A 72089-nucleotide genomic window follows, 5' to 3' on the forward strand; every position below is an offset into this window, starting at 1 on the left:
CACTTCCTCCCATCGTCTCAAAATTTTGTGGTTCTTTTTACAGCTCTTGTGATGGGCCATATGCGTGGATAAGGAGTTTGGGCATTAACATTTCTTTGTAAATAACTGTTTAATGTGCGCGTAACATGACGTGGCGTAGCTGGTAAGCAAATAAACATTTAAAACATCGATACTTGTTTCTGTATATTCCAGAATTATCAGTAATTACGATTCGAGTTTTTCAACTGTTTTCCGCACTTGTCCACACAAACGACGATTTGATTTACTAATTCCATCCTTGTGTATGTTACATGTTTGACGATGAAGCAGTCCCCCTTTCTGCCCGCCATTAGCACAACGGTGTGTTTCGTAATTTCTGACAACCTACCTGTCAGCAGAGCACTACTTTTTCCACGGCTGCAGCCTTTGTTCCGCGACGTGTGAAATGGAATGGATGAAAGAGGTCGCCCAGCAAGCTGTAGCAGCCCGAGGAGGGGCGGCCCGCCGTGTCCTGACTAATGGGAGGGAGGACAGGATGATCCGTGCGGGTCCGTTGCCAGGTAGGCGCGCCGCCGCCGCCGCCGCCACCGCCGCCGCTGCCAAAACGCAGCCGCGGAATTGTCCGATGCCAGACCAGCTCCACTCCGTTCTGGAGTCACAAGGTTTAAATTGGTCAGATAAATATCTTTATGAAATGGCGTGTGCACAAGAGGGTCGCCAGCCTCGATACCCGAGAGGACAAAACGCGATGAAACAGTGGCGTCCTATCTCCGCAAGGGGGCAACGTGTGCCCACGTTAAGTTTATCATCACTAGAAAGTGTACGCCATTATCCCGGATTGACTAGAGGATAACTGGTCGTATATTTATTGTTTGTCGTATGATGAAAACAAATCCCAATACACAACTTTGTGGACAAATGTGCGTAACTGAAGCTCGTACAATTTTACGTATCCAGATCTACTTCCGTGATCCACTCGATCGGTTCATCTGATGCTTGGAGAACGTCCATTATTGTTCCCTAGTATGGAGAATTGACTGTAAGGAGGCGTCACAATCACAATTTGCCGGATAGGCCATCCCCACTTGTGCAGTAGATAACTACATCTGCCATGTCCAGTTCGAATCCGGATCATTATCCTCCATTGACGTCTGGGGTGATAGAATCTTTGTACTCGCATGGAAAGTTTCTCAACTAGACGTTTTTTGGCTACTGCAAACTGCTCCCATTGGATGTTCCATGGATGGTTGACTCTGAAAGACGACCCGACAAGGTTGCTTATTGCGCGCCACGACAATTTCTTTGATTTTTTTCTCGTGCAGTAGCTCGATGCCCGGGTATCTGGGGACTCTTCTGATCTGAAGGTGGTATATTTCTGAAAACAGGATGTCAGAGGGTGCTTAACTGTGCGAATACGTCGTATAATTATTCGTATTGCCTGACAGAGCTGTACGTCTGTCTTCTTAGTGTGAGCGCTACTGATCCAGTTCGAACAGCATTATACAGCAGCAGAATATGATGGGGATAAGGTTGAGGATTTTAAAACATGAGGTACCAGTAAGTTATTGAAGAGCGTTATTTCTCAGTCAAAGCTCATACAAGACATCAGAAGATCATTTTCGGGGCCGCCAGTTCGTAAAACATTCCTTATAGAGTACCCAACAATTTTTCTTAATTACGAGCTTCCACTCTCAGATCTATGGAAACAGTAAGGAGAAAGAATAACAGGGACTCAATGTATGCGTACAGACAATGCCTTATGGAAACATTCAAGGTATTTTGTACTGTATTAGATACGTACAAATACTCAAGCGCCGCCCGGGGTAGCCGTGCTGTCTTAGGCGCCTTGTCACGGTTCGCGCGGCTCCCCCCGTCTGGGGTTCGAGTCCTCCCTCGGGCTTGAGTGTGTGTGTTGTCCTTAGCGCATGTTAGTTTAAGTTGGATTAAGTAGTGAGTAAGCCTAGGGACCGATGACCTCAGCGGTTTGGTCCCATAGTCCTTACCACAAATTTCCAAAACACTGAAGCGTATGGGTATTCTGTCAACAGAGCTAAACAACAAGTTCGGCGAGTCATTTAGCCTATGAAAGAAGGTCGCAGTTAACTGTCACACTATTACATCATATGTTAAGCTACTTGGAAATAATGTAATACGGATACATAAAATACACAGCCTTGTGAAAGTGATAGAAGATAATGTCCAGTTAATGCTTGTGCGTTCATACATTGATACATCCTATAACAATAGAAAGGACCACATGTTTAGACTGACTTCATAGCCTCATTTTTTGTGTAGTGGATAGTTCAAGTTTTACAGAATCGTAATCGTGGTGAATGAGATGTAATATTAAAACATCAGAAACACTGTACTGAAAGCGGAATAAAACGGCTGCAAAACAACAGTAGTTAGTGTCGATACTAGAGTGTGCTTTCCAGAAGCAGAGCCCACAGATCACATACGTAAACGCTCTCTTCATTCGTGGAGTACGCGGACCACACTTATATCGTGCTGCATATTATTACTAACGTCATACGCCACGTACAACATTAGTGTAGTGCCTTCAACAAATGATCACATACCTTACAAAATATCGTCATAAATGTTGCAATTTGCATTGCGAAAAAAAAATCTCGACTGGTTTTCTAAGGACTTTATCCAGCCCTCTTTTATTTGCAAAGTTCAAATGGTTCTGAGCACTATGGAACTTAACTGCTGAGGTCATCAGTCCCCTAAAACTTAGAACTACTTAAACCTAACTAATCTCAGGACATCACACACATCCATGGCCGAGGCAGGATTCGAACCTGCGACCGTAGCGGTCGCACGGTTCCAGATTGTAGCGCCTAGAACCGCTCGGCCACCCCGTCCGGCTTTTTTATTTGCAGTCTATATAATATAAATTTCGGATTCTTTTCACATGCTCGGCCAGTACACTTTACAAGCAGTGTGTAAGATTCGTATATTGCTATTTAAGCGACTGTGGTCGCGGAGTCAGTTCAAAATCCCTTAATGGCGTTCTGTGCAGTCAGACGTCAGGACCTGTAACACTAATGGTGATCATTCAGTTGATGTGAAACGATAAGTTCTGCGTCCGCATTGGTGTTTTTCGTGAGGAGCAAGATATTAATCAGCGATGTATTTTAGTTCCTTCTTTACTTTGATTGTCGCATTTAATAGCAAGTTTACGACTACACGTCATAAACACTCATAACATTAATCACACTAGACAGCTACACATTGTATTTACATACCGGAAGAAGAATGTGGAAACCAACTTCCATTAGTCTCTTCCATTAAAACAGTTTACGCGTTACTACATTTTTCGTCGTACCAAGTAACTTCATTATTCTGTCCACATAAAAAGAGTTGGTCCATTTGCTTCATAAACAATAACTTTTTCATTTCATCGATTAGTTCGTTATGTAAATATGGGCATTTCCGCGGAACTCTCATAACGAAATACTTCCAGTAGGAGAATTACTGTTAATAGTATTATGAAAATTCGGCGTGTATGGAGATGCGCCCTCAAAGTAATGCATCCTGATTGTCTCGAGACAGCGCCATTGAATGTAGGATATGGGCAGCGCTGTACAGTTTACGTAACACCTGTCACAACATGTGTGAGGAAGCATGGGAAACATTTTGGAGCCCTTGTACTAGGGAACCAACGCAGTTGGCACAAGAATAAGTTAGAATATATTGGCAAAAATCTATTGCTAAATAATATGAACTACGAAAGGAAAGGCGACAGTAATGTCACGACGAACAGAACTTATTCCCCAGTCAAGAAGAATCATTTAATTAAGCTCATATCGATTTAATTTATGCCAAGAAATTTGTATAGAACTGAGCATGCTTCTCATAATACGGATGAACTGCTAGACTTCGGAAAAAGGCATAAATATTGAATTGTGTTTATGTATTATAGATATACCTAGGAAACTTTGTGAGATCTTATACTTATTTCGCTGACACATCACTACTCAGAGTAGTGTGTATTTAAAAGTGTCAAGAAGCTAATTATTGGTCATTAGTACTAAGTATTCAGTCTTAGTACTCAGTCTGGGGGGTGATTCGGCAGTATGAGGAACATATACCAAAGTGAAATTTTCTCAAAATTATAGACCCTCCATTTATTAAAATGTGTTGTGTTAGATGTCCTACGTGCGTCATACCTTTACTGACGTCTAGTGGTCTGTCACTAACGAAATCGTGCTGCCCCCCTCCCCTTCCTCCCCTCCACACACACACACACACACACACACACACATACACTCACGTTTTTGCTGCCCTCCCATCCGTATCTCGACAAAGGTTGTGCACTTCCCCAACCCCACCTTACCTCAGACGATTCACTTAAAAACATGTCTCTCAAGCTTAGTACTTCAATGCAACACATACGTTCTGATGAAAGAGGGTCTCATTCACAGTCTTCTTCCATAACGTTAACGGGGGTTTAATGACCACGTCGACAGAGCGTTATACCCAGAGGGAGAAGACACTGCAAATATGACAGGCAGGCGAGCAGGCTCACGAAAAGGGTGAGTGAGGGGTGGCTCCCCGCATTTGTAGGGCATCTGTCAGACCGAAGGCCGTTGTTGCAATACAGGCCAGGGTCAAAGATAGTGCTGTTTGAAGCAGAGCCCGCATCAGACTGACATAAGACGTGGGTGGGCATAAAATTCTTACACAATACCTGTGCACTGTTTCAAACGATTTACATTGTCCACCTGCGCCAGTTCAGATTGATGTATGCTGTTTGAGCTCCTATTGATTAATCTACGAATTAATAATTCATAGATGACCGGCACAGATACAACATGGTAGTCTTCATCATTTAGACACCGAGAAGAATTGCTGATGTCTCTGTTCAGAACATTGAGGTGGCCTCCGGAGAACACGCGGAACACTAACTGTTGCACACAGCTACGTCGATTACTACTCGGACACGCAACATCGTATCACATCAAGCATCCGACCAGTGGTACCTTGGAGATATAAGAAAGTAACCCATCCTGCTTGTAGGCTTTGTTTCCTAGTTTTCATTTTGTCCATTCACAATTATTTGGTCGAAACTAAAATATACTGCACCCATGTGTCATTCATAGAAGGAATCTGCACTCTTAAACGTCGAAAGGTATAAAAAGTTTGATAAGTGAACCTACCTTTCAAATTCTTTGAGTTACTTGGCTCCTAGCATGAAAACACCACTGGCGACATCGGCAGTAGAGACATAACGAGGTTAATAAGTAGTTTCTAACACAGTTCGCTACTCGTTAAAAAGAGGAAAGTTAAAATCTGTATATAAATATGACACATTGCAAAAAAAAAAAAAAAAAAAAAAAACTGTAAGGAAGAAAAATGGGAGATACTGATTAATACTGCCTTTAAACATGTCGGCGAAGGCGTGAAGATCTAAACAATAACTGGAGAAGCAAAAGTGCGTTATATATCGCAACGGACAGGTTAAACTAATTATTACATCCAACGACAATGCTGATAGAATTATCTACTCATGCTTTGCTTGTGATAAATTGTAACTATTTTACCACTCTTTCTTTAATGACAGTAATAAGCACCTCGCTATTTCGTTTGTCACTTACAAGTTCTGTGGAAAAGTACTAAAATATATGTTTTAATAAGAATATGAAACAAAACTAATGATTCCGGCGTCGGAGGAAAATCAAGTTTCAAATTTACAGTCAAATGGAACAGATTTCTATCGAACACGTGAATGATGTGGTGAACGCTAGGTAAAAGAGGGAAGAACTCACGATGCCCTTCACAACTTCGGGGCGGTATTTTCATGTGATGGTTCTGTAAGGTCATGCAAAAATTAAATAATATATGGAGAATGTCCTTTTGAACATTCTGTGACATGTAACGTAGTATAAGAAAAGCTAGCTGAAGGTGACTGGACCTTACATATATGTCTCTGCCGGTTCTCCGGACTACATTCAGAATTAATCAGAGTGTTAGGCTTTGATCATGATCTGCTGTTCTTCCTCTGTGCTCTCGGATCATATGAAGTAATTTGGCTGAATTTTTCGGTAATGTATCCTTGGCTGTTCGTAAAGAATTCAGTCCAGGAGCCGACACGAAACTGGAAATTCATGTACCAGAAGAGTGTGCAGAAACACAGTTGATGCGGCAGTTTACAACGAAACGCCAGCAAAATGATAACTGTTTCTGAAGTATAGCGCGAAGCTGCATGGAACACTGGCCTCTATATCCGACATTATCATGTAAGGTAAACATCATTCACGTAGGGGGGACAGTTCTCAGATGAACTTATTCATCCCAATGGAGGAAAAACTTGGTGGACAAATAGTTCCGACAATCATACCTTTATTTCTGAATGAGAAATTGGACGAAACTGAGAAGGATGTACCATTGTACAATTCTAACGTTGTTACGACCATGAGCTTCTCTCAGTTGAGGAGCGCCGGCACAAAACCCGATATATCCACTTTTGCTGTATTCGCGTGTTTGAGCTGTAGGGGGAGATGCGGGAGTAATACACGCTGCCACAAAATAATTTTCAGCACAACGCTACATCAAGTGTTTTATAGTGTGTTCTATCTTTTTATAGCTTGTGGAGCGATTTAGAGATCACTGTTTGTTACTTTCTGTATTAAGAGCAAATGCGGATTTATCGGTTTTTGTTCCGGCGCTCTTCAGTTGTTCTCAGGCATTTCTTATTACATACCTCTTACATATTACACATCACATTATGTAAGTGTTTGCGGCGTTTTGATTCAAGACAGTCGTAAGTGGTTTCATAGCCCGCACGGTTAGCCGTTTGGTCTAACGCACTGCTTTCCGGGCAGGAAGGCGTGCGGGTCCCCGGCACGAATCCGCCCGGCGGATTAGTGTCGATGTCCGGTGTGCCGGCCAGCCTGTGAATGGTTTTTAAGGCGGTTTCCCATCTGCCTCGGCGAATGCGGGCTGGTTCTCCTCATTCCACCTCAGTTACACTATGTCGACGATTGCTGCGCAAACACTTTCTCCACGTAAGCGTACACCATAACTACGCTACCACGCAAATATTGGGGTTACACTTGCCTTCTGGTGTGAGACGTTCCCGGGGAGGGGGGGGGCGGGGGTAGGGGGGGGGGGGGTGTCCATTCGGGACCGAACCGCGCAATAACTCTGGGTTCGTTGTGGGACGGCGGTGGGGTGAGTGGACTGCTGTAGCCTGTTGTTGTGGTGTTGTGAACCACTAAGGGCTACGGCAGGGCGGGGTCGAAGCCTCTCCGTCGTTTCTAGGTCCCCAATTCCATACAATACAATACAATACAAGTGGTTTCACTCAAAACTATTCAATAGATCGCCTGTAATGTAATTCATAGTCTTGTGTTACCCTACCATTTTTAATAGGAAGTTCTTCGGTAGTGGAAAAACAACTAATCGAAAATCATGCTTGATTAAAAGGGCTCATACTAGCTGCTCCATTAAGCGGTACCTGTTGTGGACTTTCTGGAGTACGACTCATACATTTTGTGCCGTCAATGGATACGACGATCCACGTGGGAGTTCAATAGTTATAACAATAAATAAATGTCACAATAACATTGTCTTAAGAGCAGCTTATGACAGCAGTTGACGAAAAGCAAAAATATCGCTTCACCTATTGACCAATGGGCATATGACTGTCGTATGGGTGTATGTTGCTCTAAGAGACCTCCACGTGACCACCTCATAACTCTTCCCTTGCAGCATGTCAGGTACCTTCAGTAGAAAGGGCACCTCTGTGTGGTTTCTCTACCTACCTCAGTGTTATATCTCTTCTATGTAGCTTGGGAGTGGTTCGCGCACCGCTTAGCGCGCCAAGAAATTCAACCTTATTCGCCAGAATCATTTCTCATAAAATTATTTCTACGAAATTACGAGGGGCGTTCAGTAAGTAATACAACACACTTTTTTCTGAAAGCAGGTTGGTTTTATTCAGGATTCCAAAAGACCATATTATTCCCCATTCTACGGCTACAAAACCCTGTTTTTCAACACAATCTCCGTTCAATGCGACGGCCCTATGCCGCCTTACTGGGAGGGCCTGTATGCCTACATGGTACAGCCCTATCGGTCGACGACGGAGCCAACGAGTTGCTGCGTCAGTGCCCTCCCCATCATCCACGTACTGCTTCCCGCGGAGTGCATCCTCCACTGGGCCAATCAGATGAAGTCGTAAGGCCAGCCACTGTGGCCGAGCGGTTCTAGGCGCTTCAGTCCGGAACCACGCTGCTGCTACGGTCGCAGGTTCGAATTCTGCCCCGGGCATGGATGTGTTAGTTAGGTTTAAGTAATTGCAAGTCTAGGGGACTGATGACTTCAGTTGTTCAGTCCCATAGTCCTTAGAGCATTTTTTTTTAAGTCCGAAGGTACGAGATACTGGTTGTAGGGTGGCTGAGGATGAAAGGTCCAATGAAGTTTTGTGAACTACTCTCGGGTGTGCAGACTTGTGTGAGGCTTAGCATTTTCATGGAGAAGGGGACGTTTGTTTGCATTTTTGAGGCGACGAACACGGTGAAGGCGTTTCTTCAATTTTCTGAGGGTAGCACAGCTATATCCGGCCGTCTGCCACGGGGAATATCGGAGAGCTATGCGCGACGTTGTTGTGACATTGATAGTCGCCTCGCCCAACGACTCACCGTGCTTTTGTTCATTGTCAGGTTTCCGAAGACATTCTGCAAGCGCCCATGAATATCTGCGATGCTCTGGGTTTCCACCAACAGAAACTAAATAACAGCTCTCGGCTTGGAGCGCACCTCCGTTACAGACTCCATTTTGAAGGCTACATATAGCGACGCAACCTGTCGGAACTTCATTAAACTATAGGGACTGAAGCGGAAATAATCCATGACGTCCTACAATAAATTATGCCCTTTTTCTCAATCGAGCTTGATAGAAAAAATATGTACCATTACTTATTTAAAGCCGATTGTGTTGTTCATGAGATCCCAGTTCACACAGAAATAGTACTCATTACCAAGATTGTAGTCGCATGCGGTAGAATTGAAATCTTAAAATCTTAAAGCCGAAGATACTTATGCCTTGAGGTTGATAAATGTTATTTTCAGTAGCGGCTAAAAGGAACGAAATGGTGGTGAGACATCTCTAGGTTCAAATGGCTCTGAGCACTATGGGACTTAACTTCTGAGGTCATCAGTCTCCTAGAACTTAGAACTATTTAAACTTAACTAACCTAAGGACATCACACACATGCATGCCCGAGACAGGATTCGAAACTGCGACCGCAGCGGTCGCGCATCTCCAGACTGTAGCGCCTAGAACCGCTCGGCCATTCTGGCCGGCAGACATCTCTAGGCAGCGAATAATGTGATACTAAAGGGTTGATTAAAGATGTAAATAACAGTTTATATCACAGCAACTACTAAAGGAATAAGATATAAATAATTATTTATATCGTAGAAACTACTAAAGGAATAACATAAAAACTAATTAAGAGTAACGAAAAGTAGTCTGCAATGTCTTTACGTTTTAAACTGACATACAGATCGTATATTATGTATCTCAAAGCCATCAGTGCAGTGCACTTTACTTCTGATTTATATGCACATGCTTTCAAAGACTCATCAAAAATAACTTACCTGCTGGTTGCTATTGTGGTCTTCCGTCCGAAGGCTAGTTTGATGAATTTTTGATGCTAGTCGATCCTGTGCAAATTGTTTTAATCTCTGTGTGACTACAGCAACCTATGACTATTAGAAACTGTTCACTGTGTAAACTTATTTGTCCGTCGCTGGCATAGAAGACTGCAAACCTTCTATACTTCCCGCCTGGGCAAGCTGTGCAGTGACTAGAGTACATGTGAAGCTTACTGGGACAGGGTAAATGCTAGCTACAATGAAGTCGATAATTCGGTTGTAATATTGGCATTTTAATTTGATATTCCCCACAACTGACAAAATTTACAAAAAAGATGTGAATCTCTTTGTCCACCCACACACTCCTGAGAATGGCACATTAACAATTTGCAATTACGCGCCCCTATTACCGACAGCTGCGTTGATAAATACTCGGCACCTCTCAAGGATAACTACCAGATTAAGAATATTAGGTAAGTTGTTGGAAGTGGTTAAGCGTTGGTGAAAATCTCGCTTCTGAGCACGCAAAGAGCTCTAACCGAAGAACTCTGCACGGAACACGCGTTGGTGCAATGCTCCGATACAGAGCGTATATCTCCCTTCGAAGACGATAACCAAGACGCCGTCTGCAAGTCCGTACCTCTCGATGGCTGAATTTTTTTCATACAATCATGAACATAATTCATACGAAGCATAAATAGTTATTCAGTATCAACAGCGTTCACAAATAAATAATTAAGAAGCAAATACGTAATAGAGAAGTTGTGTCCACTGGGATGGATATTCTCTTATTTCATTTTATTATGTATTCTTTTCTCAATTTTTGTCTCTAATGCATTGTAATACTTTAAATTTGATACATTTACATAGTTTCATTTTTTCTTAACATTGCTTCTTGCTCATTAATTAATTTTTTCTCTGTGTAGTATGCAAGCATTATGAAACTAAATGTTTCTGTCTATTGTAATTAATAGAAAACCACCACCACCACTTAGGCATTAAACCTAAGGCCACTTCCGACTGCCGTCTACGAGGCAGCTCGAAGAACGATCTATGCTCGTGGGACATGTGATCTCCCTGTCGCCACACCCTCCAGCCGATAACGCCAGTAGAGGAACCCTAATTATGCCGCTGCTTCTTTATTCAAGGAACTTCTCATTTGGCCTCACGAAGCTGAGCGGGTACAGTTGCATACCTCCCCGTAGCAGAAAGAATCTGAGGAGGCACCAGCAATCGAATCCGGGTTTCCGCAGCGAGGGAGCGACAGGAAGCATTCGGCTACAGAGACATTCCTTAAGGAGGGACGTATGAGAAAATAGACAGGTATATGTAAAGTAACGTAACTTTTACTGGTTGAGATGTAACTGAACCAAGTTTTCACATGTTGCCCTTTTGTTAATACCTATAATCTGGATTTTTTTTTTGGTCACAGTTTGATCAGGGCGTTGCTGTATACTTTTAGAACACTTTACATCACATGAAGGGCGTTGTCTCAGTGGTCACTTTACATATCACTTTCAAAATCTGTTAGGTTATTCTCAGTCATTAGAAAATCAAATCTGTATTCCAGTTCCCTAATATCGGTCTAGGAACTATCGCAACAATTTTTTTAAATTTATGTGTATGATATGCTGTAATTTTTCTTTCCAAAAAATTTAAATAAATTTGACAGTAACGAAATTAGAAAATTATTAAATTGTATGTATGAAACCTATAGAAAATTTCAACCATCTATTTGCAATGGTTCAACAGAAAATGTTCCTTATACTCTGAAAAATGGAAGTTGCGGGACCTGCAGAAAAATATTTTCTTAGCATTTATGCCAGAAACAAGTACCTTTATGTTGGTCATGTCCATACATTTGGTCTTTTTCGTCTTCATGTAGTTCTTTTCCTCTAGTCTGACCCGCCTGGCATGCCCGTTTGGCAATATCCCTCGCTGACATTTCAGAGCTAGCAGTACACACATCACATATCTCCTTCAGGAGGTTTTCAGTCCTCGATGGTGAGTGTTCATCGGAGGTGAGGGTATCATCTGGAGTGCCGCAGGGAAGTGTTGTAGGACCGCTGTTGTTTTCTATCTACATAAATGATCTTTTGGATAGGGTGGATAGCAATGTGCGGCTGTTTGCTGATGATGCTCTGGTGTACGGGAAGGTGTCGTCGTTGAGTGACTGTAGGAGGATACAAGATGACTTGGACAGGATTTGTGATTGGTGTAAAGAATGGCAGCTAACTCAAAATACAGATAAATGTAAATTAATGCAGATCAGTAGGAAAAAGAATCCCGTAATGTTTGAATACTCCATTAGTAGTGTAGCGCTTGACACAGTCACGTCGATTAAATATTTGGGCGTAACATTGCAGAGCGATTGAAGTGGGACAAGCATGTAATGGCAGTTGTGGGGAAGGCAGATAGTCGTCTTCGGTTCATTGGTAGAATTTTGGGAAGATGTGGTCCATCTGTAAAGGAAACCGCTTATAGAACCCTAATACCACCTATTCCTGAGTACTGCTCGAGCGTTTGGGATCCCTATCAGGTCGGATTGAGGGAGGACATAGAAGCAATTCAGAGGCGGGCTGCTAGATTTGTTACTGGTAGGTTTGATCATCACACGAGTGTTACGGAAATGCTTCAGGAACTCGGGTGGGAGTCTCTAGAGGAAAGGAGGTGTTCTTTTCGTGAATCGCTACTGAGGAAATTTAGAGATCCAGCATTTGAGGCTGACTGCTGTACAATTTTACTGCCACCAACTTACATTTCGCGGAAAGACCACAAAGATAAGAGAGATTAGGGCCCGTACAGAGGCATATAGGCAGTCATTTTTCCCTCGTTCTGTTTGGGAGTGGAACAGGGAGAGAAGATGCTAGTTGTGGTACGAGGTACCCTCCGCCACGCACCGTATGATGGATTGCGGAGTATGTATGTAGATGTACAGAGCCGTGTGGAAAAGCGGGGTGTGGCACTGCGCATTAGCTGAAACAAGATGGCTTTTACATAATTTGTAGCACGAATTAAACTGAAAATTGGTGATAATATTTCTAACATGCTACGGAACTATCAGGTGGTAAAAAATTAAAACTTTTTGACCAAATTTTGCATACATCCCCCCTTAATAGGAAAGCGAGCACTGGAATTGTCTGACAGCTTTTCTAAGGAACAGTATTCAGATTGAATCCATCGTTGCACTGTGAGAAGTCTTCACATAGTGCAGTGAATTCCAGATTTATCTTGTCCAGAGGGAGATCTAATAATGACAACGTAGGAATACCACCGGACGGACAATGAAGTACAACTGCCGCACCGAGGTAGTGTAAGACGATAGGTAAACATTGGTGAGGCTGAGTGAATAAGATTGCTGCAGAAGCTTATGAAGGGCTGCAGAGACGGGTGTCTGCGGTTAAGTAGGGTGGTGAGAAACAGGGGGTGGCAGGGGGCAGCGGAAGCGGGCTCGGCTCGGCATTATTTATGCAGACGGGGGCCGCGGCGGCGTGCGACTGACGTAAGCGTGTCACGACGAGGTGCCGGCTGCGGGCTGGGCGCCAAGAAACACTCGCCTTCCCTCCCCACTACCCACCACCTCCAACCCGTCACATCACAGCCCGCACAACGGCGTGCTCCAGACCGGCACACGGCCCGGCTCCAGAAGTGGCTCTGCGCCGAGATGGCTCGCGTTCATAATGTCCGAGTGCGAATTTCGCTGCTAATGGGGGAACGAAGGAAGGTCGAAGACTACAGCTGCTCGTCACGCCTACACTCACATCTTGTAACGTGAGAGACTTCGCAGTCTCACAATACGCAGAAAATGAGGTGCTCGTGTGATTTTTCTTTCCAGAAAATCCACTATGTGATCAAAAGGATATGGACACCTGGACGTTAATGTGGGGTGTGTACAACCTGCGCCTTCATGATGGCTTCAGCTCTGATGGAGATACTTTTATGACTCTGAAGGTATGACAACTGATTTTTCCTCAAGAGCTGAAACATGGGAAGGTAGTGATATTCCACGGTGGGATTTGGAGCGAAAGAATTGAAGAAAAAAGATTAGGAGTTAACGCACCGTGTACAGCGAGGTCAGTAGAGATAGATCTGGAACGAAGTCGACGTTCTAACTGAGTTCAGTTTGAACTGTGAGCAGGCCAGTCCATTTCACAGACATTATTATCTACAAACCATTGTCTCACAGATGCTGCTTTACAAGAAGGTCTTTTGCCACGCTGATACAAAAAATCGTCGTATCTGCGCTGTTCCTCTACAGTAAATAGTAAAAAATACAATAAAATGTGTTCAACTTTCCTACATTTAGCCTTTTCTTGAGCTTAATAACAAAACCAGACACTAACCACGGAAAATGCCCCCATAACGTAACAGCACCACGTCCGTATCTAGAATGAAATTTTCACTCTACAGTGGAGTGTGCGCTGATATGCCGGCCGCGGTAGCCGAGCGGTTCTAGGCACTTCAGTCCGGAGCCGCGCGACTGCTACGGTCGCGGGTTCGAATCCTGCCTCGGGCATGGATGTGTGTGATGTCCTTAGGTTAGTTAGGTTTATGTAGTTCTAAGTTCTAGGGGACGGATGACCTCCGATGTTAAGTCCCATAGTGCTCAGAGCAATTTTGCGCTGATATGAAACTTCCTGGCAGATTAAAACTGTGTGCCGGACCGAGACTCGCAGGAGTGCTTCTGTGAAGTTTGGAAGGTAGTAGACGAGGTACTGGCAGAAGTAAAGCTGTGAGGATGGGGCGTGAGTCGTGCTTGGGTATCTCAGTTGGTAGAGCACTTGACCGCGGAAGGCAAAGGTCCCGAGTTCGAGTCTCGGTGCGGCACACAGTTTTAATCTGCCAGGAAGTTTCATCACGTCCGTATTTTACTGTTGACACTGTACATTACGGCAGGTAACGTTCCCCAGGCATTCCCCAAGGACCAAACATTTGCTTCGGATTATCAGAGGTTATAGTGTGATTCTCACTCAAATCACTTGTTTCCAGTCATTCCTTGCCCAGATGTGTCGCCCTTTATACCACCACAATCGTCGCTCAGCATTAACTGCAAAAACGCGTGGCTTATGAGGAGCTGCTTGACCGACATTGTATCGCATTCTTTTTAAGTCACTACGCACAGCCACTGCGCTAGCTGGACTGCTTATAGCACTATGGATTTCCTCTTTCTTAACGCTCGATGGTCTGCCATCAGTACGTAAGGTATGCCTAGTATTCGTTTAGGAGTGGTTGTTCCTTCGCTTTCCCACTCCATAATGACATCAGCAATAGTCTTCTCGGACAGCTATAAACGGATTGAAATATCCCTGATAGGTTTGTTACTCAGGTGATATCCTATCACTGTAGTTGAAGTCTCGATCGATGGCGGTCGAATTTAGTCTTGTTCTGCGCATCTACGTCACGCATACTCCGACAGCCAATGTTCTGTGCGTTCTGCTCCGAACGCCGTAGCTAATGCGAGCATTAAACGTGATCGTAGAGAGTTGTTTAGTGAATTTCTATTTCATTTGTTGCGAATTGTTATCGCTGATGGTGGTGGTAAGTGATAACTCTGAATAAGCAAGCGAGAGGCATAATACAGGATATACACTTCCTTTAAGCGGAAATCGCGCGGATGCATGTACCGCAATTGTCGCTTGGAATCGCCAACAATGCCTTCCCCGTCCGTGCCTCGATATGCGCGAAACGACATCGTTTGTGGATCGGACTATAGTCCCCGTTCGATCTATCCTGACCGACGCATTCGGCTCTTATTCGCTGGTCCAGGCGGAGGTTCGAGCCCTCCCTCGGGCATGGGTGTGTGTGTCTGTCCTTAGGATAATTTAGGTTAAGTAGTGTGTAAGCTTAGGGACTGATGACCTTAGCAGTTAAGTCCCATAAGATTTCACACACATTTGACACTTTTTCGGCTCTTACTGCTTCTGACAACACTGTACACCACGTCTCCTTTTATACTGACAGATTCGTTTCTAGTGACATCTAGAGATGAATTTCGCTTTGCGTAGGTAGTATCCGGACACTTTTGATTTGGTAGCGCAGTTGTTTTCAAACTGCGCGTCGCCGATTCCATGAGCTTCGCGGCCTTACACAAAGCGCATCGCAGTTCTTCCATAAAACAAATAATTTGGTTTATTTGAGTTCTGAAGAAAATAACAATGTATGTGCTAATGCTGCTGCCTAATGCTCCGGCAAGTAAGGGTTGTTACTGTGGCAGCGTGGTAGGTGCAGTCGAATCGTACTACACGAGTCATTTGTTTTTGCCGGCCGGAGTGGCCGAGCGGTTCTAGGCGCTACAGTCTGGAACCACGCGACCGCTCCGGTCGCAGGTTCGAATCCTGCCTCTGGCATGGATGTGTGTGATGTCCTTAGGTTAGTTAGGTTTAAGTAGTTCTAAGTTCTAGGGGACTGATGACCTCAGAAGTTAAGCCCCATAGTGCTCAGAGCCAATTTTGTTTTTATTCAGTAACTATCAGTTTTGTCGAGCGCAGATCGTTTTTAATTGATCTTTGTCTTCTGTGATTTCTCTTTGTCAGCATGTACAGGTTTTTAAATGTAAGTACAAAACATGTTATTTCAAATATATCAAGCAGTCCTAAAAAAACGAAGAGGTGAAACTGCAGCGGGTATGACAGCAGTTACTTCGAACTATGGTTTTACGTGTACTCCTGTTGGAGATGGAGGACAGCAGCAGAGTAATGTTTGTTACAAAGCTCTAGCTACTGGAGGTATGCTTAGAGATAAAATGAAGCGACATTTTGAAAAGCGTCCAAGCAGTAGGCGTCATCTCTTTTCACTCCGTGACACGGCACTATCCAAACTGAACGATGTGCTCCAGTTTTATCTTTGCCGTCTGATCTGCCACAGATTTGCGTCAAACCGTCAAATATGATGAGATTTACGGGCAGCACTGTCGGTATAGGTCACGATGAATTTAATAACCCGTAATAAGTTCATGGTTACGTTATACGTGCTCAGTGGGCCTGGCACCGTAGTACAACAGTGGTACTTATATTCCAAGCACGAATGCAATCACTGTTGTGGAGTCACGTGTTTGAGTCGGGTAAAATTTATTGTTACCATCGTACTTTCCTTCCTGACGTTTGCCAACCAAAACTCACTTCAATTTTATCTTGTTTTGTGTTTATTGTTACTGTCTTTGAATCTGGAGCAACTTTTACTGAATTACACTCCTGGAAATTGAAATAAGAACACCGTGAATTCATTGTCCCAGGAAGGGGAAACTTTATTGACACATTCCTGGGGTCAGATACATCACATGATCACACTGACAGAACCACAGGCACATAGACACAGGCAACAGAGCATGCACAATGTCGGCACTAGTACAGTGTATATCCACCTTTCGCAGCAATGCAGGCTGCTATTCTCCCATGGAGACGATCGTAGAGATGCTGGATGTAGTCCTGTGGAACGACTTGCCATGCCATTTCCACCTGGCGCCTCAGTTGGACCAGCGTTCGTGCTGGACGTGCAGACCGCGTGAGACGACGCTTCATCCAGTCCCAAACATGCTCAATGGGGGACAGATCCGGAGATCTTGCTGGCCAGGGTAGTTGACTTACACCTTCTAGAGCACGTTGGGTGGCACGGGATACATGCGGACGTGCATTGTCCTGTTGGAACAGCAAGTTCCCTTGCCGGTCTAGGAATGGTAGAACGATGGGTTCGATGACGGTTTGGATGTACCGTGCACTATTCAGTGTCCCCTCGACGATCACCAGTGGTGTACGGCCAGTGTAGGAGATCGCTCCCCACACCATGATGCCGGGTGTTGGCCCTGTGTGCCTCGGTCGTATGCAGTCCTGATTGTGGCGCTCACCTGCACGGCGCCAAACACGCATACGACCATCATTGGCACCAAGGCAGAAGCGACTCTCATCGCTGAAGACGACACGTCTCCATTCGTCCCTCCATTCACGCCTGTCGCGACACCATTGGAGGCGGGCTGCACGATGTTGGGGCGTGAGCGGAAGACGGCCTAACGGTGTGCGGGATCGTAGCCCAGCTTCATGGAGACGGTTGCGAATGGTCCTCGCCGATACCCCAGGAGCAACAGTGTCCCTAATTTGCTGGGAAGTGACGGTGCGGTCCTCTACGGCACTGCGTAGGATCCTACGGTCTTGGCGTGCATCCGTGCGTCGCTGCGGTCCGGTCCCAGGTCGACGGGCACGTGCACCTTCCGCCGACCACTGGCGACAACATCGATGTACTGTAGAGACCTCACGCCCCACGTGTTGCGCAATTCGGCGGTACGTCCACCCGGCCTCCCGCATGCCCACTATACGTCCTCGCTCAAAGTCCGTCAACTGCACATACGGTTCACGTCCACGCTGTCGCGGCATGCTACCAGTGTTAAAGACTGCGATGGAGCTCCGTATGCCACGGCAAACTGGCTGACACTGACGGTGGCGGTGTACAAATGCTGGGCAGCTAGCGCCATTCGACGGCCAACACCGCGGTTCCTGGTGTGTCCGCTGTGCCGTGCGTGTGATCATTGCTTGTACAGCCCTCTTGCAGTGTCCGGAGCAAGTATGGTGGGTCTGACACACCGGTGTCAATGTGTTCTTTTTTCCATTTCCAGGAGTGTACTTTGAAGTGTTTACAGCAAAATCAACTTGAGCTATTAAACTCAAGAATTTAATGTATCCTTGAATTTAATTTCATGCCTTGTTGTCCCTGTGCATAACTGAGGAATCTATATTAATCCGTCCACACATTGATCCATTGCTAGACCGAAAATTAGCGTTTATCAATTCCATTGCGAAGAAATCGCGAGTGTTTTTGTTGATGTCAAGGAAGCCGTGGACCCGAAAGGTTTGAAAACCGCTGGGGTAGTGAATTTCCTCTAGAGTTTTGTGCGAGATTAATAGACATAAGCTGAACGAGAAGAACCTTGCCATGATTAGCTTATATTGGTATTTCATTAGGTCTCCAACTAATTTTGCGCACCTGTCAACTGTCAACAAACAGTGCACCTCGAAATCAGGCAACCGACTGTGGCGTTCCTCCTGCTGGCACAGAGACTGGATGAAGCGCCAGTCAGCCGTCTCCATGTAGGACTTCGTCCCTTACATTGGTCGTTTTGCTCCGGCGGGGAAACCCACCCCTTTCTAAAGTCTGTGGCATCTTAATTTTAGTGGAGTACATTTCATATTCTGGCGAGAGAGCCTAAATTTACGTGGAGACTTGTGCGCTGTTGTAACTGACAACGAGACGAATGTGATGTGAGTTTTAGATATTTTTGTGCTACTGTCTGGACTCAAGCTACCACTTTTAGCTTGAAGTTTTTAGTTGTTTTAAGGTTCTCAGAAATATCTGCAATGAGTCGCATTTTGGGATGCTTCAGTGTGTACTTAATTTATTTTTTTAATTTTTTTAGTGTTTTGCAGAATGACAGGCTTACACGTTTTACGACAAAGGGTCAGCCAGTCACACACTTCAGTTGTAGTTGCTTTTTGAAAATTTCCTTATCGAGCGTTTTTTCTAATTTCATCATATATATTATACGGGACGTAGTGTACATTTAACACCAGTGTAAAAGAGTGTGTATGTGGGTGTGGCTGTGATAGTGTTTTATGTATCAGTTAAACTTTTTTCTCACTAACAAAACAACCTTATTGCAGTGCCAGTCCTTAAAAGTTGCATCGTCTTTAACCGGTTTCAGCCGTTAAGCCGTCGTTAGATAGCCTGCTCTTATGTTCACTTCCTGTAGCTCGTGTTGCACCAGGGACGCCGTATTAAGTGGTCTTCCGCAATAGAACATGCAGCTGCTGGTCTGAAGCCACCATGTATTTTTTTGTAAGGGTGCTGAAGACTTCAATGTCGAGAGCCTGAAATTCTATCCTATCTACTATAGCGTTCTCAAAGGGCAGCCACAAAAACGTTGTCACCGAAGGGTGCAGTTGATAGCCGCACCGTGGATAAACTTTGAGGAATCTTTATGTAGCTTTTCTTGATACATGTTTCTATGATTTTATCATTCGATGAAACTGTAGGAGCTGTTGATGTATATTCGTCTGGTTGGACAACATTTGCGTAGACTGGTTGGCAGCGTAGTACAGGACTGACTACTAAAAATTAGTGTATTGAACTTCCTGTAATGTGAAAGTTCATTAATAAATTGTACGTTTAGCTGTAAAAGGTGTCGTGTCCAAATATGTAAAATACTTTTTTTCTAAATCTTAGTGTGACTAAGTTAAAGAAACACAACCTTAGGAACTGACAGAACAAGATTTAGTCGACGATATGCTTTGACTTTCCATGCAGGCCATTTAGCAATATAAACTGCTAAAGTATTAAGGAGTCAGACGAATCACAACGGAAAGCTTGTGAAGACATGAAAGATAAGCCGCCTTAGGGCTATTTGTTTCAAATTAATTGAAGTCCCATTATGTCACCATACAACTGCTCATGTTATTGATATATTTACTTTTGCAGCAATAAATCCGACAGACGCACACACACACAAACCCCCCGCCCACACACATACTCACACACACACACACATACAGTAACTGCATACTTAAAACCTACATCCATGCGGGGAGTCGAGACTCGAACCATAGTGATCCCGTAGCTTAGCAATCTGTTTTCTGGAACCCCTGAAAATGTATGAAGGAGGTTACTTCCAGCATCACTGATACTTCGTTTCCTTTTTCCACAGACCGACAACTTAGCTGAATTGCCGACGCAGTAGCTCAGCGTGTTCGGTCAGAGGGATAGCTGCCCTCTGTAATTAAAAACTGAGTGAAGGATCAACGATGAACTTGAACAAGCATCATGTGATGTCCGTCCCAGCTCATACAACGACCAAAGACGAGCAAAATGAGATTTAAAGAAGTGGTGACATGCTTGCCTACTACGCAGCGGGTCCGGGTTTGATTCCCGGCCAGGTTGGAGATTTTTCCTCCCGTGGACTGGGCATTGTGTTGTCCTCATCATCACCGACGCGCAAGTCGCTCAATGTGGCCAGTCGCCTGAAATAAGACTTGGACCCGGCTGCCGAACTTCCCTGAACAGGGCCTCCCGATCATTTCATTTTTTTCCCTCTTACCATGGTGTATGATTGGAATGATCCTCGGTCCGTCCATACAGCAAGAATTCCTGGATTTATGAGGGTTGAACGTAACAGGTTTCTCGACTGGTCTTCTCTGAACATGGTGAATACCCGTTATATGCGACATAGCGTTCTTCGTAGGGTCTCCCAAAGTAGCTCGCTGAACTTCCTGAGAAGCTCCAGTGCTTATTTAACAAGCTCGTGAGACACTGCGCAGCTCTTCCCTGAATTCTCTCTCTCTTTCTCTCTCTCTCTCTATTTCTCTCTCTCTTCCGTTAAGTCAACTTGGAACCGATCTCAAATTAAAGAACAAGTCTCTAGAATTGTCGGACTGGCGATTAGTAAACAATTCCTTTGTCGATGATATTCAGATTCCCTACAGCTCATCAGATTAATCTAAATCTGTCATCAGTCTTTCTCACAAAATTTATATATTGCTTGAACTGCGTTCCGTCACGCATGTATATTTCACTGTTATAACATTCCAGTGATAGATCTTCGATGAAACAGTGAAGCCATGTTGGGTCTTCTCTTCTAAGCATGTGCATTGCTTTAATTTAACGAACACTATCTTATCAGAAGTATCGGGACACCGCTATATAATGTGCCACCCACCGTTAGATGTCATGAGAGGTGGACTCACAAGTATAAAAGGGAGCGGCGAACATTGTGTTGTCATTCAAATGTTATAGAGCAACGGTACAGTCCTCCTTGCAGTACGGCTCGACGTCTTGGGGAACAACACGTGACTCTAATATACGCAGTTTGCAAGCACTACAAAAAAGGTGCTTGAAGTGGAGCCTAGGCGTCCCAAGGTGGGCAGGACGAGAGAAGTGTACTAGCTGACTGGAGGAAAATACGTTACTTAGAACATAAACGACCAGACAACTCGTCTTTTTCACAAATTACACGAGTATCTGGGAAATGTCCGCCAACTTGCAAATGTAAGCCAGGCCCTCCCACGACACTGGCACAAATACGAGGTGCTACGAGCCATTATTGCAACCCCACAGGACCATCAAAGATGATGCAATGTTCAGTTATTCGGTATCTTACATGTAAATAGTTACTGCCAATCACTCGTACGACTACCTAACCAACATCCTCAAAGTACTCAAGGACCCACAGTGAGCCCAAGTCACTTTGCAAGCGAATACACATTAAAATGAAACTATTTCCTATACCTTGCCATCCCAGAAGAAAAACTCACCAAAGGTGGTCACTCTTTGGGCACAACATGCCATAAAAGAATTGTGTTTTCAGTAGAGACGCGCTAACTGAGGAGTGGGTCTACCAGGAGAGCTCAGTCACTTCGAACGTTGATTAGTCACAGACTGTCACCTGAGTAACAAATCCATCAGGGACTTTTCAACCCTTCTAAAGCTGCCCAAGTGGACTGTTGGTGATGTGGTCGTAAACTAGAATCGAGAAGGAAGAACCACAGTTAAACTAAGACCATGGGGAGCTCATGAAGTGACGGAATAGGATTGTCGAGCACGGCTGAGGGTGGCTGCAAAATCTCGCATGAAATCAGCGGAAGAAATCATTCGTGAGTTCTAAAGTGCTACCAGCAGTCTAGCTAGGAAAATGACTGTACGTAGGAAGTTGAAAAGAAGAGTATACAATAACTGACCAACTCTTCATAGGGCACACTTTTCTGTACTCAGAGCTGAACGACGCTTGAAGTGGCGTAAAGACCGGTGCCGCACGACAGTGGGTGACTAGAAACGAGTGATTTGAAGTGATGAATTACGCTGTATCCTGTGGAAATCCGATGGTAGAGTTTGTGAAAGCCTGGAGAACATTACCCGCCATCATGTCTAGTGCTAACAGTGAAGTTCCGAGGAGGTACGTATGTGGGGTGTTTTTCGTGGTTAGGTTGACAGACTTTTAACATTGTTAATCGCTTGCCACATTCTACATTACGCAGTACTTATTTTAATCATTCGATGACCCTTTATAAAACTGATTCGAGACTAATCAGCCTCACAGAGCCGGGAATGTTATCCTCAAGGAATAGTGTAAGCCGACAGATGTCTCTTGGCCATCATCCTCAGCAGTTGTAGGTTTGCCAGTAGCGACCACACAGCGCACAGTGATGAAATATCTCGACTTGCTCGATGTTCAGATAAAACAGTATCTGAAAAGCAGCAAACCACGTTGTTTGTCGAGTGGATGCAAACGAGGCGACAGTTGAAGAGGGTTGTTTCCGTAATAAATCCTTCGCCCTGAAGTGGAGTGTGTGATGCTATGAAACCTCTTGACACATTAAAACTGGCTGCCAGACAGCAACTCGAAGTCGGGCCTTGCGTTTCGCGGGCAGTGCTCTTACAGACTGTGCAAAGGAGCGCTGGCAGAACGGAAACTCTCAGTCGCACTTCGATAACTGTTTGGCCTGGTGGTCTAGTGGTAAAGCGCGTGGCTCGAAACCGACAGCTGTGGGATCGAATCCTGGCAGTACCACGTAAATTTTCAGCCCGTCTTTAATCTAACCTTCACCTCTCAGCGACGTGAGAAGTCGTTCGGATTCCACGTTAACCTGTAGGTCTTGCTACCCCGATTGGACAGCTGAGGAAGTTTAGGGACACGCAAACCGCCGAGGTGGCGTCCAATAGAATGATAGTTAGTGTAGCCCCTGCATTTGACAGTATCTGTATAGTTTGATGCAAATGTCCCTCAGAAATGTATGCATGTCTGAAAGAACAGACACTGCTGATGATCTACAGCCGTATTAAATTATGAAATGTATTCGCAAACTGCGAATGCGATAGTACATCAGCTGTGGGTTAACTTTAGGTACATGAAAATTTGTTCCGGACCGGGACTCGAGACCGGCTTGCCTGCTTATCGCAAGTGGTCCACTTAATCGCTTCGGCTATCCGTGAACACCTTCCGGCCGGACCCAAACTGACATATGTCACAGTGTCAACGTCCCGCAGTACTCGCACACCGTTCGTGTGATTCCCGCAGAGGGAGAGACAATGATTTCTCGTCATTTTGCTTTGCTTAGGCATGAAATGAATCAGTGCAGTGTCTGCATCTGACAGAGTCTGTGTAGTTTGATGCAGATGTCCTTTAGACATGCGTGGATGCATCTGCATCGAACACGGTGCACTACGAAAACTAGTCGTAGTTATTACGTTGCCGACCATCAGCGTCTTCCGTAATTGACTCATCACTGGATCCTGAGGCAGCTACGGATAAGACAATGGTGAAAAGAACGGGAGGAGGAACTAAACTCACTCTTTGATTGGTTGTTGCTACGGTAACTTCTCGGTAAACAACTGCCTGACTGACAAGTCCCTCCATTATTAATGATCCGATGATGATGATGATGATGATGTTTGGTTTGTGGGGCGCTCAACTGCGCTGTCATCAGCGCCCGTACAAAGTCCCAATTTTTACAAAAATGGTTCAAATGGCTCGAAGCACTATGGGATTTAACATCTGAGGTCATCAGACCCCTAGACTTAGAACTACTTAAACCTAACTAACGTAAGGACATCACACACATCCATGCCCGAGGCGGGATTCGAACATGCGACGGTAGCAGCAGCACAGTTCCAGACTGAAGCGCCTAGAGCCGCTCGGGTAAAACGGCCGGCCCCAATTTTTACGCAATCCGAACTACCCACTGTCACGAATGATGATGATAATGATGATGATTAGGAAATTATGAGGGCAACACAATCACCCAATCTGCGGGCAGTGAGAATCCCCAACCCGTCCAGGAATCGAACCCGGAACCCCGTGATCCAGAGGCAGCAACGCTAGCTACTACACCATGAGCTGCGGACATTAATGATCCGGGTATAGGAAAAAAAAACAAGTGTGTTTACTCCGTTACATTTAAGACTTAGATGATCTGAAAGTTTTGCTCTAGATTATCACAGACTAATAAGTACTTTGCTCATGCTAAAGATCTCCAGAGAAGTGCTTTTCACAGTAACCGTAATCGATAACAAGCAAGGGAGAGAACTTACGAATTGATGGCCAACCATTGTGTGGATCAGCTACAGTGATGTCTTCATAAATGCAAACAGACTCTCATATGCGCACTCAATCTCGAGAAGGGGAGGTGAGTTTGACCCGAATCTAATCCGCCTACTACATTAACGATCGATCGTCTCACTTAGCCGTCAGCCTGGGAGTGCTTTATGCGAGCTTGTCCTCACCTGTTTAGGCGATTACAGAGTTGGTCCAGAACTCTGGAAACATAAAATGCGAACAATTAAAACTTGAAAAATCTCATACGTAACACTTTACCGACTACTTATGTACATGACATGACCCATCTTAAACTGACATGACTTGGCATCAAGAAGGGTATTTAATCTCAGAAATAAAAAGTGCATAGTTAAGGATCAAAATGTTAGAGCATGCGGATGTAGAAATAAGCAATACATCAGGGAACCATACGAAAGGAAGTAGCGAGATAAGGTACTGCAAAATCGACAACGCCAACAACGCGTTTCCACACTAGCATATTCATTTCGTTCTTGTCCTACTGATAAAAATTGTGGCATGAAAGGAACGTATTCTATGTCCTTTCATTTTTCTGCTAGATTATGGTACAACATTTTCAAAAATATTCAACAAATACAAAGCTGACAAGTAAACTACGACCAAAGACGAAAGTAGCTGTGAAGTGTACGAGAATCTAACACATACTGATATAACTGAGAACTGGATGCGGAGAATAAAAGTATAACAACCTCATTTGATCGTGCAACTAACTGTGTCTTATTTTATAAAAGAACAAAACAGAAAAGGAAATGTAATTCTGAGGTCACAGAGGATATTTCAGAGAACAAAATGAAACACATATGGAAGTGAAAGAATTCATTTTATGAGGTTCAACGACAGTACTGCATTTATGCAAAGACCACGTGGATTCCGAATACGCAAGTGAAGAATTCTTTTCATGCTGCCTTTCATTCCCTTTGTTCAGATAGTGCAACGTAAATTTAAACTCTTGTGGCCCACAGTAAAAGAGACATCTGTGGGACGAGGAATGACAGTCTTAGTTTGAACGCTGCGCTGAATTGCCTCTCTTCTGCTGAAATGATTCAGTAAGTGCAATAATTTAAGCCATTCTGTTTACTGCCTTTTTGTAACCACTATTTCTCATTGAGCCTACATGCCTAAGTGTTTCTGTTCTCCGCGCCTTCACTAATCTCTAATAAACACACAGTTACGTATTGATTTTTTTTGTTGTAAAATGATACTAATAACATTCTTTAGTGTGTAGTCCATCCTCATTTTTGTCCTCTCTTGCACTCTGTTCAGATGGTTCAAATGGCTCTGAGCACTGTGGGTCTTAACATCTGAGGTCATCAGTCCCCTAGAACTTAGAACTACTCAAACCTAACTAACCTAAGGACATAACACACATCCATGCCCGAGGCAGGATTTGAACCTGCATCCGTAGCGGTCGCGCGGTTCCAGACTGTAGCGCCTAGAACCGCTCGGCCACACCGGCCGGCCTTGTAGTCTGTCATTCGTCTTAAACCGTACAATGGGCCTACTCTTCCATAACATTACATTGAAATGCATCCACATTCCTTATTCCATTTTGTATTTCTCCTCACTTTAATACAATGCGAAATCTATCATGTACGTCAGTTGTCAGTAAATTATGTCATAGGCTTTTTTTTGTGTTTTCATCTGTCAACTGTTAGTGAGTTGCGTTTCTAAAGTAGAGCCACTCCCACATTCTCCTAAACAAGTGTGATAAATCGCCTAAAAACCGCTCCCAGTCTGCCGACTGCATTACATCAACAGCTGCTATTTGACGCTTGATGAAAGGACAAATGGAACCACTTCACTCTATCTTACTATGCGTGAGAAAGTATTAAAAGGCGCAACTGTTTACGTTATGGTTTAACACGGAATACTTCATCAAATATGACCAACAGAACACATTTTGGGTGCAATATAATTAATCGTCAATGCTACAGAGAACTGAAATTGAGATTTGGTTGAAAGTCTGCAGTTAATGATGGCAATGATTTGACAGTCACGTAGTCGTTGACTCACAATGGTTGGACGTAAGAAACGTCAGACGCTGTTGTTTGCTAAGCAGTCTGATATTGTGCTTAAAAAAAGAAAAAAAATGGACAGCATAGCTTTCCTCACGTCCGACAGGAATTCTAATATGAAGGTAACTTCATTGGTGGCTCAGACTGTGCGTCCTCTTCTTCTGCTTATATTGATGTTTCCATTTCATTCCTGGAAACACCACATTTTCCACATACATTAACCTCTATTATCACGCCAACGTTCTTCCCGATTTCGCCAAGCTCCAAACCGCTGCATGAAACTCTTTTTCACTCAAGTCTTAGAACCAATCCGAATGTGTACAATCCAGACATTTTCATTCGCCATTTTCTGCTCTCAGTAACAAAGCGTCCTTAAGGTGCTGCTTCCTGCCAGGAACTATTTCTGTAACAAGTGTCGGAAAACATCTGCTGTCATTAAGGTTAGCTTAGTCGGCTCCGACCGCCACCAATTTAGGAGGATTAGGGAAGTTCTACCACGTCCTCTCCAGGACAAACAAAAACCTCTTTCCCTCTGCGACCGAAAACTGGCAGAGGTGACTACATTACTGAACAGGACGAACACACACAGGTGGCCAAGAAATGACATGTTACATATTCACAACTCGAGTATTCCTCACACACGGTAAGAGTGTCTGATCAGAAGGCGAGCAACAGAGGTCGTATAAGAATAGTAAATACTGCAAACCTGAAAGGATCGAATAACATTTGGGCATTTAAAACTAAACAACTTCGGAGTATTTTTGGTATATTTCGAAGAGTCTGTCATAAGGGAAACAGAGTTTCCCCTCACTGCATCGCTTGGTGCGGTTCAGTCGTCGGCAACAGACTTCGTGGATTTGTGTTTCGACGTGTCATTAGTGTTGAGCTCAGGAGGAAGTGCTGTGAATCTGTCAAGTCTTGTGAAACTGTCTAGTCTTAAAACGAAATTACTTTACGTCACATCACTACCACTAGTTACGGGTGTCACGGAAGACCACGGAACTATATTTCTGGAGAGTTTCTAGCTGTCTCATGTTACAGAATAAATTTGGACATATTATGGCGCGATAGTAGTTTATTGTGATAATGAAATTGCCTGAAAGTCGCTTAGACAAGCATTTGGTTTCTGCCAATAATGAAATAGGTATTTTGCACTGTAGGTAGTATAACGCTATTATTGACTGTGCTAGTTTTTATGTAGTGACCACCAGATAGTGTACAACAAGAATAAGATGTACGTTTGAAACTAATTTTCAGTAGGCTAAATTATTGTAAGATATATTTTATTCATTGTGTCCGGATAATGTGCATTCGATAACATAAGAGGAAGGAATGGATTACTTAGCATTATGTTTAGCATCAGTTTGGAAGTCGGATTATTTCTTCACTGTGTCCGCAGCTCGTGGTCTAGTGGCTAGCGTTCCCGCCTCTGGATCACGGGGTCCTGGGTTCGATTCCCAGCCGGGTTGAGGATTTTCTCTGCCCGGGGACTGGGTGTTCGTGTTGCCCTCATCATTTCATGATCATTCGTGACAGTGGCTAGATTGGACTGTGTAAAAATTGGACTGTGTAAAAATTGGGACACTGTACGGCCGCTGACGACCGCGCAGTTCAGCGCCCCACAAACCAAACATCATCATCATCATCTTCCTTGTGACTCCGACTAAAAGCGCTTCTGATGTAGTGTGTCATGTTTCCTCGAAGATGAATTCAGCTCAGCGCCTATGAAATTCGATAACTGTCAGAAAAGACAGGGCACAAAAGTTGTAACACATATTGTAACAAGGAAAGGCAGCATGAGCTACGTCAGTCAGCCGCAGTAACCCAAGAATCGAAAAACGTTGCAAATTGAAGTGTAAAATATTAAATCATGGAGGAAGGTAACGGTTTCAGCAGACTGAAACACGGTATACCATTGATCATCAAGAATTGGTGAATATTTTTTCACGTGCAGTTTCATTTGATGAAAACAAATAAGAGAAAACATGTATACGTTATTTTTGTCTATTTACAGCAATGTCGTTGAGGATGCTGAAGAAACAGGATATTCCAAATGTAGCTTGTTTAATACACAGGGTGTTTCACGGTTCATATTACAAGCTCCTTGCAGCTGAAAAAGGACTCTGCAGATAAAGTTTTAATAAGGAACACATGTTCGAAAATGTACAGTTTGGATGTAAAATAAGTTAGAAGATCGGATCACTTTCAGATCCCTCACTTCACGGTGCGCACACAAGCTGAGAATAGGATGCCGTCTTCTGCTCCTGTTGTTTATTATGACACCACACACCTTTTTCGTCCGACTACATCGGTTTCAAGGAACTGGTACGTTCGCAACTAGGATCGTTGACTGTGGTGCTCCACGGACTTGCCGCGCTCTGGACTTTGAAAACATCAAACAGTTCCCGGCTCGAAACTCATGCCCAGGCCATGGGATCCTGTAGAAGACAAAGGACCCTTTGTCTGCGTTGTGTGCGCACCGTGAAGCGAAATTGATCCGATGCTGAATTTGTTTTACATTCAGACGATACATTTCCGACATAGGTTCCTTATCCCCTCCACAACCCTAGAAGTCTGTAATACGAAATTGTGGAAGAACCTATATATATGTAGTGCAGTGGCATTGATTTGAGTTTTCCATGTTTTCCCTATCATTCCAAGAGAATGGAATCATTCGAAACCGATAGTTCATGGTCAAAATTATTGAGCTTTGTAGTCTGAAGTAAAATTCTACGGTCAGTAATAACAATTATTATCGTTACTATTACTAACATTTTATAATTCAATACTTTAGATCTTTGACATTTATGTTTTCCTATTATATATTACGGAATGAAATGCTGCGTTAATATGTGACTTACAAACGTAGGTCTAATAAAATAAAAATAAGTAAAGTTAATCAAGAAATAAATTTAAATATTTCCAATACCAGCTGCAAATAAATTTTTGTACGGTATCTGAATCCGACATTTCTTTAGATGCATGATGGCAAACGTTGTTAACGGCAGTGGCTGAAATGCAGTCTGGATGTCATCAATGGGCCACTTATAAGTAAAAGAATAATATACTGTTGATTAGTCATCTTACTTGGTTGCAAGTTTGTTCTTACAAGTGGTTCAATCCGTGTTATAACAACTGCAGAGGGTAGCTCCTCGCAAATAAGTTACCACTTTAGCTCCACGCGGAAAGAACATTTACAAAATTTTTCTACCGGTTCATTTCTCTGGATTGTATATAAGATTAAAATCACGTTTCATATACTTATTTCATTCTAATAGAAGTTCAAAATTAAGAACGACTTATAAATGAGAAACACAGAAGACTTCCAAAAGGTGGAAACAGCATTCAAATCCCAGTAGTGCCCTAGTTTTAAGCTGCCAGGAAATACAAAGTTAAAACATTAAGAAAGGTGCCCAGAACGTAGTCACATTAATAACAAGTATTTTTGACCATTTTAAGGTAAGTAAATAGTTGTAAAAAGTTATAAACCAACTGCGTTTTTACCAGTTGATTTTAGCATATAGTACTTCGAATAAACGTAGAAATGCCCAGCAAAAGCTATTCGTTTGACTCGGTGCACTATATAAACGAAGAAAAAACGATCGCCAGCAAAAAAAAGCGAATGTATCAGCCAATGAAACGTTGTAAACTTTACACAGCAATAGAATCCCAATGGTTGTAGCGGAAGTATCACAACTGCGAAAAAAAGGAAAATGGGGGTAGGCACGCATCTTGAGCAAAAAGTTACGGCTGAAGCATAACTTTGTGCCATCGTTAATACAGGGGCGGTCGGCGCGCTACGTAATCATGTTTGCGCTGATAAACAGATTGTCCGGCGAGCGAATAGCGGGGCTAATCAGCTGGCGCTGCATGCTTAGCTGCTAATTATCAAAGGGGAATTAAAACGCAACTTTAATTGCCGACAAAATCATACTGAGCGGTTATTGGATTAACTTTTGAATGTTATTAACGAGCTTTTAAAACACCCGCTGAGCATTATTTAACTGCCACAATGGGAATCACACAAAACAGAAACCACGCTCCGCTGTGTAGTGATAAAAATGGGGCGGCGCGCGAAGTTCTTTTTGGATTTTCCACGTCGCACTTTTTTTGTTGTGCTGCTGGCCTGATGCAAAGTGGGACCAGTACGCGTGCATCTGATCCACAGCATGTCTAAGAACGAGAGGTCGTTACCAAGTTTGTGATGGCAATACCGAAAGAGTCTTTCCGTCAACAACACTATTACACAGTGTATCATGTCACAAAATCCTAACGTATTTTTTTCGAATTTCATTTTTCCCGAGAAACGTATAGTTCCTTATTACGTACAAAATGCTATGACACATAAGAACGAATTACATTATAACGCATAACAGCATTCTGAGCGTTCCTCCCACGCTGTCTTCCAACGGAAAACCTTACACTTGTTTTTTAAATGATTCAAATGAGAGCACACAATTCATGCAGCACGAGTTAAAGACAGTCAGTCATCAATTTTTGATTTTGCTGTAATATAGGTCGCTTTGTGCAAAAATCACTGCGGTGTAATAATTATAGGACACGTTGAACTAAAATTGTAGTACTGAGTACAAGCAGCCTCTGGATGTCAGTCTCCTTGAGAAATGCAGTGCTGAACGATGAAGTTAAGATACATTATGCGTGAGATACTGTAAAGGAAGAAGTTTGGAGACCACAGTTCCTAGTGAATAATATTCATACTGCAACGTATAGAGTTTAATAAAAAAGTTATTTTTTTAGACTTTTAGAAAAACATTTTGGTTTTTAGAATAAATTTGTCGGTTGAGGGGCAACAATCGAAAAAAATCACATTTCGCTTTTCATCACATCGAACTGTGCAATGGTTAGAAGTAATAGATATGATTGCGCTCGAATTAATTAATACTGCAGAGGCCAACTGTCAATGAAATTAAGTTCCAAACTCCTAAAACTCTGCATAACGGTGGTGTGGAGGTTATTTTTTACTGTCAATAATACGCGAGACAGTAACAGCAAATTGACATTTAAATTGATTTCCTTCTTTTTGTTGCTTATCTTTGGTCAAAAGTACATTACTGGGTGGGCTTCACTGTGTTTTCAAAACGATAAAAATGTGCGACATTTGTCGGTACTGAAAATTATATTACTTAAAACCGAAAGAACTTCTAAATATCTCCAAAAACGAGGATCAGAATTAAAATATAATATTTTGTATTTTGTAAATGGTATTTCATGGAAGTATAAAATGTTTTCATTCAATTACTATGATTAATATGCCACTTGAAAAGGAAATATCGTGTTTCGTGGTGGCCCAGCAATTTTGAAGTGAGTTATGAAGAGTCAGAATACCACTTTAGAGTTCTGCTTGTACGCAGGAAGCGTGTATGATGTACTTCATACGCTGTGGTACAACATGGGCTGAAACAAACAGTATAACCTATTTTCCTAGTGCGACGCACTATGAACTTTCCAACTGTCATACACAGTATTACAGCCACTTTTCCAACGTACCTGTTCCGTCAAAAAGCCAATGAAAGGAAAGTGGAAAATAATACTCTAAAATATTAATCCAAAAGCTATCTCTTATTGCTTGATACGTCTACGAAAGTCAAACAAAGCATATGACACGTACCAGTTATCAACTGCAATTAAATAACGTAATGCACCTATGGAAGGAGATTTTGAAACGCTTTCTGAATTATACGGTATGTGTGTATAGGTCTTAGACGAAGTTAAGTTCCGACAATCGTACAGTCACAAGTTATTAATACGAGTGTAAATAAATACATCAGTTGCTGAACTGAGCAAACAAATGGTAAATGCAACATCTCAGTCACGGTGCATTTCCACATATTTCTATGCTATTAAAGTTCCATTCATTTATAATAAAACTGCTTAGTGATACCTTGGAAGTTTAGAGAAAGTTTCACTAGACGGAACATTGCCTCTCACTTCACTGCGTAACTTCCCCGAACGAAACCCGAGAAACAATAGATAACCTGTTGACAACATACTGTTATCGTGACAAATTGGTGTCACGACTGAAAAAAATCAAGTTATACTCAAGTCAAACTGTATTACGACATAGCGATTTACTAGATGTATGTATAAAACGTCATTTATATAAAGTTTTTCGATTAATCCGTTACATCCCAAAATATTTAACTATCGTACCAATTGAAAACTACGAGTACATTACTTCACTTTAAAGCATTTCGCACACTGAAGTTTCTGTTTTACTAGCGCTGTGGAAACGGATAGTACATCTGTATGGATTTTTAGCGCTGGACTGTCAGCACAGGCTCTCGCAGTTTTCTCTGAGGGTGTTGTTTCCATGGTTTCTTAAACTAAACCTCATTAATTTCCAGAAGAGTGGAGGCTGACGGATTAACAACTGTATCGTGACAATACCAGATGCAAGTAATACAATTATTAGGGAAGTAAATACAGTTGTCTGAGAATGTTAAGTTCTAGAGCTGAACAACACATCGGAATCGAACGTAAGCGGAAAGATATTTCTGAAATCTGCCATATGCATGACTTACGTTACCGGGGTGTGCATAACTCGTGTGTTTAAAAAAAAAAATACTCTAAGTGTCGGGAGTGTGTTCGGTAACTGTTTCTTCAATAAGAAAGGCACTTAATAGGCTCTGGTACAAGTATGGTTTAGGGTACTTGGAAGTCCTTAGCATCGTATGTGACTGAAACGACAGAACACGGTTGACATGCTAAAAAAGTAAATCACAATAACTGAAACCAGTTTTTACAAATAGCTCCCAACATAATCATATTAAATTACGTCAAAAATGTTAGGCCAGTAACATTCTAATATACACTCCTCTATCAACAACATGTGATAGAGAAACTTTGCTATCCACATTTAGCTAATCGCAGGAGAACAGCTGACATAAAATGAAAGAGTTAGAGAAATTTTCTTCTCGCCTTTTGGGATGACAGTGCAAAGTAAAGTCACGATCAATATCACACTTACGTACATAGTGCGAGTGTAGCTGCTGGGATCTATGTTGCTGCAACGTTTATGAAACTATGTTGCCTCCCATGAAATCAGAAAACCCTGGCTTTGTTGGTTCAGCTTGAAATATTCCTTTCCGTCATTCCTGGCCGCAGCAACCTTTGCGCTATCAAACAGTGACAGTTGACGCAACGGGGGTGTCTCTTTGCATGTGCGAGGAAGAAAGCTTTTATGCTATGGCGTGCTTCATATGAAGGAAATTCTTACAGAGGGCAGGAATCCTAGGAAATTTTTCTGGCTTTTTTAGGAGGAAGTAGTCGTATTTTGAATTACTCTCTCGGTCTCTCTCTCTCTCTCTGTCTTTCTCTCTCGCGCTCTTTCTCTTTCTCTCTCTCTCTCTATGTTCCAGTAAATAAACGTCCTGTCAGTGTATCTTAATTTTTCCTTAAAAAATTAAAAGGGATTTCTGAATGTCACATAATCAATATTATGTAAAGGAGAATTTTACCTGTTCGCTGTATTGTAATTGACGCACAACTAAGTTTCTCGCCCTTGCAAGTAATATTCATAAAAGATCTGACTTCCTTGCTGTAGTACCACATTACTTACAGCAATTCGCCTATGACAGAAGTTCTGCTTTTGCATCCAGTGTTCGTCTGTGGACCGAGACAAAGAGTAGTTAGAAATAACCTCTGCAACCAGAAAGAGCCTTACGCCTCGATGACAAAAATTTTGAATGAATTATAACGCAATGTTGGATAACTACATACAAATGAAATCTATAAAATGATCAGTTGTGTAGCCTCGAGTTATTTTTGCTGCATTAGATAACTTGTATTGTACCCGTTTTAGCGAAATGATAAGGAAGTTCAGATAGATTTTGACTAGAACACAGCATCATCTGAAACATAGCTTCACTGGTGCTGAAGCCGGCTTATGCCAAAATTACATGGTTACATACGTACGCCTCAAGCACAGTAACTCTTTGTTTACGTTTTGCGTCTACTAATGTTCGAAAATCGATTAATAGTGAAAATCGTCTTACTGCTCTACACTCCCGTAACCCAGAAATGAAAGAGCAAATTATGGTTGGAACTACCTTCACTGCATCTATCACAATAATACGTGTCATATGTTAATAACACGTATATCTCATTATTTATATGCATAACTTCTTCAAATACACGGTGACTAAAAGCAAAATTTAGGGAAGTAGAACGAGCACATCAAGAGCTACAAGGATGTCTACGATATACAGGAGGGCAGATGCAGTTTGCTACGCTATTAGGAGTGAGAGAAGGATAATGTTTACCACGGAGGAAAAAGTGAATATTTGTTAAAATAAAGAGGTGTTGGACGGAATAAAGGAATATACAATGTAGGAACTATAGCGAGAGAACCTTAAACTTACTTTCTTTCTTCCTTTTTAGAATACCTGTTGATTTAGTTTCTTGTAAACACTTCCGCGAGTTTGACAATGATGTGACACTGTATGTTGCCTTTCTCAGTTTTTCGACATCCCTTGTCAGTTCAACCTAATCGGTTCCCACCCTTGTGAACGATATTTCTGCACAGAAAGCAACGGAGTTCTGGCGTCACTAAATGTAGGTATTAAATAACCCCCACCATCCTTATATCCACGTACAGTGTAAAATGTGAAGCGAAGAATAATCGGAAAGCACAATATTAGTGTGGGTTGCGGTAAGGCTGGTTCAAGTAAGATATTAATCAACAGAGGCACCAACTAAAGATTTAGCTCCACGATTCGAATTCAGGACGGAAGCTATTCTTGTACCACCTTTCGTTTCTTTCTCGAACGTCTGTTCAATTAGTTTCCGACGTTTGGGTAATTTTAACAAAGACGTAACGATTGTTATTACTATCGCCATCTCTGTTTCTCACAACTTATTGTTCCATCTACTGGGTTTGTGTTCCACCAAAAGCTTTTTTTAGTTGTTTAAGTTGTAGTGTGTATCTGTCGTAAGATACGAGCTGTTTCAAATCATGCTGTTTTATGTAAGTTTTACTAAATACTGAAATTTGAGACTGTACTTTACTGAAGTCGTGCGATACTGGTCACAGGGCCGGAATGACTTCATTTTCACACAACGCAGTTGACTGATACCTACGTTGAGGCCCGCTTTATCACTGGTGCTCGCTTCACGTGAAAAAGAAAACGAAAGTAAAAGTTTAGTCCCGTTGACGACAGGGTCATTAAAAGAGGAGCGCTTGCACTGATTGGACAAGGAGGAGAAAGAATATCGGCAGAGTCTTTTTCAAACAAAGCATCCCAGCATTTGCCTTGTGCTATCCAGGAAAACATAAATCAGGATGATCGGACGGAGATCCGGGCCGCCGTGCTTCCTAATGCGCGCATCACGGGGTTCTTATATATATATCGAGAGGAGTGACATAATTTTTATCGTTAGTATCACGTCAAGCTTGTTAGCCTCTACTGCTCGAGGGATTTGGATTTGCTGGTCGTACAAGACACACTTCACAGCTGCTACGACTGTAGGTATATCAGTTACCAAACATATACGGCACTCCAAAGGCCTTACGTAAGTGTGAACCTCTGTGTTCATATTACACCTTTTCGAATATTCATTCTGCGCCTAGATTAAACTGCTTATTATTCTGTGATAAGTGGCTTCACAGTACTATTCACATAGCAGGTGTCTATAATCCTGAATCAGTTTCGCTATTTCATTACTATTATTATTATTAGTATTTTTATTCTTATTGCTCATTCGGGAATAGACATGCAGCATGCTGTCATATTTAGTATTTTATTTATTCCGTTATTTGGATATCTAAAGCCGCGATGAGCTAACAACCATTATGACTGTTCTGTTTTTTATAATTTCGTTTAGACCGGCTGTTTTTCATCAAACAACTGTCTTTATCACGATGTTCATTTGACCACATGGCACGAGTTATTCTTTTCTCATCTCGCCAAGTTCCGAACGTTATTACAGCTGTTCTGAAAATGTCTCTGTTTTGCTCACCCTTTCAGTGGTAGGCCTATACCTGCTTCTTATATATCAATTCTGACCTTCGTGCACCAAGGCAGTGTATTCGGTTTTCAGTAAAAGATGCTGAAGATGCGTTTCGTCCATTTGGAATCATTCATTCGTCTTAAGTCGCCATAAATAACAGACTATGCGTCTGCGTATTGTATCCATAATTTTTTGTGTTTTACAGTATATATCTTGTTTCTATGTTTTTACGTAGATGACTTTTTTATCACTTTGACCCGTACATTTTGTCTTTTCAAGTCCAGTTCTAAACATCTCTCATAGAGGGTAATACAATCGGACGCATATAGAAATATTGGTTATATGGCAGAGTTGTAATGATAAATTTAGGTGTTCCTGGATAATCATTTTTTATTGTAAATTTTTACTGGCTTTTGCTTTTACGGTGTCTTTATCTAGTTAACTGACTGTAATCCATTCGCACAGATATGTTCACGGATTTTATTGTTCCATGTCTTGTGTTTAAACAGGTTATATTATCCTTGATATTTAACGGGTCTTTTAGTTTTTCGAAAGATATTCGCAGGCAAATTGTTCTGCTTTTTCTTTCATTATATTAGTTCGTTCTTTGATCGTTTCAAAATTTTGTCATTATAGCTATAGACTATTATCCTCAAATTATTTAATTATTATTATCTACAATTACTCTTTTTCCGGCAATCGGCTCACAGCATTATTAGTACATAGTTGATGTGCCCGGAAGGTATCCATTATCTGAATATCGTTATTAGAAATATTTTGTGTAGGTGATGTTAAACAGCTGTTATGAAGGTCATGCAATACACAGTTATACAAATTCTGATTTTTATACAATATTGTGGAGAGTGAATCAATTTCTTGTTCATTTTCTCCTAAGGTTACGATGTCATCTGCGTATTACTTGTTAGTATTATTATTTATTCGTGAATCAACGGACGGCATACCGTCAATCGTAGTACACATTCAGTGTCCCTCACAGATGTTTATAATTCTGAACTATTTTCGTTACTGCAAAATTGTTACTATTAGTATCTGTATTTGTAGTATTTATTCTGGAATCGACAAAATGGATGCTGTCGTTCTTATACATCCTCTCTCGTTTGTTAAAGATCACACGTACGAAGTGTGGCTATGAAATAATGGGACCGATGCTGTTGCAGGATAATTACGCATGCGCCACAGATGAACGACCAATAGCTGTGAAGCACGAAGCCTTCTCAGTCGGATGTGACACATCTGGCGTCTGTAGACAAATCATTGTGGCTGTGGCTCTCAGTTGTGTAATAGCTGTTACTTTGTTTTGGCACAAAAATGAGTAGCGTAATAATGGAGAAACGAATTGTCGTAAATTTTCATATGAAACTTCAGAGAACTGCTGCTAAAACCTATCGTTTACTAAAAACAGCGTCTAGCGAAGAATGTTTATAATGTACGCGAGTTTACTTTTTGAGTGGTTCAAGTGGAAGAAAAGACGCTGAAGACCACGCAAGCTTGCGACGCTCTTTCAACATAAAAAAACGGACGAAAATATCGAAAGAGTAACCTGTTTTTTTTGTGACCATCGGTTGAGTATTCAGTCAATTGCTGAAACTGTAAGAATTGACAGAGAATGTGTAAGGTAATTTTACATGAGAAACGTGTGTACGGAACTGTTGCCGTGAACTCCCACGATCGAACAAAAATAAGCTCTTGAAAGTTTTTGTACTAACACCTTGAATACTACTGAAGGCGATTCTAATTACTTGGAAAGAGTGATAACATGTTACTATTTCTGGTTTTTCCCTCATGACCCACGAAATGAGCGCCAGTCCCTGCACTGGAAGGACCCGACTTCACAGAGAGCCAAAACACCTCGAATGAGTGTATCAAAATTGAAAGCGATGATAACTGTCTTTTTTCGATGTTCATGGAGTTATGTACTTTCACTGGGTTCCTGAAGGTCAAACTATTAATCGACATTACTACCTTGGTATTCTTGCTCAATTCGGTGAGGAAATAATGAAAGAAAGGTCCGAATTGTGGAAGAAAAAGTCGTGGATTCTGCATCAAGACAACGCAACGGCAAGTTTGTACGAAGTACAGCATTCCAATGTTAACCACACACCTTATTCACCTGACCTAGCACCAGGTGACCATTATCTAATTCTCCAAGGTACAATCTGCATTAAAAGGAACAAGATTTCAGTCCGTTGAAGCAGTGAAAGAAAAAAAGTCACGCGTTTTCAAGGAGCTCACAGAGGGATGTATCCAGCACTGAATCCATAAATGGGAAATTCGCTTGGGGCGTTGTAGGGCTAGAGGAAGGGAATATACTAAGGTGAAAATAATCGTGGGATAGCGACGCGCACATATATAAATAGCGGTAGTATCACGTTGACAAGGTATAAAAGGGCAGTGTGTTGGCAGAGCTGTGATTTGTACCCAGCTGATTCATGTGAAGTGTTTTCCAACGTGATGGGAATTAACAACTTTGAACATGGAATGTTAGCTGGAGCTAGACGCACGGGCCATTACATTTCGGGTCCACAGTATCAAGAGAAAACCAAATTTTTGGCATTACCTCTCACCATGGATCAACGCAGGAGCCGACGGCCTTCACTTAACGGCCGAAAACATCTGCGTTTGTGCAGAGTTATCAGCGCTAACATACAAGCACCACTGCGTGAAATAACCGAATAAATCAGTGTGGTACGCATGAAGAGCGTATCCATTACGAAAGAAAATATCCGTTTGGACAGTGAGGCGAATTTGCCGCTAATGGGCTGTGTCAACAGACGACCGACACGATTGTCTTTGCAATCAGCACGACATCACCTGCAGCGCCCCTCCTGGGCTCGCAACTATATCGGTTGGATCCTAGACTACTAGAAAACCGTGGCCTGGTCAGATGTGTCCGAGTTCCAGTTGGTTTATTTTATTTAATCGTATGGCTAGGGCCCCCCGCCGGGTAGGCCGTTCGCCGGGTGCCGGTCTTTCAATTCGACGCCACTGCAGTCGATGAGGATGACAGGATGAAGATAAGGGGAGCACAACACCCAGTCCCTGGGCGGAGAAAATTCCCCGACCCAGCCGGGAATCGAAGCCGTGCCCAGAGTATTGACAATCCGTCACGCTATTCAGCTACTGGGGGCAGGAGCTGATGGTAGGGTTCTAGTGTGGCGCAGACCCCAAGAAGCCATGGACCCGTATTGTCAACAAGGGACTGTTCAAGTTGGTGGTGGCCCCATAATGGTGTGGGCTGCGTTTACATAGAATGGACTGGTTCCTCTGGTCCAACTGAACCGATAACTGACTGCCATTCATGGATTTCACGTTTCCAGACAGCGGTGGAATTTTTATGGAGGCACTGCGCCATATCACCGGGCCATAGTTATTCGCGATTGGTTTCAGAAACATTCTGGACAGTTTGAGTGAATGATTTGGCCCCCCAGATCGCTCGACATGAATCGCACCGGACGTGTACGGGACATAATCGAGAGGTCAGATCGTCCACAAAATGCTGCACTGGCAATACTTTCGCAATTATGGACGGCTACAGAGGTAGCGTGGATGAATATTTCTGCACCGGACTTCCGACGATTTGTTGAGTACATGCCTCGTCGAGTTAGTGCATTACGCCAGGCAAAAGGAGGTCCCATACGATATTAGGAGGTATCGCATGACTTTTGTCACCTCACTGAGTGTTGCGGGTGACAGTAACTAAATACAGGGTGATCAAAAAGTCAGTATAAATTTGAAAACTTAATAAACCACGGAATAATGTAGATAGAGAGGTAAAAACTGACACACATGCTTGAAATGACATGGGGTTTTATTAGAACCACCCCTTATTGCTAGACGCGTGAAAGATCTCTTGCGCGCGTCGTTTGGTGATGATCGTGTGCTCAGCCGCCACTTTCGTCATGCTTGGCCTCCCAGTTCCCCAGACCTCAGTCCGTGCGATTATTGGCTTTGGGGTTACCTGAAGTCGCAAGTCTATCGTGATCGACCGACATCTCTAGGGATGCTGAAAGACAACATCCGACGCCAATGCCTCACCATAACTCCGGACATGCTTTACAGTGCTGTTCACAACATTATTCCTCGACTACAGCTATTGTTGAGTAATGGTGGTGGACATACCGAGCATTTTCTGTAAAGAACATCATCTTTGCTTTGCCTTACTTTGTTATGCTAATTATTCCTATTCTGATCAGATGAAGAAGCGCCATCTGTCGGACATTTTTTTAACTTTTGTAGTTTTTTGGTTCTAATAAAACCCCATGTCATTCCAAGCATGTGTGTCAATTTGTACCTCTCTATCTACATTATTCCTTGATTTATTAAGTTTTCAAATTTATACTGACTTTTTGATCGCCCTGTATATGTATTTTTGAAATTAAAAGTGTAGCGATTGTCCGGTTATTTTTTAGCCACACCTCGTACCTCACGCAAAGGGGCAGTATTTTTGACCGATGGCTGTAAAAGTACAACTTAAGAAGTTGACGGAAGCTGTGTAACCACTATGCTCATATATACATATCCGCAGGTGTGCGTGAGGGGCAGGCCGAGGTTGGCGCTGCGGGACACAGCGGCAGGCGGCGTCAGCAGCGGCTGAGGAGGTGACATCAGCATGAGCAGCAGCAGCAGCAGCGGCAGCGGCGGCGGCTGCGGCCGTCTGCGGGCGCGTAAATCACGAGTGTTTGCCGGCGGCTCGGCGAGCGCTACACAAACTGCCGCTGAAATACTGGCGCAATATCTCAGCGGCGCCGAGCCTCGCTAGCCGGCCGGCCGCTCGTATTTGCTCGCCACGCCACACCGCACCGCCTGCTCCGTTTCCGTCGAGCACACCCCCTCCCCCCCCCCCCCTCCCACACCTCCCACACCTGTCACCGACGCCTGCTCTCGGATATCTTACTTGAAGGCTTCCGTCACCTCCGCAACAACTAACGCCCCCTGCCATAGCAGGAAAACGCGAATGAACGTCGCTGCTCTGTTGAAGAGGTAGCGTCGCTCGTCCGCAAAAGCAGGACAAGTTTCAACAGTTACTATGGCACTGCCGACTGTTTCTTTGTAATTACTAAAGCTGGACGCACGAAAACGTATCATTTATTTTGCGTACACGATGTGCGCACAGATGCCCAGAGGACTGATGAATTGTGCGGGGACTAGTAGCTGATCCTGAACCCGAAAAAATGTAACATACAGCGCACACATACGAGGCGATATCCGCTACTGTTAGTTAAGCTGATATTTTTTACCTTTGGACCGTCTAGTTACAATTGAATGACACACCATTTTTATGCCATACGCGTTTATTCTTTGCAAGGCATCTTCAGTGGGATGGAATCGTACTTATTTTTAAGACACACAGGAATTACAGAGATTGGTTGCGTGTGGGCATTGAGTTAAATCAATGTGCAAGGTTGAAAATGTTTGCCAAACCGGGCTTCGAACCCATATTTCCTGCTTACCAGGCAGATGCACTGACCGCTAAACCATCCGGACGCAGTGGTCACTGTAACTGCGCAGTCTGTTCTAGTACGCCTCCAGTCAGACCCGAATTCTCAACTTAAACCACACTCTACTAATAGTGTGTGTTCTTTAGGGCATGTCCGATAGCTACTGAACGCTAGTTTTGACGCTGATAATATGAAGTTCTGAAAACAAAATTTGAAATGGCAATGCAATTATAGGATGAAGAACAGGGCTGACAAAGGAACTAAAACACAACATGTAAAAGAGCGTCCACGAAATTAGAAGTAGATCTTTATATTATTACTACAAACAAAAATATACACATATTCCAGCCCACTGAAGATGTCTTGCAAAGAATAAAGACGAAAGGCGTATGACACAAAATTGTGTTTCATTCAGTTGTAATTACACAGTACCAAAGTAAAAACTATCAACATACTGTAATACAACATGTAACTGAGGACGACGCAACTACAAAAGTTGAAGATATCCACTACACTACAATTATGCTATAGTCGTAGAAGTGCTGGAAACAGTAACTATTGCAAAGTTTCTAAGACTAACCTTCCGGAGCGACCGCAAGTGGAATGACCATTTAAAAGGATATAGTTGAAAACGTACATGTCAGAAGGAGATACAAAGGAAGAATCTTAAGGAAATGCGAGCGGTTCTAGACGCTTCAGTCTGGAACCGCGCGACCGCTACGGTCGCAGGTTTGAATCCTGCCTCGGGCATGGATGTGTGTGATGTCCTTAGGTTAGCAAGGTTTAAGTAGTTCTAAGTTCTAGGGGACTGATGACCTCAGATGTTAAATCCCATAGTGCTCAGAGCCATTTTTCTTAAGGAAATGTAATTCATCCACGAAGTAAGTGGCTTACAAAACCTTTGTTCGATCGATTCTTGAGTATAGGACCTTTACCAGTTTGGAGTAACAGAAGAGATAGACAAGATCCAACGCAGGACGCCGCGTTTCCTCTCAGGATCGTTTCATCGGTGCGTGGGTTTTACGGAGATGCACGACACATTCCAATTGTACACACTACGAGGAAGGCGATGTGTATCACAGAGACGTTTATTACTCAAATTCCGAGAGCGTAAGTTCTGTGAAGAATCGGACAACATATTACTTCCTCCCACGTGCGTCTCGCGGAATGACACATGGAGAAATTTCGAGAAATTAGAACTAATACTGAGGTTTTCAATCATTCTTCCCACACGACTTCTCCAATGGAACAGGGAAGGGGGATCAGATAGAGAAGCACACTCCGCCACACACAGTCAGGTGACTTGCTGAGTATAGATGTTGATGAAGATGTAGATAGCTCTGTACCGACCTTCAAGTGGGAAATTCTCACGCAGTGGTGGACAGAAGCAGGTAATCTCAGCTATAGAAACAAACCAAGTTCTTCGAGCTACGTGGGTCGAAAATATTTATGAGGAATGGAAGAGCTCGAAGTGCGCCCAAACAATTCTATCAACAATAAAACCTGAAGGGGAAATGAAAGTAAGCTGGAGTACAGATCGAGTACAAAGAGCTCCCAGTTCTTTTTTTATTGTCTCTAAATCGTTTACTCCGCCAGCAGCAAGCTTCCGACTGTCGGTTCGTTATCGGATGGTAGTATTGACAGAAAACTTACATCACAAATCGTACATAGATTTTTGTTTCATAAATTCAGATTACTTTTTCCCACTGCAATCTAATATATATTTACCTTTCATACGCGTTCTGCCTTTTACATCAACAGCATCTTCTGTGGATTTAACGGTTATTCTTCTGTCTGACCAAAATTTCTTTTTTCCTTTATCTTGTCATAAGTTAGGGGGCACCCTACCACTGCACTTCTCAAAAATCGGTACATATTCAAGCCGACGTCTTTTGGTTTTACAGTCTTATACTTCATTTTTAAGTAACTAAATGATGTGAAAGATTTCACTACTGCTCTGGCAAGGACTGCACATAATAATATTACGACAACGGTAAGCGATCTATGTCGTAATATTGTTAGTCCTTTTAATCAACATTTCTTGCAAGAACTGTACATTAAAAGGCGGTGACGCGCCTCATACGACAGCACTTCTCATTTCAAAATTTTTCGTGTGTCATAAGGACAAACCTCACTTTTAAAATACGTTTCGGTAGATGAAGAAGAAAGTCATCCAAAATAATTATTCGGTATCGCTGGGTGTTCGCTTAAAAACGGTCCCATGTATTTAAGTCCCCCAAGTTGGAAACAGCTGTCCGAAATCTCATTTCGCAAAGTTGTTTACAGGGTAGAAATTAAGTAGGGATATTAACCTCCGCCCATATTTGATTATTAAAGGCAGAAAGTACGGGTATCTGTTAGAAATCAGTGATCAATGTGACTTACACAGTGAAAGAACCGTGTCAATCACTGTTTATTTTAACACATAAACTGATATAGCGAACTCCGTTTTGGTAGCCGGTCGATATCAGATTGTAGAATAGAGAAATAATATATGAAAGACGTCTTATCAATTTTGTGCTTCAAAGTCACAGATACGAGTGCTAGCTGAAATAGGTTATTGGCGCTATTACAGGATACTACATCGTGGAAAATTTGATAATATCTAGTGAATTGATTATTTATGCCTTCTACAATCTGACGACGCAGTGTCAGAAAAATGTGATGTGGAAAAATGAAATGCAAACGAGGTAACCATTCCATTACGTAATTTCTATCTTACACTGACGTTTAGACAAAAACTCCACTTATATGATACCGAGTGCTTAGGCACTGGACTCGCATTAGGGAGGTGTGAGATGAGCCCAGCTAAACCAGTTGACTCCTTTGAAAACAACACGATCGATGTTCTACCTCATTCTTGTACTGTCAGAAAATTTTGGAAATTTGTGGTAAGGTCTTATGGGACCAAACTGCTGAGGTCATCGGTCCCTAAGGTTACCCACTACTTAATCTAACTTTAACTTACGCTAAGGACAACACACACACCCACAGGACTCGAACCCCCGACGGGGAGAGCCGCGAAGGCCATGACAAGGCGCCTCGGACCGCGCGGCTACCCCGCGCGGCTGTTCTGTCCGAGCTTGAACTATGTGCCTAATGACGTAGTTGCCGATGCGATAAAAACTAGAGGGTGTTAGGCCATTAGAAAGTGTGCATTTAGTTTGCATAATTATATTTAAACTGCAAAAATTGATCGAGCACGTAAATGCCAAAGTAACAAAATAGTGTCATCTGTGGTATGAGGGGAATGGGTGGGGTAGGGGGTATGGTTTTAACAGCGCTTTTACTACATCGTATGGTACACCGTTAGAAACAAGAAAGACAGAACATAACATGGGATACCCTTCGAGACAATTTTATGTGTGTCTCTAGTAGGTATCGTGCGCCACTTCTCTAATTTTTGCTCTAAGGATTTCTGATTCAAGTGGGAAAATCATTTCTGCTGTCTACTGCATAGTGTTTCAAAGTAAGAGAGTAAATTGCATGACTACAGCAGGGCTAGAAAGTCAGGCGCTTAACGGAGAACACCCTGTCCGATTCTGAATTAAGTGACACTGAAAGAAATGTCTACGGAATTTGACGTCACAGGAACATGAATCTGAACGTTACAGAACTGTAGTAGCATCACTAGAACAGTATCCCCTTCAAGAACCGAGCGAGGCGGTACAGTGTTTTACATACTGGACTTGCATACGGAGGGACGACGTTTCATATCCGCGTCCGGCCATCCAGATTTAGGTTTTTCGTGATTTCCTTAAATCACTCCAGACAAACGCCGGGATAATTGCTTTGAAAGGACACGGCCGATTTCCTTCCCCATCTTTGAAATAATTCGAGCTTGTGCTCCGTCTCCAAAGACCTCATTGTCGACGGAACATTTAATTCTGATCTTCCTTCCGTCTCTCCTTCTGCTTCAATAATTTAAGCAGGTGTCACATAATTGCGTGCTGAAGTAGTTTTAAGTTATGGAGAAAGTGTCTAACTTCAGGTCTCTGGTTTTTGATTCAGGTACGGAAACAGCGCATACCATTCAAAATACAAATTTATATAGTTCGGTAACAAAGTAAACTTCACATCTCTGCTATCCGTGTATAGTTTATTAAGGCAATAGTTGTAGTTTTCGGATATGTCGGATGCATACTAAATTAAGGTCTAATGTAATATGATACCGTAGGCATATTTCCTGAATAACTGGGGAACAATGATTGCTAGGCAACTCCTAGTGAAACTCATACAGCTCTTGGCGGCGAACTGGGTTTGTCTTACGCAAGAAAACGTCAGTCCTTGGGAAAATATTTTTCGGTCCGTGCTGGCATAATCTACAGAGTTAACAAACTGGTTACTAAAACTGTAGTTCCAGTGGTGACTTAAATTTCGCAGTTTCTTGAAGGACGGAAAATTTTTAAGAATGTTTTTAATGTGTGACCTTCGCTCAGGTGTTTGCCTAGTGCTGATGTGCGCATGAAGTTTTGTGTACCTACTACAAATAGTACCTAATTTTCCGTGAATGAAGAGAAAATTCATTTCTCAGTCAGTCTTTACCGAAGCAGTGTTAAATCCAAGGCCTTCGTTTTTTGAGTGCTCAAAACTGTGAAATGCCTCAGGATACAAACAGATAGCTCCGAGCGTAATTTACTGGACCTTGCGCAAGAGTTACCCACAGTCAAATACTCGCCTACTGTTGAACATGGTGTCAGATTTCCCTGTAACTCATTACGCTAACGTGACGTACGGCATCGAAATGAAAAAAAGACTTACCGTTCAATCTCCAGAACATAATTTTCAGTTTATCACGTTATCGAAGACAGCGGCTGGATACGAAAAAGATAGAAAGATACATCTGACTTCTCACGCTGGTAATACGCTGATTATAATAATACGCAGAACGCAGAAAGAAAAATTGAAGAGGTACTGAAAAAGGTCGATTTGGCTTCAGCAACACTGAAGGTACCATAGAAGCAATTCTCGGCGTGCGATTAGTGATGGAAGGAAAGCCTGTGGAAAAATCTGAATGCGGTTGTAAGATTCATTCAAGTGTAAAAATCAATTTATAGTGTGAAATTGACTAAAGCGCTCGAAATTCTCAAACAAGTGTCAATGAATTACAAAGATACAGAGTGATTTGCAATTACAAGAACCAAGTAAGGGCAATGAAAGCGTGAGTCCAAGGAATTTTGCGTTAAGAAAGGGATAAAGCAGAGTTGTGGCTTATCGCCACTCTTGTTTAACTTCCCAGTCAGAGAAACATTCATGAACATCAAAGAAAATTATAGCAAGCTACTGTATAACAATAACAGACTTCACGAAGCACAAGCTCTTCTGGCTGAAAGCATAGGAAAAGATCGTTGTAGTAATGAGCAGTTAGTTTGTGCAGAATACCGCTAAGGACAAATAAAGCTAAGGCGAAGGGGGTATTGAGCAGTAGAAACTATTGCATGAAGGTGACACACGGAAGTGGGAATATCAGCCAAGAAGAAATTGGAAGCATTTGAAATACGAATCTATGGAATGGTGTCAAATATTCAATCCAGTGATAAGGTACTAAACAAGTAGGTACTCAAATGAAAAAACGCAGAAAAAAATGTTATGTGAAACTGTAGCAGACGACTGGCCATATTAACTCCACACGTGTTAGGACGTCCAGGAAAAATAAGTGTCAAGAGGAGCAGTAAAGTAGAAAATAATTGTGTGGGAAGATACAGACAGCGTGAAAGTTGGATGTAGTAAATGTTTTGAGGTGAGAAGTACAGGATAGGAATATCTAGATGAGAGCATCAAAACAGTCGGAAAAGAACTGTATAAATTAAATGTTGTTCTTTCGTGTCTCTCTTTGAAACCGGAAATCTAGCAACAATATGAAATGTTGTGTCAAGAGCTGACACTATGCCAACATAGTTTTCGCTTTCCCGTAAGAGCTGATTAGACATGTTGAAAACAGCATTCGCTGCGATATGACAGCTAATTACTGTTTATTACATTCTACAGAATGATTTAGTTTCTGCAATAAACATTGTAACGAAAAACAAAAAGATATTGTTTTTCGCAGCCTGCTGCAAGCCTTACGGCCTGCTAGGTTTTGGGCGCATCAATTGTCGGTACTGATGTTTATTTATCGAACTAAATTTCCTATTCTCTTATCGAGAACCAATCCACCGAGGAAAAATTAAAAATGGTCACACCTGTAGTGCTACATGTGGACTTGGAAGCACCTGTAGCATGCCTTATGAACAAAGTTCGTGAGGTTTCTAAAGAGAAAAGAGGTACTGGATCTTTATGGATGAAAATAAAAGTATCTGAAAAATGAAAAGCTCCTGCTTAAATAAAATAGCTAACTTTAAAACGGAAATATTTGTACATTGTCCGATGAATGGTCCATCTCCTGTGCAAAAGAACACACATTTGGCTAAAAGGAAGCGAGAGAGCAGAACAATTTGGTTAACCACCATTTCACATTTCACTCCGAGAACGACGTAGTGGGCAGAAGGTAGTAATAAAAACGCGACTAACCCTTTTCGGGCGCGAACTTAATAGTGATTAGCCGAGAGCTGTAACTTCGGCCGACAGTTATTTCTATAAATTAATTTAGAAGCAAAAGATCAAGAGAAGGAACTCTACGATTCGACTTTTTTCCCTTTCAATGCTTTATTTAAAGTTCTTTTCCGTCTGACCAAACCTATTAGTGTACTGCATCATCTTCACGGTACAAACAACTCTGAAAGTTTCCTTTTACTCGGATACTCGAAAACAAAATGTGAATTCGACTTGTTTCTCTTTCAGTGCCTGATTTAAATTACATATCCATCTGACCAGGCTCATGAGTATGTTACATCACCTTCACGTACGAAGAACCTTGAAAGTTTCTTTTTACTCGGATTTTCGAAGACAAAACGTGAATAGATGTGCAACTGATCAACAGTTTGAAAGAAACATAAAAAAGAAAGAAAACCAAATACTGCGCTCATCTAACCGAAGTGAAAATCAGTTCATGTAAACTCAATACCCACAGACCTACCAACTATTCATATATCCCGAATTTTCTTCTGCCTTTCCTTATTCTGTACGTTCAATAGTGGCCGGATAAACACTTTGCGCACACTCAACGAATAGTTTCCTGAATCATCTTTACGTGATGGTAAAAATGAATTTTTAATTCATTTTGTCGTAATCGCTATCACGAAGCTTTTCTTGACGATGAGTAACTGAAATATAAAATAACATAAACAAATCTTGTTTAGAATAATATATGTAGCTAAAATTTTAGTTTCTGGCTATAGTTTAGTTGAAATGCTGGAAAAACGATAATCGCTACTAGACAGCGACAAATTCCTTTAAGATAGATGGAAGAATGTTTTCAATTACCTACGTCTTTTAGAAGAATATTGGACACGCAAAATGTAAAAACTCAGTGTTATTCACATATGTGTTTAGAAATAAAGTGGATCTCACTGTGATTAGTCTACTGAGGCGCATTGTGTATCGCTGAAAAAAAGAAAAAGACAATTTTCGTGGAGAAAGAGATTTGTGGGTAGTGATGAACATATATGATCACTGTCTTCTGAAAAAGTGACGTGACTGTTTAAGTGTTAAAGGATTTTGTATAATACGTACTTGCACACAGTAATTCATTTTTATCTGTCATCACAAAATTATAACTACTAAGATGTTTTCCGGAACGAAGGAAATTTATCATGATACAGTGGAAGTGTGAGCCATGCAAGTTAAAAAAGTCTCGACGTTTCGGTCAAGTATTCACCGTGACGGTCTGCAAATTGTTTTGGTTAGATTAGCCGTATGGATGTAGGATTTAGATGTGTCTAAATCCTACATCCATACGGCTGGTGAGTAACAATAATTGCCGAGAAAAATAAAAAGTGAGTCCGTTAAACATCCAGTATAACGCTTAGAGAGTGGAATATCGTTAAATGAATGTGGCACTGTGGCGTTGGATGTCTTCTAATAAACGACGACATTCGGACTTTGTGAACTGATTACGTTACTTGAATTGCGAAGGAGAAGTTGTAGGCATTCTCTGGGTTACATTTAATATTTCAGTACATTCTTGTTTGTATAATAATAAAAAAAAATCACGCTGTGGAATAATTGTGATCGTTTCTCAGCTTTGGTTACTGATAATAACTTGATACCAGTGCCAATGAGTTTAATTTGTACACCACAGCACTGAAGATGATCACTATGTGATTGAAAATCGATTTTGCTATTAATAAACCATCAATATTACGGCCAACGCTGACCTTCCTTTTAATCACTAATCAGATGTGTACTTGCTCGAGTTACTCAAACGTATTCCGTAAGGTAGGTGTGACTAATGTTTCAGTACTATCAATGTGTAGAAAGACTTTCGTGTTCTGAAATCAGCAACGTACTGATTGTAGTTTTGTCAATGCAAATTTTAAACAAAGTAAGCAGCTGTTTTGTAGTTTATCGTGACACTGACAAACATATCTCAAATTCATAGGCAACACTGATATTTAGTTATTACACAGAACATTTTCCTACTATGCAAAAATGTCGGAGCTTTTCTTGTAAAATACTGCGCATTGACGGAAGATAAGGTGATTTGCCTGAGGACAGAAAACATAAAAGCTCTGTTTTTAGTGATTCAGGAACGTTGATTGGGCAGGCAACTTCTGCAACTCTGGTGAAGATGCATTTGTTAGAAAACAAGCTGTAAATAAAAGATGAAGTGGACTGGGGGCCGGTTGCAGAAATAACAAGGCGAAACCCTTTTTTATGTTTCGAATAAGAAATGTTTACTAACAAAATCAGGACTTACAGGAATTATGTTACAAGGCGAAAAAGGATGAACAACATAAATAAATATTTCTATGTATACTGATATATTAACATAATAATAAACTTGACAACTATATATATATTTATATATTTAATATATTGTACGCAAACAGCAGTCTTTACAATATACACATAATACTGAGCAGTGTACACCGAATGTCGTCTGGCTACTCACTGATAACTACACGTATGGCACACAGAACGGTGCGTTCGTATACACAAGTCCTTTTGGCATAGTTTGTGCCTGTACAGAGAATTGTACAGTCTTGTCGCTGCTTGTTAAGAGTGCTGGAAATATGTAAATATTTTGTCATGTGCTGGGGTGTATCGTCTTGGACCGTAACCAGTATCATTCGTAACGCGACATCCGATACGAGTGAAAATGATTACTTCGTGAGGTACGGGAGTGGCAGTACATGGAGTTAACAGAACTGTTCACATTTCTGCGCTTCATAAATTGTTTTTCACTGTATTCGGAGGACGTTTTAAAACATGCTTTTTCTTGTAAGCGTTCGGTGAATTCCTTTAAAAGGACTGGCCAAGTGCAAATTACCGAATGGCCCGGGCATTGTTGTATTAACAACGGAAATGAATCTAAATACCAGGTAATGTAGATTCACGTCGGATGAGGGACATGTCATTTCAGTACGCCACGAAAAAAATTTCAAATGCTACACGTCACTTAGACGTGGAACTAGCGAAGAAATGCAAATTGCTATTAAACTATACTGAACATACACCATTTAACAGTTACAAATTTATTTTACATGAATGATATGTTCAAGAAACTTTGAGGAGAGGCTGCTTGTGAAGAGACTGACTGCTAAAGAGACATATGACAAACGGTCGACCGGGTTACAATTTTTTTGCAAACATTTGTTTTGTCTGAATGATCTCTCTCAGATTGCAAATGTGATTGCAAGCTAAAGTAAACTGTAAACTTCGTGTTATGACTCCACCATTTAATCAGATCATGCATTACGATAAACTTCAAACTGCTGGGTAAGAAGCTTAAGCGCACAAAATATGATAGAAATGTTGGTTAATACGTGGCACAGCAACGCTTAGAAATGTAAGACATACAAGCACAACTTCATATTGTAGATATTAGCAACTATCAAAGCAATCAGCTGCTGTGATTTAGGAGCATAAATAGACATGTACGAGAATTCTCAATGACGACAGGTCAAGGAAGACGAACACCGTTATATATTACAAAATATTTTCATATTTCCTTACTTCTCTTTATCACAGTATATTCACCAGAGAAATATACTCGATTTTGTAGTTTATCGTCCGACGCCTTAGACACAGACGAGACAACAGTTTCTACGCGTTTCGCACAGAACAAATCTTCTGTCACTTCCGTGAGTAATAATCATGAGTGTCCTCTTAATTTTAAATGCACAATTTAAATAAAATCTGCATCGAAATGAGATTTAGTACAGCGCTTCCCAAAAGTACACACTGCAGACGAATGGAAGTCGAATTTTAATACTAATTGTAGGAAGCAAACAAATAAAGCAACAAAAATCAATACAACGCGTGTGGGACAGCAAATTTTTAAGAGTGCAACACAGGCATTCGAGAGCTACGCTAGCAATAACAGTGTTGTAGCTTACGAATAAAAGTTCGTCAAGGTTTTTAGATTTTTGAATCTGGTACGTATTTGGGAGCGGTATCTTCATCTCCACGGTCTTCAACATTCACACGAGGCTTGACATGTTCAAATTTTGCAACTGTTTCAGGATTTAAAAACAGAAAACCTTGTATGGATGTTGAAAACCCAAATACGTATCGGAAATAAAAATTTAAAAACCGGAATACAGTCGGTAGACTTTTACTGGTAGAATGTAGGTCCTATGTCTATCAGTCACTGTGTGTGGGAAATGAAATGTTATGCACTCGTTACAATTAGCATTTTTGATTTAAAGTATTTAGCAAGTCAAGAGTGGTTCGTTGCGTTAAAGGTAAACATCGCAACAGTTGGGAAACGCTGACTTATTGACATGCAGATTAATCAGCTGAATTGTCGGCTGCGCAAAAGTAAGAAATTCCGGATATTTTTGTGCTACACGAGTTAAAAGCATAAAGGGAACTGGCTGTAGCAATGACTAGTTTATCCGTGCAGCTGGCAAATGAACAGGTACTGTAGGGTTGCGCCGCTGACGTTAGGTGCCGGGATATCTTACGGCGCACAGCCGACAATGCAGCGTCGTGAGATTAGTGCTCCTCGAGAAGCACTGAATAAATTTGGCGCGCAATGTCACGTATGTGCGCACAGAAGTAGGAGTCTCTTTTTTCATTTATAGACATCTCGATTAAAAAATGATTAAGTAAACTGAAGTTTGGTTGTAATTGTCCTCTCAGAGAGGGGAGTATTGACAGAATTGTGCAGTGTCGAAGAGGAATGATGCAGTAGGAGAGTACGCGGTGGTGGGAGAGGGAGAGTGTCTGTCCTTTTGGCTGGCGAGAGCCGAACACAGAAGACTAGGAAGGAGCCGCGGCGAGGCGCGCTACAGCTAAGGTAAGTCCGGCGGCGGCCTACCGTGCGGCCCACGCGAGCGGCGAGAAGGCCGAGTCGAGGCTGCGCGTGACACCGCCCAGCGCCAGGCCCAGCCCCAGGCCGGGGGCGGCGGCGCGGACGTCCGGCGGCGCGGGGGCGGCGGCCTCGGGGGCGGGCGCCGGCGGCCGGCCGATCAGCGAGTCGATGCTGAAGGCGGCGCCCACTTTGCTCTTGGTGACGGGCACCGGCTTGCAGGGCAGCGTCGGCGCCGGCGGGGGCGGCGGAGGCGGCGGCGGGGGCGGCGGCCCGGCGGCGGCCACCGGCGGGGGCGGCGCGGGCGGCACCGGGGGCGGCAGCAGCCCGAGGCCCAGCGAGAGGCGCGCCAGCTCGGCCGGCGGCAGCAGCGGCGGCAGCGGCGACAGGTACGGGTAGGGCAGCGGCGCGCCCGCCGCCTGGTGGTGGTGGTGCTGCTGGTGGTGGTGGTGGCGGTGGTAGGCGTCGAGCAGCCCCGCGGCCACCGCCGCCGCGTGGTGCTGGTGGTGGTGGTGGTGGAACTCGGGCGGCTGCCTCTTGTAGCGCTTGCGCCGCCGCAGGAAGCTGCCGTTGTCGAACATGTCCTCCGCCATCGGGTCGAGCGTCCAGTAGTTGCCCTTGCCCGGGTTGCCCGGCTCGCGCGGGATCTTGATGAAGCAGTCGTTGAGCGACAGGTTGTGGCGGATCGAGTTCTGCCAGGCGGGGAACTTCTCGCGGTAGTACGGGAAGCGCGCCATGATGAACTCGCAGATGCCGCTGAGCGTGAGCTTCTTGTGCGGCGACTGTAGGATGGCCATGGTGATGAGCGCGATATACGAGTACGGCGGCTTCACCTGCGTCGTGCCGCCGCCGCCGCTCGATCCGGAGGTCTTCTTGCCGCCGCCGTTGGACGACGGGGAGACGGAGACGGCGGTTGCCTCCTCGGAGCCGGGCGAGAGCGCCGGCGTGGGTGTCGTGTTCCCACCGCTGACGACCCCGGGAGGCGCTCCGGGGCCGGCGGCGATCAGATGTCTCGGGTACTCCGGCGGCAGGCCACCCGCCGGAGGCGCGCCGTCGTCGTCGGAGTCCACATTGACGTCGGAGTCAGAGTCCTGCAGGTGCACGCCGCGCAGGTCTAGCGGGGACTCGGACATGGCGGGCCGCAGCAGCATGGCGAGCTGAGGCGCTTCTGGCGGCGGCCGGGCCGCGAGTGGCGGCACGCCGGCATGGCCGGGCCGCCAGGGCGGGGCCTGCTGCCATTGGGCGACGCACGGCCAATCGCGGAACGCGGTCGCGTTGGGGGAGGGGCGCGAGCCACGACGCCGGCCGCGCCGCTTCCTCCGCTCCCTACGTAAATAATTTGCTCGCGGGGCTTCGCCGGTGCCCGACGGCAAACCAGCTGTATTTTGCCCGCCACATATAATATTTTAATCTCTAAACCCTGGCATGTAATTACATCTCTGATACGATAATTTGCTAACTTAGTCTGCGTCCATTCGACGCAAATTCTACATGTCGTGCCGCAATTTGGCTCGCAACGACCTATCATCTATTCACCAGTCCAATACATTTACATAGTACCGTGACGTGACTTTATTTTGTCGAAAATCACGTGGTGAGTCCATAATTGTGGGAAAAAACAAGTCACTTTTTATAATAAAGTAAACATCTCAATCAGCAACTGGTAATAACGCTATTCATTAACAACAAACAGCGATGTTACTGGTTCGCATCCAGTGTTTCATCCTCGCGGCTGTTCACGTTTAATTACGCGTAACTTGAGCCGTGTTCACTGGTTTCTGTTATCGCGATAGTTCATCTGCTTGCTCTTTTAAGCTATATTTTAAGATAATTTTGTTTCATATTCGGTGGCACAGCCGAAAAAGATAATTCCGTTTTTCATCATGCCTGTATTTCGATTATAGACATTTATTTCACTCGATCAGCTGTCTGCTGCGGTATGCCATTTTCAAATGCTTACTCATATCTTCGTAATATTACGCAGAAACCTTTTGTGGGTGTGTACAACGGACTATTGACACTTAAATATATAACTGTTGTCCTAGCAATCTTAGTAGTTGTCCCTGGAGTGTATTACGATAGCAATTGTGCACTGAAATGACAGACATACAACGTAACTTGTACCCACACAAGGTTACAGCGTATAATTACACGGTTATGAGTAAGCACTTGAAAATGGAACATCCCAGAAAACACATGATCTTGTGAAATAAATATCTGTAATCGAAATACAGACAAAAATCGAAAACGGAAGCTGGTTTTAATTTAGTGTAACAATTAACCCGAGTAGTTTTTAGATACTTTATTTTATTTTCTGCCATTTGTATGATATCTAGTGACTTGTGTGTTTTCCACAACCTAAGACTGTATGCGTAGCTTACTTGAAATATTTGATAGGATGGTGCTACGATTCATTAGCTGCAACACGAAGTACCCCCGCCTGATACAACGAGAGCCAACGTGAAATGAGAACGTGTATTTATCAGCCCATGTTTCAACAGTATTTTCAGTTTATTTTTAAACAGGCCTACTGTAGAAAAAGACAAATTTAAAAGTGGAGTAGTGGAAAGAAATAGGAAAAAAATAGTTGAGCTACTCCATAGAGGAAACCTCGACCTATGGTCAATCTATTTTATGTTTTCTGATGTAGTCCGTGACAGCGTATAGTTCCTGTTGTATAGAGATTTTTTTTTTTAGACCACACGTATCGCCTTAATGACCGGGTAGCTCATTTCCGCTTTGCTTTGTAAAAAATTATCTGATCCCCTTCCAGAATATTTGAAAGACATAATGTGCGAGAAATATATTTTTGTCTTAATCGTGAAGTGGTACTACACTTGCGGAATACGTTATAAGGACTGTTCAACACATCTTGGACATATCCTGTTCCCTTTCGGATCACTGAGGTACGTCCACTACACCCGCTACGAAAAGGGTCTACTGTTGATAGATTCGTACATACCTGATCGGAACGTGTAAGTCTGAAAGTCATTTCCTGTTCATTTTCATGAGGTAGTTATGTCCACTATTAGCGATTGGAAATTGATTTCAAGTAATTCCGGTTGCAAGTCATTTTCAAGGCTAGAAGAAATAACCAGTAGAAAACGTAAGAAGTGCAGTTTCCTGATTTAACGATCGAAATTACGAAATGAACGTAATAGAGCCAAGCGGTTGTGCTTGCATGTTGTAGAAGAATAGAAAGGCAATAAGTAACGTAATAGCCAAAACATCACACCATGTAGTGCCGTTCAAGATGAATACGTACGAAGTAGAACTTCAGAGCGCAGAACCAGTCACAACTAAATTAGCTATCTGCTAAAAATTTCTTTCACGGGCAAGAACTATTTCGAGAGAGATACTATAACGTTTAATATATATCTGACCTAACTCGGAACAAATAGTGCCCCTTAAGCTTGATAGTGCCAATTTTAGGTTCATTATAACGTAGTTCATTCACCATCATATCTAAACAGATACGGTCTTCATATGAGAGCTATTTTATTGGATTTGATGGGCTTACTAAGACCGCTTAATGTGCCTCATTTTGGAAAAGTAATTATTTAAAGGCTATATATTTTTATTTTGTATCCTGAATTAATCTGTTTAATGAGCTTTATACTGCGTTCGTAACTGTAACTGTCTGTGCTCAAAGGATGTTTCGTAATCATTTCTGTAAATAAGTTCCAACCACACTACATTTAGGATGACGACTTTGCTCAATTTTTGTCGTTGAAGGGATCAGAACTGTCAGTGACTTACAATGGACGGACCAAAATTAGAGAATTAAAAAAGTTTCCGAATCACAGATTGTAAGCTGAAAGAAGTTTGGTGGATGTCTCTTTCTTTCGATCTTGTATTTCGTACGCATTAATGCAATAATATAAGTTGAAACGTTTCGCCAGTGTGAGAGACGTTTTCAATGAGACGCACCAAACACGGGCCATCGATCGGCGTACAACCGATCTTTTACTCTCCCAGCTGATGTTTAATTTTAAAATCGTATTAGTTTCGTAGATAGCGCAGTGTACCAATATTAGTTTTGTCACTGAGTACTTGGAACATATTCCAATTTTTCTCGATAGTTGTAAAGTGTAGTGCGTAAAATTAATATTAAACTGTGTGTTTTCGACGGTAAAACTGTAGTGCTGTAGCTCGCATTTATTATAAATAATATACTTCTTTGCTGTTAGACCCGTTCGGGCCTGGCGGTGCAGTACTGATGTGCATGCCTGGAAACCGAGGGGTCGGAGGATCGAAATCCGGTCGGACCACGTAAATTTTTTAGGCTCCATTTAATGGAGCCTTCACGTCTTAACGATGTGAGGAGCGCCAGGAACGACATGTGATTCAGATACCCCCCCCCCCCCCGCTGCATAACCAGGGCAGCTTAGTCACGAAACTAGTCGAAGTGCGTCACGACATTAAGCCACACGAGATTATTAAATATAGTTACTGTAGGCTAGCACAAAAGTTTAATGAGTATCATTAACTATATATACACTACCCGCCCAAAAAATTGCGAAACTGATTTTGTTCGTGGCATACAAGCGGCGTCAGCACAGTAACCTCGAACAATTGAAGAGTGTATCCCAATAACATGCTATGTGCCATTCTTAAACAAATTAGTTTTTGCATTACAACTCATCTGTGTAACACTTCCATTGCACCCAACACATAGCTAAGTGTTACAGTGGTTAGTTGAGTTCGTGCATTCATCACCATATGGAAGCTTTGCTATGTTGCTTACCTATTTGCCCAGAAGTCTGCTAAGTACCAGCTGATTTCAATAAAAACAAGATCATGACCTTTTTTTGTTTATCTTGTGTCACTTGGAGTCTCTGACAGCACTGAACAAAAGATCTCAGTATGCAGCCATAGCTACTAGCCGTGTGATAGGGACTTCGAGAAGAGGAAGAGACTGTGCGAGGCATTTATACCTGAAGACCTGCATGATATTGCAAGATCTGCTACACATGCTAACAAACTTGAGATCGTTGACTTAACTGAAAAAAAATTCGATCAATATTCAGTCTGCTACCGATTCCTGGGTAACAACAAAAAAGTTGCAGATCTGAGAGGTAACGATGGCACGCTTCTTAGCAAGGAATTCCGGAGCCACAGAAGTTAAATGTCCCCTCGGCGAAATGGCAACTTGGAAACTTGCTAATATTCTAAAAAAAAAAAAGGAATGGAGAATTCTGAAATCAGAAATGTAACAATCAACGGAACTGAAGGACAAAGAGAACTTAGCAAAGAAAGAAAAGTCTTGTTATCAGTTCCATATATGGATGATAAATACAGACAGTTTTATGAGAACTTGCATCATACTAATGTGGACTGATTTGTACTTTGACTTTTTGAGATTGTGTACTGGTACTAAGACTGAAATTAGGTATGGTACTTAGCTGACTTTTGAGTAAAAGGGTATATACCCTTTGCTATGTTTAGTATTTCTGACTTCAACAATTCAACTACTTATGCGACACGCAAGATCTCTAGTTAAATATAAGAGTATCTACAATTGTCCTTCTATTTAGTGTACACTATATTCCATATTAACATTTACAATGAGAGGTCCTGCGATTCCTGCTTTTAACGTAACTCCTAAGCAAATTTTTGGCACTTACTATAATTTTGTGTTACACGCTTCGGTTGTGAACAACAGATGTGCGTTCGATTAGTCAGTTGCGAAGAGGCGTGTTAAGCAGCGGACGTGTGGCCGCTTTTTGTCAACGTCGTCGTGTCACAAACCGTAGCGGAGCAATACCTCTAAATTGAGGTTTCAAAATATTCTCCAGGATATTTTCAAGCAGATCAAAATTTGTACAAAATTTGTTCCGCACGTCTTTAATCCCGAACGCCAGCTGCATGGACGCCAGCCGCGACTGAATGAAATGCAAAATGAGGACAATTCTTTTCTGGAAAAAATCAACGCGGGTGAAGAGACTTAGTGTTACCAATACGAACCTACGAGAAAATGTCACAGTGCAGAAATTCACATGAAGCGTTAAGATTTATGACAACCGACATTCAAGCTAATGTGAGACGAGACTTTAACAGCATCTCAAAGAAGAAAAGTTTCACATGGTAGTATGAAGCTGTGCTCAAGTGGGAGGAGACTCCGTAGGACACCTGAAATATTAAAACCTTCGTCTTAACTTTCCTCTGTTTTTTATTAATCTCGTACCGAAAATTTTTGAACTGACGGGGCACAGTAGATTTTCCAATACGTAACGCAGCTTTGTTGATAAAGACGAGACATGGCGCCCATGTCGCCACCAAGGTGAGAGATTACTGCATATAGAGAGATGGCGAATCGATTCACTGCACCCATAATCTTTCGAAAAGGAATTTTGTTACGCTTTTTCTTTGTACTCACTATCACAGACAGCCTCAACATAGATCCCTCCAGCTTTCCCTCTCTTATAGTAAGAATTTCAATAGATTTATTCCTCGCTTATTCCAATTATACTTTATATGGCCCTTCAATCTTCCACGTCCAACGGTAGCATCAAACTTTAGGTTCTTCTATGTTTGCAAATGTGATTTATTTTTGTCATAAATATGATAAAGAAGTGGAACCACTTCCGGATCGCTAATGAAGTTTCACAGGAAAACGTACGAATAAGTTGGCAATTAGTAACTCTTGGAGGAACGCGACACATTGTAGTCTACATTCAGCTTTGCTGTTGTCTATTAGCCTACATCACATGTGGGATTCACGAAATCACTGTTGACATTTTCTGCTTCAGTGCTTCAATACTTGACATAGGTGCTCTGCATAGATGTTGCTTGATTGATTAACATAGTAAAATTCTGAATTTTTTTCTCGCCCCTCGTTTTGGTACATAAGTTTCACAATACCAGGAGCTTTTTCCTGATTTGTGAACATTTCCGCTTTCCTAGACATTGCAATTAGCACGCTGCAATCACAGTACCACGAGCCACAACAAAAAAGCTTGGTTCGTCGTCCAAAACTGCGGTAACATTTCATGCCAGAAGTGAATGATTGTTGCAATCACACAAAGATATTCCAGACACTCTTTACCGTCAGACGCTAGCACGACCATGCAGCAGCAAGGATGGAGGGGAAAGCTCTGTTTAACTTCCCGCCGACGATAAAGTCATTAGATAGAGTCCTAGCTCAGACTGGACGAGAACTGGGAAGCAGGTCGACCGAGGACGCCATTTTGTCCAACAACCAGCCCGACTTCCCGCGTTAATGGGTATTAGGAAAGCTAAAGAAAATCTAAATCGGGACTACTTTGCGCGTATTTGAACTCTCCTCCTGAACTCGTCCACGGTCTTAATCACGCCCTTTCTTCACTCAGAGCTTGCTAGGAGCCTGTCCTTATGTCGCGTGTACCATTCTTGTATCTCAGAAGACAATACAAGTTATAGAAGATCAAACTGGCACAGCCCGTGCAACTTAACTGTGTCAGTAAAACTTATACTTTTCACTATTTATTAATACGTCTCTAGCTGGGTCAAAGGCTTTCAACCCGCTCATTTAAAAATTGCATGTGACTGACATACTGTAAAATGCAGTGAAATAAATTAGGGCATAGATTAAATGGTATAATTCAAGTTTTCTCTCTTATATCTTGAGCCATGGATAACTCATGAATAGATTTCTGGGATTCAATATTCTATTTTATTTCCTCAGGCGTTACCTTCCAAGAACTCTGTGAGTACTTGTTCGGCTGCCAATGTTAGAATGTGTGACTGTTTGTGTGCCCTGTGATCGAACTCTACCTTCTATTAAGTTGGAATCCAACCTACAGTTAGATCACAGACGTAACTCAGAATTTGAAAGTAACATATTATATAAATTAAGTCGGCTCCGTTAGCTGAGTGGTCAGCGCGGTGGAATGCCACGCCAAGGGGCCCGGGTTCGATTCCCAGCTGGGGCAGGAGATTTTCTCCTCTCAGTTACTGGGTGTTGTGTTGTCCTCATCATCATTTCATCCCCATCTCCGACGCGCAAGTCGCTCAATGTGGCGTCGAATGCAATAAGTACTTGCCCTCGGCGGTCAAACTTCCCCGAGTGGGGGACTCCTGGCCCACAATGCCGTACGCTCATTTCCATTACATAAATTAAAAGGTACTATTACTCATGCTCTCAGTTTCGCTAGCTGAAGCTGAAATTGTCACTTTGCTGCACATCTGAACACTCTCGATTACAATTAACATGTATTCGCTTAAGTGACGAAAAGAACTACATCTCTTTACTGGATACAAGCTAAAGCTTTCGACATTTAAAGACACATCAGAGGCATCTCGTAGCGTATACAAAAATAAATACTCTTAAATTCGATCATCGGTTTCAGCATGACACCTTTAAACGATATCATTGTCTGTCGGGGTTTGCGCTGTCCTGAGAAAGAGCTTATCAAAAGTTTTATATGGCGTATCTCCAATGAGGTAAAATACGAACGACTTCACACTTCGGCTTTTTTTCGTATATGCGTAGCACTGTAGAAGACGAAAAGAATACAAAATGACTAAGAAGAGAAATAAAATCAGCGGTTTACTGAGGATAAAATCTCAACGTTGTAGATTTGTGATCTCCCATTTAGGCGTGCCGTCACCAAGTCACGGGCAATGAATAATGAAAATGTTGCATAGGCCGCAGTCTTGATAATCTGAAAGAAATTGACTGTAGATATAGCCCCATGTAAAATCGGTTTGTAGCGGCTGAAGCTATAATCACTTATAGCAGAATACAAGAAATAAAATACACAGTTCTGGTTAAAGATGTGTTTCATAGCCATCTTCTGCTGCCCCGTTTCTCTCTTATTAAGTGCACACGCTTCATAATGTTCCCTACTCAAAATACATTTGAAATGCCTAGTGACGGCTGTATTGGTAAGATTCGAAGACTCACTGTTGCTGACAATACAGTTTATGTCATTGACTAGATGACGCAACCCAAACCACCAGACCTCAGCAGTGACACTTTGTGGTCGAGAAGTCAAAGCAAAATGGTCGTGTCGATTGCAAATGAAGATAGAAACGAAGAGTGTGCTGCGACTGGTTTTGTGCTACTGAATGACTTTCTAAAATTGTTTCTGTTTGTGGTGTAAAGTTAGGATACTAAAAAAATTGCAAAACTCTGGTTGAATATCAAGACGAAGAAGAAGGTAGTAAGCACTGTCCGTAGTCTGCCGTTTAATTGTCCAAAAGACAATGAAAATGCTAACCAAAAGATGCTACGTAGGCCTACATAACAATTTTCGCGAACGATTCCCAAAAGGTTCAACAAACAGCGTATGGCACGTGGGAGTTGTTGCAATCTAGGTGGGAAGTTTTGGTGCTTGCACAGCAAAGTTCGCATCTAGAAGTGAATCATTATCACTTGTTTCCATATTAGAAACAGTTCTCAAATTCAGAATTGTTATGGCGAGAATGAGGTCCGAAAAGTGGAGATAACGAAGTTGAGACACTTCCGTAATGTGACTTCTTAGAATTATAGCAACAAAGGCACTCTGTAAAGTATTGAGTGCCATTAATTGTTGTGAAACGTGTGAAACAACATGTAGTTTGAATAAAAAGGCATGCCAAAATATGAAAATGAGCGTCAACTTTAACCTACGATCGGCTACATGAGCTCTAAATTCGATGAAATTGATGGTACTATTTTTGTCATCATCATAAAGACTAACAATATGTATATGCATCATTACCTTACTGTATTAAAAGAACTAAAGCCATACTCTAAGCGCGGAAGATTTGAACTGCGTGCGTTTTGGCTGTCATGATTCGGTACGTAGATAATTCTGACCTGGCGCACTAAATACTCTTTCTGACAGAGATATGTCCGCATTTCGAGGGGTGTTTCAAACCCCAGATACGTCTAATTCCTCCTTGTGTTACTTACATTCTTGTATACCAAGCTACTGAGGAGCACACTGCTGACTCGCAGCCCGCATCTCGTGGTCGTGCGATAGCGTTCTCGCTTCCCACGCCCGGGTTCCCGGGTTCGATTCCCGGCGGGGTCAGGGATTTTCTCTGCCTCGTGATGGCTGGATGTTGTGTGATGTCCTTAGGTTAGTTAGGTTTAAGTAGTTCTAAGTTCTAGGGGACTGATGACCATAGATGTTAAGTCCCATAGTTCTCAGAGCCATTTTTTGCTGACTCGCAAAAACCAAGTGCACAGTGATGACTCTTAGTTCGACAAACGGTTTTAATGTACTACAAATTTTAAGCAGCTTCTATACTTCTCCAAAGCGCGAAAGGTAGTTTTTTTATATGGAAATAGTTTCTTACTGTCTAGTAGAAAACGATTTTCTTTGCTTATGTGGCGGAGCTTCGGAATCTGCTGATAAAACGTAACCCATATAGCGCAGACAGTAAGATCGACCCAAATGATACTCGCGCATCGAATTACCAACCACCTGTCTGACAGACTGGTCAGTCCCACTGGTGTTTGAGTAGTTTCTCACTCCTCTGTGGAAATGCTAGGCTGAGTCCTCTTCTACGCCCTACAAACTTAAAACCAAACAGTTATAGCACAACACTAAAAGGCAGAATATAAATGCAGACAGCTAGCGTATACTATTTTGCCTCGCATCCTATGTTAAATACTCGACAAAAAAGAATTCAACATTAGTAAATAACAATGAATAATAATAATAATAATAATAATAATAATAACGTGTTACGAGTAGTTAAACGATTATCGTGGGGCTCAGTACCAGTTCTAGGTTGTCTATCTAATGGTTTGCAGAGACAACAAAAATTTGATGTCCAAAATTTCGTAATTATTCACCCAAATTGAAAGTTTAAAATGCTGCCATAATCTTCTCATTAACAAGTTTAATCATATGTTAAGGGGTTAACGCAATGAAACAAGTATTACAGCTGGGAACTGTGTATATCTCATGAGGACCGTGGCTCACACCACCCAAATTGTCCAAAGTATATAGATCTACAATTTGAGAAGGAGGGCACTTAGCGACTTCCAACAAACTTAATAATTAATTTGGAACCTTTACCAATCACTACTAATTGATGAAAGGAAAAACGTTTATGGCTTACTACATTTTCGCTGTCAGCAGTAAAACTTGAACATCAGAAACGACCTTTAAATTTATTGTCTCTTTTCTACTAACTCTGTTCGCAACACATTTTAAATACATTATCCGCGTATACCACCAAATGTACCTACAACATTATGTATAGTTCAGAGGATAAGACGTAATAAACAGTGAGACGCGAGAGAAACTAGCTTTTTCGCATCCAGTGTTTGATAAAGAGAGTGCTTAGCGACATTCAACAAACTTTAAACATAGTTCGAAAGTTTTCCTAAACTTTTTCTTGCTTGTATGCTTAACATCAAACTTAACGTTAACCCATTCGTAATGAGATGTAATTAGTCGTTTTATATGCGAGAGTTCCAGTCTTTATACAACCAGGGACCGTGTGTTTACTAGCAACAATGACAAATCCAATAAGAGCGAGTGCTCACCATGTGCTATCACGAAAAAGCAGGGGCAACGTGAAAGGAAAGAAGAAAATGAGAGGATAGCGCAGGTTTCGCATATATAGTACCCGTGTCGGCACCCGTGTATGCGTAATGTACGAGCATCGTAAAATGCTAGTCTTATACTCAGCCAGGAACACACTTCGTTTAGGAGATACTACAATCAAAATAAAAGAAGGGGGAACACACAAGTATTGAAACTGGAAAAACTAAATAGCCTTTCCAGCATGAATTTTTCCGACAGTCAAATGGCTCCAAGCACTATGGGACTTAACATCTGAGGTCATCAGTCCCCTAGACTTAGAACTACTTAAACCTAACTAACCTAAGACATCACACACATCCATGCCCGAGGCAGGATTCGAACCTGCGACTGCAGCAGCAGCGTGGTTACGGACTGAAGCGCCTTGAACCGCTCGGCCTCAGCGGCCGGCTTTCCGACAGTTCCGTTTATTCAAATTAGTTATCTGTGACCGAGAAAATACTTGCAGATAACTCGACTCTGTGACTCCCTTCTAAATTCTGTCTTCGAGAATCATCTCCTACATTTGGGCCACACAACCGTGCCTTCTTAACAACTTCTCCTGCTGAGTCAGAAGAGCACATTGTATTTGAATAATCATAACAAAACCAGAGGCTGTCTTTGAATCCAACGTCGTTTATTCTTTTTAAGACATGCTGCCAGTTTCGAGAACAAACGGTGTCATCTTCAGGCCCCAAGCATAACCTGCCATCCACAACCGTTTTCATGTGCAGTTAGTGCTTGCCTCGCTGCATACGATTATGATCACTGCAGATGAAAACAGTTGTGGATGGCAGGTTATGCTTGGGCCCTGAAGATGATATCATTTGGTGTCGAAACTGGTAACATGTTTCAAAAATAATAAACGACGTTGGATTCAAATACAGACGCTGGTTCTGTTATCATTATTCAAGTAATTCGTTTCAGGTTGCAGTCTGCAGTCTTCCTTGATGGACTACCAAAGCACATTGTCTCTCCATTAGTGATGTTAATGTAAAGTTCCACGTCCTGCCCCTAGACGGGCCAGTCGGAGTCGACCGACAGCCGTGTCATCCTCACTGAACGCTTGCCCGGTCATCGTCGGGTTTCTTGACATTGGAACCGCTACTAACTGGTTGAGTAACTCCTTAGTTCAAAAATGGTTCAAATGGCTCTGAGCACTGTGGGACTTAACTTCTAAGGTCATCAGTCCCCAGAACTTTGAACTACTTAAACCTAACTAACCTAAGGACATAACACACATACATGCCCGAGGCAGGATTCGAACCTGCGACCGTAGCGGTCGCCCGGTTCCAGACTGTAGCGCCTAGAACCGATCGGCCACCCCGGCCGGCAACTCCTTAGTTGGCCAGGTTCTTCGCATTGCAGTCAGCCGCGCTGAACACCCAGATACGGTGGCGCATTCTGTCCGCTACTGCCTGACGTTAAACACTACAAGGAGGAATCCCGCACAGAGCTTCAGAAAGAGACCAAGTGCAGGGCGAAATCTGAATAAGGACATGTGGCGGCAAACACGTGTTATTAAATCCCCTATGCTGCCTACCTCTGCTAATTTGCATAATTGGCTGATCTGAAAAGATAGTGGTGTGCATTACAGTGCTTTAGAGAAGATCGTACGCAGCCGTCAGGCCACTCTTCCTTTATCCCTGGGCGATGATGAGGGCGCTGTTGTGCACCCTAATACAAACAGCCCTTTAGCGCTTTCAGAGAGTAGCGCGGGGAGCAAAGCGAGAAAGCTGCGTCTCGCGCCGTGTCAGGCTTAGGGAGGAGGGGCCGAACGAGGAACCTCCACCTCGCTCATTCAGTGTTGCCAACTTTAGAAATGGTCAGCCTCGCATTTTGCACTCTGTACGGTGTTCTGACATACAAATGAACACCTACACGTTTCAGGCGACTTAATTTATGGGGCATTCGGATGTGATAGTGGCCCGGTGTTAGACTATTGGAACGTGAGGGCAAGCATACTCGCATCAAAGTTGGTCGATCACGTCTGACTTACGTGGGAGGATCGCCGTATTTTGCACCGAGAACATCGTAACCTCTTCGGATCTGCGCCTGCCATCCGAGAACAAGTGATAAGAAGCCACCACAAACTGTATTATCCCTCACCATCGGTCAGAGACCAACGGTATCTGGACTGGGGAATTACCGTCCCCATATGGAAGCAGCCGTTGACTGCTGCGTTTGGCGTGGTTCCGTGACTGGAAGACAGGAAACGTAATAAACTTCAGATGACTCTACACAAAATACCTTCCTCTCTCTTTCCCTCACTATAAGATTGCCTCCCATCCTCAGACTACTACAGTCCCTCGCATTGTTCCACTCTATTTTCCTTGAGCCTCATTTGATCTATTTTCGTCACAGTAAACCCGTCCACTCACATAAATTAAAATAAATGGAACAATCGAAAACACGTTAGTAAATGTATGCTCACATGCGCATAAGAAAGATAATGAGAAGAAATGTTTTTGAGATGAAATGTTCTTTAAATTTAGCTGTTGGGTAGGCAACATTCTGAGGATCTGAGTAAACTCGTCAAAATTAAATCAAAACAGAAAAGAGCAATAACAGTGCAGTCACCTGTGATGTGTGAAAACAACGCGATACACTAGTGTAGGCACCAACATGTTACGAAATGCATAGTGCTTTGTGTACAAAATGGGCAGGGAGAAATGAATACCACAGACAAAATTGACTGTGATGTAAACGCAACGTAGTGAATCTTAGTTTTAAATGGTAAATAGACAAGAAAAGCACGTGTAAGAAAGAACTTACTTCAATAGTCTAATAACAGAAACTATTTGGTTCTCGAGATAAACAAAATTGTAATTAATGTATTACATAAAAAAATCTAATCTATTCCAATATCATTCCCAATAAAGTAATATGACGTAATTACAACACCTTTGTTATAAGTTACGTATTGAAAGCATATACCGAGTTGTTATTCGTTTTCTGATAATATACTACACTCCTGGAAATTGAAATAAGAACACCGTAAATTCATTGTCCCAGGAAGGGGAAACTTTATTGACACATTCCTGGGGTCAGATACATCACATGATCACACTGACAGAACCACAGGCACATAGACACAGGCAACAGAGCATGCACAATGTCGGCACTAGTACAGTGTATATCCACCTTTCGCAGCAATGCAGGCTGCTATTCTCCCATGGAGACGATCGTAGAGATGCTGGATGTAGTCCTGTGGAACGGCTTGCCATGCCATTTCCACCTGGCGCCTCAGTGGGACCAGCGTTCGTGCTGGACGTGCAGACCGCGTGAGACGACGCTTCATCCAGTCCCAAACATGCTCAATGGGGGACAGATCCGGCGATCTTGCTGGCCAGGATAGTTGACTTACACCTTCTAGAGCACGTTGGGTGGCACGGGATACATGCGGACGTGCATTGTCCTGTTGGAACAGCAAGTTCCCTTGCCGGTCTAGGAATGGTAGAACGATGGGTTCGATGACGGTTTGGATGTACCGTGCACTATTCAGTGCCCCTCGACGATCACCAGTGGTGTACGGCCAGTGTAGGAGATCGCTCCCCACACCATGATGCCGGGTGTTGGCCCTGTGTGCCTCGGTCGTATGCAGTCCTGATTGTGGCGCTCACCTGCACGGCGCCAAACACGCATACGACCATCATTGGCACCAAGGCAGAAGCGACTCTCATCGCTGAAGACGACGCGTCTCCATTCGTCCCTCCATTCACGCCTGTCGCGACACCACTGGAGGCGGGCTGCACGATGTTGGGGCGTGAGCGGAAGACAGCCTAACGGTGTGCGGGACCGTAGCCCAGCTTCATGGAGACGGTTGCGAATGGTCCTCGCCGATACCCCAGGAGCAACAGTGTCCCTAATTTGCTGGGAAGTGGCGGTGCGGTCCCCTACGGCACTGCGTAGGATCCTACGGTCTTGGCGTGCATCCGTGCGTCGCTGCGGTCCGGTCCCAGTTCGACGGGCACGTGCACCTTCCGCCGACCACTGGCGACAACATCGATGTACTGTGGAGACCTCACGTCCCACGTGTTGAGCAATTCGGCGGTACGTCCACCCGGCCTCCCGCATGCCCACTATACGCCCTCGCTCAAAGTCCGTCAACTGCACATACGGTTCACGTCCACGCTGTCGCGGCATGCTACCAGTGTTAAAGACTGCGATGGAGCTCCGTATGCCACGGCAAACTGGCTGACACTGACGGCGGCGGTGCACAAATGCTGCGCAGCTAGCGCCATTCGACGGCCAACACCGCGGTTCCTGGTGTGTCCGCTGTGCCGTGCGAGTGATCATTGCTTGTACAGCCCTCTCGCAGTGTCCGGAGCAAGTATGGTGGGTCTGACACACCGGTGTCAATGTGTTCTTTTTTCCATTTCCAGGAGTGTATGAAAGACTTTTACTCAGTGGACGTTACATATATAACGTCAGCGAGAAAGGAGGCCTACTCGTCGCGCTGTTCGGCTCTTGTGCGGCATGGGACTTGTCCAAGCACACTTAGAGAACAAGACATGTGTGATTCTCATAGACAGGTTTAGAGCTGTTTAAAAACAGAGCAATAAAGCCCACATAGAAATTCAAGATGCACCAAGAGCAATAGAAAAATATGGAAATTCCGCCCGAACAGGCCATGAAGGCCCAACGGTACCGACCGGCAGCCATATCATCCTCAGCCCACAGGCGTCACTGGATGCGGATATGGAGGGGGCATGTGGTCAGCACACCGCTCTCCTCTCTCTCCTGGCCGTATGTCAGACTACGAGACCAGAGCCTCTACTTCTCAGTCAAGTAGCTCCTCAGTTTGCCTCACAAGGGCTGAGTGCACCCCACTTGCCAGCAGAGCTTGGCAGTCCGGATGGTCATCCCTCCTAAGTGTTATCCCAGCCCGACAGCGCTTAGCTTCGGTGATCTGACGGGAACCGGTGTTACCACTGCGGAAAGGCCGTTGGCAATGGAAAAAGTGCTGGAGTAAATAGGAGTAAAGCCTGAAGAACGTAACAAACGTAAGACCATGTCAGCGGAACGAATGAGAAAGATTCAAGAGCATCTAAGACCAAGACATATGGTCTGTGGCGATCGAGACTGAAGTCGTTGCTAGTAGGAGAGAGGCGATCACGGAGGGAAGAGACATGGGAAGCGAGCAGTCCACCCACAGCCAGATGAGAAGTAAAGGGAAAACCGCCGATACGAGCCAGCACGCCATTGTGGGGCTCCGTGACAACAGCAGATTGAAGCAGCGGGCGAAAGTGTCTGAAAATGCTACGTGTTCAGAGCGCCCAGAATATTGTACTCGTAGTATACTGCTGGAACTTGAGACTGGTCATTGTTGGAGAATTTTCACTGCGAATGCTTACAGGCAGTCACGGGTCGTGCAAAATTACACCAATGTGCTACAACGGGGTGGCCTATAGCCTTTTGCCTTACGAGGGCAGTAATTGTAACTAAATTTAATATATTAATTTTACGTGTATAAATTGAACTGTTTAAATGTTTTTAAATTTTATATCTAATAGTTTAGCATTGCGAGGAATAAAATAAAATGAAAAAAAGACGGCAGTAGCAGGAGCTGAATCTGAGTCGACGAATTGCCAAACAGAGCGCTTGACAACACAACCACGAAGTCATTCCCTCAACCACGAAGCCATCACGGAGACGTCACGTCAGAGCATGCCAAGGCTCACGAGAAAGACAGGCCGCCGCGCGTCCGTCACAGCACGTGACGAGTGCCAGCAGCCGTCTCCGGCGGGGAGTAACTATTTTAGACGAATTTAATCATTCTTGACAGCGTGTTTAAAAGCATGCAAGTTCTCGGTAGCACACGACAAAATTAAGACTTTTAGTGGACACATTTTCAATTAAATATTGACTTCTCGTGGAGCCTGCATGGAGCCGAGAGTTCACGAAGTATGGCGGACAAGCCGACTAGTGTGACGCCACAAGTTCGATGCAGGGCCCGTACATGTCGTTGGCCCCGAGAGCACGCGCAGTCGAAAACAGACAGGTGTTCCCCGTCCATGAGATGATCGTAGCACAGCTGAGCCTCATTTCAGAGTACTCGACGCTGGTTTCTAGTTACTGCGGAGAGACTGCTACAAAACTTGCTTTTTATCAATTTTATTTTTTTAACAATACACTTTCGATGAGAAATGGCGTAATTTTAGTGCGATATTTACAGTGTGCTGTAACACATTAGCACATGATAGCCGGCCGCCACTGAGTACTGGTATAAATGTTATGTATGTCATCGGTGTTGCAGGCAAGCGATCTTGCCATTATTTGCTGCTGGAAGGCGCGTGAGCGCCGCAGTGCTGCCAACTGGTGACTTCAGTATCTTCGTAAATGCTATAACAGATTGGTAGGATACCTGTGTAAATATTAACGCTGGGAATGAAACATTGCTTTCGTATATATATTGCAGTTGCTATTGCATCAAGTCCCATACACTGACGCGACTGGAATCCACGCAGCCTTTGCTATGTGTACTGTGCGAAACAAATTCGCAACATGCGGTTCCAGCGATTTACTCAGTGATGTATACTTGCGGACCAGGAACGATACTCCGCAATATTACACCGTTAAATCGCTCAATAATCGTGACCAGCCTCGCTGTGATCTATGAGGCAGAGTTGAAACTGTTTCCTTTCGCATACCAGTACTCAGTGCTCTGCAGCAATCCAGCTACTTTTAAAAAGACTTTCTGATCCGAATACAAAATTGGTAAATGCGAGCCGTAAACAGTCGCTATATTGTTTCCCGCTGATAACTGCCTCCACACACAAAACAGTAAAATATATACTAAGACACCATATTTTAATTTTCCATTGTAAAACACAGAATTGTTGACTTCTAGTACACCTCGCCAAGTACTCCCCGTTCGTTGAACGCCTACAGTTAGCTGATGACTCCATGCTCTGCTAAGCAAGCTCTTCATACAGCGTACTTTCACGCACAAGAGTATCTGCACGCGCACTGAACTCACAGGCAGAACAACAGCACTGATCCTTAAGGGTCACTGAATCCCCACTTGATAAACTTGAAAGCCTGCCCTCGTTGAATTACACTAGTTTGGGAGTTCATAAATATGACCCAC

General features: G+C 42.9%; 1 protein-coding gene across 1 annotated transcript; it reads right to left on the reverse strand.

The window, feature by feature from the left end:
• Positions 1 to 370: 370 nt before the first annotated feature.
• On the reverse strand, positions 371 to 60381 carry LOC124616346 (forkhead box protein D3-like). The gene is made up of 3 exons (XM_047144654.1): positions 60354 to 60381; positions 53816 to 54867; positions 371 to 628 (listed from the first exon to the last, which is right to left on the reverse strand). Exons 1-3 carry the CDS (start codon positions 60379 to 60381, stop codon positions 371 to 373), a joined length of 1338 nt encoding a protein of 445 aa, XP_047000610.1.
• Between the last annotated feature and the right edge of the window lie 11708 nt (positions 60382 to 72089).

The sequence above is a fragment of the Schistocerca americana genome, chromosome 5 (assembly GCF_021461395.2).
Source record: "Schistocerca americana isolate TAMUIC-IGC-003095 chromosome 5, iqSchAmer2.1, whole genome shotgun sequence".
Classification (NCBI taxonomy): domain Eukaryota; kingdom Metazoa; phylum Arthropoda; class Insecta; order Orthoptera; family Acrididae; genus Schistocerca; species Schistocerca americana.

Coding starts and splice junctions, on each gene's coding strand:
- LOC124616346 (XM_047144654.1), bottom strand. CDS start 60,381: ATGTTCACAAATCAGGAAAAAGCTCCTG. Junction 54,868..60,353: donor AAATCAGGAAAAAGCTCCTG/GTATTGTGAAAC, acceptor GGCAAAATACAG/CTGGTTTGCCGTCGGGCACC. Junction 629..53,815: donor GCCTCTCGCTGGGCCTCGGG/CTGCTGCCGCCC, acceptor TTGTGACTCCAG/AACGGAGTGGAGCTGGTCTG.